Source organism: Poecile atricapillus, assembly GCF_030490865.1.
Source record: "Poecile atricapillus isolate bPoeAtr1 chromosome 36 unlocalized genomic scaffold, bPoeAtr1.hap1 SUPER_36_unloc_6, whole genome shotgun sequence".
Classification (NCBI taxonomy): domain Eukaryota; kingdom Metazoa; phylum Chordata; class Aves; order Passeriformes; family Paridae; genus Poecile; species Poecile atricapillus.
Genome location: NW_026708996.1, coordinates 1439 through 72222, shown reverse-complemented (window position 1 = coordinate 72222; position 70784 = coordinate 1439). Strand labels below are relative to the sequence as shown.

The following is a 70784-nucleotide window of genomic DNA, read 5'->3' as shown; positions in this document are numbered from 1 at the left end:
AAAACCACCCAAACTCCCCAAACTCCCCCAATATCCCAAAAATCTCCAAAATCCCCCCCAAACCCTCTCAAAATCCCCCCAAAATTCCCCCAAATCCCCCCAAATCCCCCCAAAATTCCCCCAAATCCTCCCTAAATCCCCCCAAAACTCCCCCAAATCCCCACAAATCCCCTCAAATCCCCTCAATTTCCCCTTAAATCCCCAAAAATCCTCCCTAAATCCTCCCCAAATCCCCCCCAAATTCCCCCAAATCCCCCCAAATCCTCCCCAAAATCCCCCCAGTATCCCAAAAATCTCCAAAATCCCCCCCCAAACCCTCTCAAAATCCCCCCAAAATTCCCCCAAATCCCCCCAAAATTCCCCCAAATCCTCCCTAAATCCCCCCAAAATTTCCCCAAATCCCCCCAAATCCCCCCCAAATCCCCTCCCAGTGCTCCCAGTGCTCCCAGTGACCCCCCAGCCCCCCCCAGATGCGGTTCATGCTGCTGTTCAGCCGCCAAGGGAAACTGAGGCTGCAGAGCCCCCCACTCCCAACCCCTCCCCGGGCCCCAAAACCCCCCAGAAACTCCCTAAAATCCCCCCAAAAACTCCCTAAAATCCCCCCAAAACTCCCCAAATCCCCCCAAATCCCCCCAAAATTCCCCCAAATCCCCCCTAAATCCCCCCAAATCCCCCCAAATCCTCCCTAAATTCCCCCAAAATTTCCCCAAATCCCCCCAAATCCCCTCCCAGTGCTCCCAGTGCTCCCAGTGACCCCCCAGCCCCCCCCAGATGCGGTTCATGCTGCTGTTCAGCCGCCAAGGGAAACTGAGGCTGCAGAGCCCCCCACTCCCAACCCCTCCCTGGGCCCCAAAACCCCCCAGAAACTCCCTCAAATCCCCCCAAAACTCCCTAAAAACCCCCCAGAAACTCCCTCAAATCCCCCCAAAAACTCCCCAAATCCCCTCCAAAACTCCCCCAATATCCCAAAAATCTCCAAAATCTCCCCCAAATCCTCCCCAAATCCCCCTCAAATTCCCCCCAAACACCTCCAAATCCCCCTCAAATCTCCCTAAATTCCCCCAAATCCCCCCAAAATTCCCCCAAATTCCCCCAAACAACTCCAGAACCTCCCCAAATCCCCCCAAATCTCCCAAATCCCCCCAAAATCCCCCCAAATCCCCCCAAAATCCCCTCAAATCTCCCAAATCCCCCCAAAATTCCCCCAAATTCCCTCCAAATCCTCTCCCAAAACTCCCCCAAGTCCCCCCTAAATCCCCCCAAATTCCCCCAAAATTCCCCTAAATCCCCCCAAATCCCCCCAAATCCTCCCCAAATCCCCCTCAAATCCCCCCAAAATTCCCCCAAATCCTCCCTAAATCCCCCCAAATCCCCCCCAAATCCCCCCAAAATTTCCCCAAATCCCCCCCAAATCCCCCCAAAATTTCCCCAAATCCCCCCCAAATCCCCTCCCAGTGCTCCCAGTGCTCCCAGTGACCCCCCAGCCCCCCCCAGATGCGGTTCATGCTGCTGTTCAGCCGCCAAGGGAAACTGAGGCTGCAGAAGTGGTACCTGGCCACGGCCGACAAGGACAAGAAGAAGATGGTGCGGGAGCTGATGCAGGTGGTGCTGGCCAGGAAACCCAAAATGTGCAGTTTCCTGGAGTGGAGGGACCTCAAGGTGGTCTACAAAAGGTAAAACCCATCCCAAAAAATTCTAAAAATTGAGTTTTCCTCCCTTAAAAATAAAAAAAGTGGAAAAAAACCCCAAAAAAACGTGATTTCCCACCAAAAAAATCCATTTTTCCAACCAAAAAAATGAGTTTTGCACCCATTTAAAAGGGGTTTAGGGATTAGAGAAAAGGATTGTTCTCCAAAATAATTATTTTTTTCACAAAATTTTTTATATTTCCCTCAAAAAATTATCTCATTCTCAAAAAAATGTGGTTTTTTCCCCCAAAAAGTGGCTTTTTCTTGAAAAAATTCACCTTTCCCCTCCAGAAATGCATTTTTGCCTCTTAAAAATGTATTTTTCCCCTAAAAATGTCTTTTTCTCCCCACAGAAAATGTATTTTTTCCTCCCAAAAAATGCATTTATCCCCCAAAAATGTGACTTTTACCTCCCAAAACTTCCTTTTTCCCCCCACAAAAAATTGCCCCAAAAAATGCCTTTTTACCCCCCCAAAAATATCAACTTTTTCTCCAAAAAAATGCCTTTTTCCCCCCAAAAAGCAACTTCTCCCCCAAAAATTTCTTCTTTCCCTACAAAAAATATTTTTCCACAATAAACACCCAATTTTCCCCAGAAAAATCCATGTTTTCCTCTCCAAAATTCTCTTTTTTTCCCTAAAAAATTCATCTTCCCCCCAAAAAATCCATTTTTTCCCCTAAAAATCCACACTTCCCCCAAAATTCCACCTTTTCTGCCCAAAATTTCACCTTTTCTGCCCAAAAATTCACATTTTCTGCCCAAAAATTCACCTTTTCTGCCCAAAAATTCACCTTTTCTGCCCAAAAATTCACCTTTTCCCCAAAAAATTCACCTTTTCCCCCAAAAATTCACCTTTTCTGCCCAAAAATTCACCTTTTCCTCCAAAAATTCACCTTTTCCCCCAAAATTCCACCTTTTCTGCCCAAAATTCCACCTTTTCCCCCAAAATTCCACCTTTTCTGCCCAAAAATTCACTTTTTCCCCCAAAAATTCACCTTTTCTGCCCAAAAATTCACCTTTTCCCCCAAAAATTCACCTTTTCCCCCCCAAAAAATCCACTTTTTCCCCCAAAAATTCACCTTTTCTGCCCAAAAATTCACCTTTTCCCCCAAAAATTCACCTTTTCTGCCCAAAAATTCACCTTTTCCCCCAAAAATTCACCTTCTCTCCTAAAAAATCCACTTTTTCCATAAAACCCCAAATTCCCACTTTTTCCCTCAAAAAAGCTTCTCCTCAGGTGGACTTTGGAGATCCAGGGGACCTCCCACCTCAGGTTTGTCCCCCCCAAACCATCCCGTGGTTGGGTTGGCCACGGTTGGGTTGACCACGGTTGGGTTGACCATGGTTTGGTTGACCATGGTTGGGTTGACCATGATCAGGTGGACCATGATGGGTTGACCATCATGAGTTGACCACAGTTGGATTGACCACTTTGGGTTGTCCATGGTTTGGTTGACCACAGTTGGGTTGACCATGATCAGGTGGACCATGATCAGGTGGACCATGATCAGGTGGACCATGATGGGTTGACCATGGTTGGGTTGACCATGATGGGTTGACCACAGTTGGGTTGGCCATCATGGGTTGACCACAGTTGGGTTGACCACAGTTGGGTTGGCCATCATGGGTTGTCCATGGTTGGGTTGACCACAGTTGGGTTGACCATGATCAGGTGGACCATGATGGGTTGACCATCATGGGTTGACCATCATGAGTTGACCACAGTCAGATTGACCACATTGGGTTGTCCATGGTTGGGTTGACCACATTGGGTTGTCCATGGTTGGGTTGACCACAGTTGGGTTGACCATGATCAGGTGGACCATGATGGGTTGACCATCATGAGTTGACCACAGTTGGATTGACCACTTTGGGTTGTCCATGCTTGGATTGACCACACTGGGTTGTCCATGGTTGGGTTGACCATCATGGGTTGTCCATGGTTGGGTTGACCACATTGGGTTGACCATGGTTGGGTTGACCATGCTTGGGTTGACCTTGATCAGGTGGACCATGATGGGTTGACCATGGTTGGGTTGACCATGATGGGTTGACCACAGTTGGGTTGACCACATTGGGTTGACCACAGTTGGGTTGACCATGATCAGGTGGACCATGATGGGTTGACCATGGTTGGGTTGACCATCATGAGTTGACCACAGTTGGGTTGACCACATTGGGTTGTCCATGGTTTGGTTGACCACAGTTGGGTTGACCATCATGGGTTGACCATGCTTGGATTGACCACATTGGGTTGTCCATGGTTTGGTTGACCATGATCAGGTGGACCATGATGGGTTGATCATCATGGGTTGACCACAGTTGGGTTGACCATGATGGGTTGACCATGCTTGGGTTGACCTTGATCAGGTGGACCATGATGGGTTGACCATGGTTGTGTTGACCATGGTTGGGTTGACCATGATTGTGTTGACCACAATGAATTGACCATGCTTAGATTGACCATGATGGGTTGACCATGGTTGGATTGACCATGATTAGGTTGACCATGATGGGTTGACCATGATGGGTTGACCACGATTGGATTGACCATGATGGGTTGACCATGGTTGGATTGACCGTGGTTGGGTTGACCATGATTGGGTTGACTATGCTGGACTCATCATGGTTGGGTTGACCATGGTTGGGTTGACCATGATGGGTTGACCATGATGGGTTGACCATGGTTGGGTTGACCATGATGGGTTGACCATGATTGGGTTGACTGTGATTGGGTTGACCACGGTTGGGTTGACCATGGTTGGGTTGACCACGGTTGGGTTGACCATGGTTGGACTGACCATGATTGGATTGACCATGGTTGGGTTGACCACGGTTGGGTTGACCACGGTTGGGTTGACCACAGTTGGGTTGACCATGGTTGGACTGACCATGATTGGACTGACCATGGTTGGATTGACCATGGTTGGGTTGACCATGATGAGTTGACCATGATGGGTTGACCATGGTTGGGTTGACCATGATGGATTGACCATGATGGATTGACCATGATGGGTTGACCATGATGGGTTGACCATGGTTGGACTGACCATGATTAGGTTGACCATGATGGGTTGACCATGATGGGTTGACCACGATTTGGTTGACCATGATGGGTTGACCATGATCAGGTTGACCATGGTTGGGTTGACCATGATGGGTTGACCACGATTTGGTTGACTATGGTTGGGTTGACCATGGTGCCATCTGGGACCTCCTTGGGGCCACGTCCCGGCTCCCCGGTGGGTTTTGGTGGCCCAGAGGACATCCCCACCCCGATGTTGTCCCCCAGGTACGCCAGCCTCTACTTCTGCTGCGCCATCGAGGGCCAGGACAACGAGCTGATCACGCTGGAGCTCATCCACCGCTACGTGGAGCTGCTGGACAAGTACTTCGGCAGCGTGAGTGGGGACACGGCCCAGGGGGACACCCTGGGGACATCCCGGGGCCACCAGAAACATCATCTCAGGGTCACCAGAAACATCTCAGGGTCACCACAGGGTCACCAGAAACATCTCAGGGTCATCAGGGACACCCTAGAGACATCCTGGGGTCACCACAGGGTCACCAGAAACATCTCAGGGTCACCACAGGGTCACCAGAAACATCTCAGGGTCACCACAGGGTCACCAGAAACATCTCAGGGTCATCAGGGACGCCCTGGGGGCATCCTGGAGTCACCAGAAACATCTCAGGGTCACCAGAAACATCTCAGGGCCACCCCAGGATCACCAGGAGCGTCCCAAGGTCACCTGGGACACCCCAAGGTCATCACAGGGTCACCAGGGCCACCAGAACCCACCTGGGTGTTCCCCCAGGGGCCACCAGGAGAACCCCAGGACCACCAAGGGCACCCCAAAGTTCTCCAGGAAGACCCCAAGTGCCACCAAGAGTCCCTCAAGGCCATCAGGGCCACCCCAAAGTTCTCCAGGAGCCCCTCAGGGCCACCCCAAAGTTCTCCAGAGAGACCCCAAGGACCACAAAGGGCACCAGGAATCCACCAGGACCACCCCAAAGTTCTCCATGAAGACCCCAGGGCCACCAGGGCCACCCCAAAGTTCTCAGTGAGGACCCCAGGGCCACCCCAAAGTTCTCGATGAGGACCCCAGGGCCACCCCAAAGTTCTCGATGAGGACACCAGGGCCACCCCAAAGTTCTCCAGGAGCCCCTCAAGGCCACCAGGGCCACCCCAAAGTTCTCAATGAGGACCCCAGGGCCACCCCAAAGTTCTCCAGGAGCCCCTCAAGGCCACCAGGGCCACCCCAAAGTTCTCCAGGAGCCCCTCCAGGCCACCAGGGCCACCCCAAAGTTCTCCATGAGGACCCCAAGTGCCACCAGGAGCCACCCAACGTCCCCTATCCCCACCCCCACCCCATAACCTGCCCCAACCCGAATTTGGGGGTGTCCCGAGGTGTCCCCAAGTGCCCGGTGACCTCCTGGCCAGGTGTGTGAGCTGGACATCATCTTCAACTTCGAGAAGGCCTACTTCATCCTGGACGAGTTCGTGATGGGCGGTGAGATCCAGGACACCTCCAAGAAGAGCGTCCTCAAGGCCATCGAGCAGGCGGACCTGCTGCAGGAGGTGGGGACACCCCAAAAATCCATGGGAGGGGGTGGAGACCCCAAAAATCCCCTTTGGACCATCCATGGTGACCCCAAAGTCCATGGAGGTTCTCAGAGGGTCATGGTGACCCCAAAATCCCATAGGGACCATCCATGGTGACCCCAAAATCCACTTGGAGCTTCTCCAGGAGATGGGGACACCCCAAAAATCCATGGGAGGGGGTGGAGACCCCATAAATCCTGTAGGGACCATCCATGGTGACCCCAAAGTCCACGTGGAGCTTCTCCAGGAGGTTGGGACACCCCAAAAATCCCCTTATGGACCATCCATGGTGACCCCAAAGTCCATGGAGGTTCTTGGAGGGTCAAGGTGATCCCAAAATCCTGTATGGACCATCCATGGTGACCCCAAAATCCCTTATGGACCATCCATGGTGACCCCAAAGTCCATGGAGGTTCTTGGAGGGTCATGGTGACCCCAAAATCCACGTGGAGCTTCTCCAGGAGGTGGGGACACCCCAAAAATCCATGGGGAGAGACCTGGGGGACCCCAAAAATCCCCTTTGGACCATCCATGGTGGCCCCTAAATCCATGGAGGTTCTCAGAGGGTCATGGTGACCCCAAAATCCACGTGGAGCTTCTCCAGGACTTTGGGACACCCCAAAAATCCCATATGTACCATCCATGGTGACCCCAAAGTCCATGGAGGTTCTCGGAGGGTCCTGGTGACCCCAAAATTCCCCTTTGGACCATCCATGGTGACCCCAAAGTCCATGGAGGTTCTTGGAGGGTCATGGTGACCCCAAAATCCACATGGAGCTTCTCCAGGAGGTGGGGACACCCCAAAAATCCATGGGGAGAGACCTGGGGGACCCCAAAAATCCCCTTTGGACCATCCATGGTGACCCCAAAGTCCATGGAGGTTCTTGGAGGGTCCTGGTGACCCCAAAAATCCCATAGGGACCATCCATGGTGACCCCAAAATCCACTTGGAGCTTCTCCAGGACTTTGGGACACCCCAAAAATCCCCTTTGGACCATCCATGGTGACCCCAAAATCCATGGAGGTTCTTGGAGGGTCATGGTGACCCCAAAATCCCATATGGACCATCCATGGTGACCCCTAAATCCATGGGAAGCTTCTCCAAGAGGTGGGGATACCCCGAAAATCCCCTTTGGACCATCCATGGTGACCCCAAAATCCATGGAGGTTCTTGGAGGGTCCTGGTGACCCCAAAATCCACGTGGAGCTTCTCCAGGAGGTGGGGACACCCCAAAAATCCCCTTTGGACCATCCATGGTGACCCCAAAGTCCATGGAGGTTCTCAGAGGGTCCTGGTGACCCCAAAAATCCCATAGGGACCATCCATGGTGACCCCAAAATCCACGTGGAGCTTCTCCAGGAGATGAGGACACCCCAAAAATCCCCTTTGGACCATCCATGGTGACCCCAAAGTCCATGGAGGTTCTTGGAGGGTCCTGGTGACCCCAAAATCCCATAGGGACCATCCATGGTGACCCCTAAATCCATGGGAAGCTTCTCCAGGAGGTGGGGACACCCCAAAAATCCCCTTTGGACCATCCATGGTGACCCCAAAGTCCATGGAGGTTCTCAGAGGGTCAAGGTGACCCCAAAAATCCCCTTTGGACCATCCCAATTTTAGCATTTTAGGGGGGGGTTCCCCCTTTCTCCCCCCCAAATTTGGGGACAATTCCCCCCCAAGACCCCCCCCCCAAATTTTAGGGTGGTGCCCCCCCCCTCCTCCCCTCCCCCCTCCCCCAATTTTGGGGTTCATGGGGGGGGTCCCCCCCAGTTTAACCCTTTCCTTTCCCCCCCCCAGGAAGACGAATCCCCCCGGAGCGTCCTGGAGGAAATGGGGCTGGCGTAGCCCCCTCCCCAAAATCCATTTTTGGGGGGGTTTGGCTTGGACAAGACCCCCCCCCAAATTTTGGGGACCCCTCCCCCACCCCGAGGGACCAATCCCAGCCTGGAGAAGACCCCGGGGGGGGGGGTGGGGGAGGGGAGGGGACCCCCCCCACGCCCCCTCCCCAAATTGTAAATATATCTATAAATGGGGGGGGGGGCTTCATTTTGGGGGGGGGGGTCCCTAAAATTTTTGGGGGGGGGGGGGGGGGGGGCTCTGCCTTCACCTGGATTTTGGGGAGGGTCCTCAGTGGGTGCCACCCCCTCCCCAAATTTTGGGGACCACCCACCCAATTTTGGGGACCCCCCACCCCAATTTTGGGGACCACCCACCCCAAATTTTGGGGACCACCCACCCTAATTTTGGGGGCCACCCAAATTTTGGGACCCCCCCACCGAAATTTTGGGGGCCCCCACCTAAATTTTGGGGACCACCTACCCAAATTTGGGGACCACCCACCCAAGTTTTGGGGACCACCCACCCTAATTTTGGGGACCCCCACCCCATATTTTGGGGGCCACCCCACCCCTAATTTTGGGGACCACCCACCCAAATTCTGGGGACCACCCACCCTAATTTTGGGGACCACCCACCCTAATTTTGGGGACCACCCACCCCAAATTTTGGGGACCACCCACCCTAATTTTGGGGACCCCCACCCCAATTTTGGGGACCACCCAAATTTTGGGGACCCCTCACCCAAATTTTGGGGACCACCCACCCCTAATTTTGGGGACCCCCACGCAAATTTTGGGGACCACCCACCCCAAATTTTGGGGACCCCCACCCCAAATTTTTGGGACCCCCACGCAAATTTTGGGAACCACCCACCCAAATTTTGGGGACCCCAACCCCAAGTTTTGGGGACCACCCACCCAAATTTTGGGGACCACCCACCCCTAATTTTGGGGACCCCCCGACCCTAATTTTGGGGACCACCCACCCCAAATTTTGGGGACCACCCACCCTAATTTTGGGGACCCCCCCACCCAAATTTTGGGGGCCCCAACCCCAAGTTTTGGGGACCACCCACCCCTAATTTTGGGGACCCACCCACCCTAATTTTAGGGACCCCCCACCCCAAATTTTGGGACCCCTCCCCTTAAAAAAATTTGGAATAAAAATCTGTGGAGAATCGAGCGGAGTTTGGTGATTTGGGGAGGGGGGAAAAGGGATTTGGGGGGGGGGGAATTTGGGGAGGGGTCTTGGCTCCTTTTTTGGGGTTATTTGATCCCATTTTGGGGTTATTTTGCCTTTTTTGGGGTTATTTTGCCTTTTTTGGGGTAATTTTGCCAATTTTGGGGAGTTTTATCCATTTTTTTGGGTTATTTTGCTGCTTTTTTGGCTTTATTTTACTCCTTTTTGGGATTTTTTTACCCCTTTTTGATTTATTTTTCCCTTTTTTGGGGTAATTTTGTTCCACTTTGGGTTTTTTAACCCGTTTTTGATTTATTTTTCCCTTTTTGGGGGTATTTGCTCCATTTTGGGGTAATTTTACCACTTTTTGGGGTTATTTTATCACTTTTTGGTTGTGTTCTACACTTTTTTTTTGTTCTACCCCATTTAGGGGTTATTTTACCCCATTTTGGGGTGATTTTACTTCTTTTTGGGTCATTTTACCCCATTTTGAGGTTATTTTACCTCTTTTTGGGGTGATTTTACCCCATTTTGGGGTTATTTTACTCAGTTTTAGGATCATTTTACCCCATTTTGGGTGTATTTTACCTCCTTTTAGGGTTATTTTTCCCCATTTTGGGGTCATTTTACCCCATTTTGGGGTTATTTTACTCAATTTTGGGGTTATTTTCCTCTTTTTGTGGTTTTTGTCCCCATTTTGGTGTAATTTTACCCCATTCTGGTGGTTTTTTTTACCCCCGGGGGGCAGAATTTACCCCTTGGGGGGGTCATTTCTTCTTTTTTTGGGGTCATTTTACCTCTTTTTGGGTCATTTTACCCCCAAAAGTTCCGAATTTGCCCCCAGAGGTTCCGAATTCACCCCCAAAGGTTCCGAATTTGCCCCCAAAGGTTCCGAATTTGCCCCCAAAGGTTCCGAATTTGCCCCCGGGGGTTCCGAATTTGCCCCCAGAGGTTCCGAATTCACCCCCAAAGGTTCCGAATTTGCCCCCAAAGGTTCCAAATTTGCCCCCAAAGGTTCCGAATTTGCCCCCAAAGGTTCCGAATTTGCCCCCAGAGGTTCCGAATTTGCCCCCAGAGGTTCCGAATTTGCCCCCAAAGGTTCCGAATTTGCCCCCGGAGGTTCCGAATTTGCCCCAAAGGTTCCGAATTTGCCCCCAAAGGTTCCGAATTTGCCCCCGGAGGTTCCGAATTTACCCCCAAAGGTTCCAAATTTGCCCCCAAAAGTTCCAAATTTGCCCCCAAAGGTTCCGAATTTGCCCCCAAAGGTTCCGAATTTGCCCCCAAAGGTTCAGAATTTGCCCCCAAAGGTTCCGAATTTGCCCCCAAAGGTTCCGAATTTACCCCCAAAGGTTCCGAATTTGCCCCAAAGGTTCTGAATTTGCCCCCAAAGGTTCCGAATTTGCCCCCAGAGGTTCCGAATTTGCCCCCAGAGGTTCCGAATTTGCCCCCGGGGGGTTGCATTTGCCCCAAAAGGTTCCGAATTTGCCCCAAAGGTTCCGAATTTGCCCCCAAAGGTTCCGAATTTGCCCCCAAAGGTTCCGAATTTGCCCCAAAGGTTCCGAATTTGCCCCCAAAGGTTCAGAATTTGCCCCCAAAGGTTCCGAATTTGCCCCCAAAGGTTCCGAATTTACCCCCAAAGGTTCCGAATTTGCCCCAAAGGTTCTGAATTTGCCCCCAAAGGTTCCGAATTTGCCCCCAAAGGTTCCGAATTTGCCCCCAAAGGTTCCGAATTTGCCCCCAAAGGTTCCGAATTTGCCCCCAAAGGTTCCAAATTTGCCCCCAAAGGTTCCGAATTTGCCCCCAGAGGTTCCGAATTTGCCCTCGGAGGTTCCGAATTTGCCCGGAGGTTCGGAATTTGCCCCCGGGGGGTTGAATTTGCCCCGGGGGGGGGCAGCAGAAGCCCCCTCCCCAAAGAACGGGAGTAACTCGTACTAAAATAGTCGCTTTTATTCGTTAGCAAAATTAGTGATTGGGGGGTTATTTACAGGCAACCCCCCCGCGGGGAACTGGGAGGGACTGGGAGGGGTCTGGAACTGGGACTGGGGGAACTGGGGGCACTGGGAGGGACTGGGGGAACTGGGAGGGACTGGGAGGGGTCTGGAGCTGGGACTGGGACGGACTGGGAGGGACTGGGGGGGACTGGGACAGAATGGGAGGGGTCTGGGGGAACTGGGAGGGGTCTGGAGGTGGGACTGGGATGGACTGGGAGGGGTTGGGAGGAACTGGGAGGGACTGGGACAGAATGGGAGGGGTCTGGGGGAACTGGGAGGGGTCTGGAGCTGGGACTGGGAGGGGCCGGGGGAACTGGGAGGCAACTGGGACTGGAAAGGGGTGGAACTGGGAGAGACTGGGGGAACTGGGAGGGGCCTGGAACTGGAACTGGGGGAACTGGGACAGACTGGGAGGGGCCTGGGAGGAACTGGGAGGGGTCTGGAACTGGAACTGGGAGGGGGAACTGGGCAGAACTGGGCGTCTCTGGGGCCGAATGGTGGGAAACTGGAGGCGGGACTGGGCAGAACTGGGATTAACTGGGACGGGGGGTGGGGGGGACGCTACAGTCGGAACTGGGACAACTGGGAGGACCCAACTGGTGGCCACAGATCAATGGGAACGACCCCGGACTGGGGAGGGGCAACACATCCGAGCATGGGGGGGGTCTGGGGGGGTCTGGGGGGGGTTTGGGGTCCCCCCCCCCCTCACGGGTACCCCCGGGGGGGGCTCCCCAAAACCCTCTCCAGGTAATTCTGGAACTGGCGGTCCCTCAGCGGGGGCGGGGGGCGCCGGGGGGGCGGCAGGAAAGTCCTTCCCGGCAGCTGATCCAGAGGCCGGATCCGAGGTTTGGGGGGGCGGCTGAGCTTCGGGGGGGTCTCCAACCCCTCGGATCCCATCCCCAGCACCCCCAAAGCCATCCCGGCCGCCTCCTCCTTGCGCTTCTGCTCCACGTCGTGGATGATGTCCACCACGTCGTCGGCCGGCAGGTGCAGCTTGCTGGACAGCTCGATCAGCTGATCGATGGTGCCGGGGTCCAGCTCGTCCACCTCGGCCGGATCCTGGGGCTGCGGCTCCTCGGAATTACCGGCCCCGACCTCCTCGGACGCCGCGATCCGGTCGCCCCTCGCCGGCCCCCGCTGGCCCCGCGCCGGAAGGATCTCGTTGTCCTCCAAGCCGCCGTTGCCGTCGTCGTCGAAGCCGCCCCGGACTTTGAAGCCGCCGTTGTCCCCGAGGTCCTCGTTGGCCTTCAAACCCCCGAAGTCCTCGTTGGCCTTCAAACCCCCAAAGTCCTCGTTGCCACCGGCCTTGACCTTGAAGCGCCGGTTGACCTTGAAGACCTCGTTGTCGCCGTCGTAGCCGCCCTTGTAGCCGTCGAGGTCGTCGCCGAGGCCGAAGCCGCCCTTGCCCTTGTAGCCATCGAGGTCGGCGTTGAGGTCGTTGCCGAGGCCGAAGCCTCCCTTGCCCTTGTGGCCCTGGTGGCCACCGAGGTCATCGTCGAGGTCGTCGCCGAGGCCGAAGCCGCCCTTGCCCTTGTAGCCGCCGAGTTCATCGCCGAGCTCATTCCCCAGCTCATTCCCCAGGCCGAACCCGTCCTTGCCGTTCTCCCCGAACTCTTCCTCTCCATCCAACCCTTCCTCCTCCTCCTCCTCCTCCTCCTCCTCCTCCTCCTCCGACCTCTTATCCTCGGCCACGGCGGCTCCGGGCCCGCGCAGGAGGTAGCGGAGCAGCAGATCCGAGGCCAGATCCGCCAGCCTTTCCTCCTCTGCCGCCGCTTTCCGGGCTGCCTGCGCCTGCCGCCGGCTCTCGGCCAGCTCCTCGTAGCGCCGCTCCAGCAGCCGGTGCTCCAGGCTCTGCTGCTGCCGGAGCTGCCGGGAGCTCGGCCAGCCCAGCTCCCGCTCCCGCTCCCGGTCCCGCTGCCGGTCCCGTTTGGCTTCGGCTCGGAGCCGGCCCAGTTCCTCCAGCTCCTTCAGCACCTGGGCGTGGGGGGCGGCGGGGCCCGGCGGGGAGCGCTTGGCGAGGCCGTGGGGAGGGGGCTGGGGGTCGCTGGAGGCGGCGGGGGCGGCCCTGGGGGGCAGCGGGGTGGGCGGGGGGCGGCTCTGGACCAGGAGGGTGATGGAGAGCAGGAGGGCGGCGCTGCGGAGGGGGCGCGGGGGGGACGTCATGGTGCCTGGAAAAACGGGGGGGGGAGGGGGGTAAGGGGGTGACCCCTCCCCCATTGAGTTCTGGGGGTGACCCCTCCCCCCCAGCGGGGTAAGGGGGTGACCCCTCCCCCATTGAGTTTTTGGGGGGCTGACCCCTCCCCCACCGGGTTTTTTGGGGGGTGACCCCTCCCCCATTGAGTTTTTGGGGTGACCCCTCCCCCACCGCGGTAAGGGGATGACCCCTCCCCCCCAGCGGGGTAAGGGGGGACCCCTCCCCCACTGAGTTCTGGGGGTGACCCCTCCCCTCTACCGGGTTTTTGGGGGTGACCCCTCCCCCATTGAGTTCTGGGGGTGACCCCTCCCCCCCAGCGGGGTAAGGGGGTGACCCCTCCCCCATCAGGTGTTTTTGGGGGTGACCCCTCCCCCATTGGATTTTGGGTGTGACCCCTCCCCCACCCGGGTTTTGGGGGGTGACAGGTGTGAACAGACAGGTGTGAACAGACAGGTGTGATCAGGTGTGAACAGACAGGTGTGAACAGACAGGTGTGATCAGGTGTGATCAGGTGTGAACAGGTGTGAACAGGTGTGAACAGACAGGTGTGAACAGACAGGTGTGAACAGGTGTGAACAGACAGGTGTGAACAGACAGGTGTGAACAGGTGTGAATAGACAGGTGTGAACAGGTGTGAACAGACAGGTGTGATCAGGTGTGATCAGGTGTGAACAGGTGTGAACAGGTGTGAACAGACAGGTGTGAACAGACAGGTGTGAACAGGTGTGAACAGACAGGTGTGAACAGACAGGTGTGAACAGGTGTGAATAGACAGGTGTGAACAGGTGTGAACAGGTGTGAACAGGTGTGAACAGACAGGTGTGAACAGGAGTGAACAGGTGTGAACAGACAGGTGTGAACAGGTGTGAACAGACAGGTGTGAACAGGTGTGAACAGACAGGTGTGAACAGACAGGTGTGAACAGGTGTGAACAGACAGGTGTGAACAGACAGGTGTGAACAGGTGTGAATAGACAGGTGTGAACAGGTGTGAACAGACAGGTGTGAACAGACAGGTGTGAACAGGTGTGAATAGACAGGTGTGAACAGGTGTGAACAGGTGTGAACAGGTGTGAACAGACAGGTGTGAACAGGAGTGAACAGGTGTGAACAGACAGGTGTGAACAGGTGTGAACAGACAGGTGTGAACAGGTGTGAACAGACAGGTGTGAACAGACAGGTGTGAACAGGTGTGAACAGACAGGTGTGAACAGGTGTGAACAGACAGGTGTGAACAGACAGGTGTGAACAGGTGTGAACAGACAGGTGTGAACAGGTGTGAACAGACAGGTGTGAACAGACAGGTGTGAACAGGTGTGAACAGGTGTGAACAGGTGTGAACAGATGAACACCTGGGGAACACACCCAGAACACTCACACACCCCCTGCAGGGTGACACACCCAGAGTGACGCACTCAGGGTGACGCACAAGGTGACACACTTGGTGACACACTCGGTGACACAGGGTGACACAGTGACACACTCATGGTGACACACTCATGGTGACACCCTCACGGTGACACCCTCACGGTGACACACGGTGACACACACAATGACGCACTATCGCAGGTAACACACACACACTTGTGCACACTCAGGGTGACACGCTCGGTGACGGTGACACACACAGGGTGACACACTCAGGGTGACACAGGGTGACACAGAGTGACACACACTCGGTGACACAGTCGGTCACGCTCGGTGACGCGCACAATCGCAGGTAACACACACTCGTGCACACTCACAGTGACACGCTCGGTGACACACAGGGTGACACACACAGGGTGACACAGGGTGACACACACAGGGTGACACACACAGGGTGACACACACTCGGTGACACAGTCGGTCACGCTCGGTGACGCGCACAATCGCAGGTAACACACAGTCGTGCACACTCAGGGTGACACGCTCGGTGACACTCAGGGTGACACGCAGGGTGACGCACACAGGGTGACACACAGGGTGACACACAGGGTGACACACACAGGGTGACACACACAGGGTGATGCACAAGGTGACACACTCATGGTGACACACGCAGGGTGACACACACTCGGTGACACAGTCAGTCACACTCGGTGACGCGCACAATCGCAGGTAACGCACACTCGTGCACACTCACGGTGACACGCTCGGTGACACAGGGTGACACACTCAGGGTGACACACTCAGGGTGACACACTCAGGGTGACACACACGGTGACGCACAATCGCAGGTAACACACACACACTTGTGCACACAGGGTGACACGCTCGGTGACAGGGTGACACACACAGGGTGACACACGCAGGGTGACACACGCAGGGTGACATACACTCAGTGACACAGTCGGCCACGCTTGGTGACGCGCACAATCGCAGGTAACACACACTCGTGCACACTCACGGTGACACGCTCGGTGACACTCAGGGTGACACACTCAGGGTGACACACTCAGGGTGACACACTTGGTGACAGGGTGACACACGTAGGGTGACAGGGTGACACACACGGTGACACTCAGGGTGACACACTCAGGGTGACACACACAGGGTGACACACACTCGGTGACACAGTCGGTCACGCTCGGTGACGCGCACAATCGCAGGTAACGCACAGTCGTGCACACTCACGGTGACACACACAGGGTGACACACACACGGTGACACACAGTGACACACTCAGGGTGACACACTCAGGGTGACACACAGTGACACACTCAGGGTGACACACAGTGACACACTCAGGGTGACACACTCAGGGTGACACACAGTGACACACTCAGTGACACACTCAGGGTGACACACTCAGGGTGACACACTCAGGGTGACACACACAGGGTGACACATGAGGGAACGCAGGTGGTGCCTGTGGTGACACCCGGAACACACCTGTGCACACCAGGGAACACCCGGAACAGGCACACACAGGTGTGAACACCCAGACAGGTGTGAACACACAACACACACACAGGTGTGAACACACAACACTCACACACACAGGTGTGAACACACAACACCCACACACACAGGTGTGAACACACAACACCCTCACACAAGTGTGAACACACAACACACACACACAGGTGTGAACACACACAGAACACACACACACAGGTGTGAACACCCAGACAGGTGTGAACACACAACACACACACACAGGTGTGAACACACACAACACCCTCACACAGGTGTGAACACACACAGAACACACACAGGTGTGAACACCCAGACAGGTGTGAACACACAACACACACACACAGGTGGGAACACCCAGACAGGTGTGAGCACACACAGAACACACACAGGTGTGAACACACAGAGAACACACACACACAGGTGTGAACACCCAGACAGGTGTGAACACACAACACCTACACACATGGGTGTGAACACAGAACACACACAGCACAGAGCCAGGTGTGAACACAGACAGGTGTGAATACACAGAACAGGCACACACAGGTGTGAACACACAGGGAACACACACACATCCACACAGGTGTGAGCACACAACACACACAGGTGTGAACAGACACACACACACACAGAGACGGGTGTGAACACACAGGTGTGAGCACACACAGGTGTGAAGACACAAATGGAACAGGCATAGACAGGTGTGAACACACAGAACACACACACAGGTGTGAACACACACACACAAACACAGGTGTGAACACACAGAACACCCACACAGGTGTGAACACACGTGCACACACACACACACACACACACAGAGGTGTGAACACACACGGAACAGGCACAGACAGGTGTGAACACACAGAACACCCACACAGGTGTGAACACACACGGAACAGGCACAGACAGGTGTGAACACACAGAACACACACACAGGTGTGAACACACACACACACACACACACACGGGTGTGAACACACACAGAACAGGCACAGACAGGTGTGAACACACAGAACACACACACAGGTGTGAACACACACACACACACACACACGGGTGTGAACACACACAGAACAGGCACAGACAGGTGTGAACACACACCCACACAGCTGTGAGCACACAGAACACCTACACAGGTGTGAACACACGCACACACACACACACACACACAGGTGTGAACACACACGGAACAGGCACACACAGGTGTGAACACACAGAACACCCACATAGGTGTGAACACACGCACACACACAGGTGTGAACACACAAACGGAACAGGCACAGACAGGTGTGAACACACACCCACACAGCTGTGAGCACACAGAACACCTACACAGGTGTGAGCACCCCCACACACAGGTGTGAACACACAGAACACCCACACAGGTGTGAACACATGAACACACACACACACACACACACAGGTGTGAGCACACAGAACACCCACACAGGTGTGAACACCCCCACACAGGTGTGAACACACAAATGGAACAGGCACAGACGGGTGTGAACACCCCCACACAGGTGTGAGCACCCCCACACAGGTGTGAACACATGGAACACCCACACAGGTGTGAACACCCCCACGCAGGTGTGAACACCCCCCCCACACACGTGAGCACACCCGGGGATCCCCCCCCCCCCCTCCCCGTGCGCGTGCCCGGGACACGCGGGAGGCGCGCGTGGGAGCGGAGCTCACGTGGCCCGCGGGTTCACGCGCACGTGAGCGCCCCCCCCGCCCCTCCCCCTCCCCCCGCACCTCCCCCCGCGCGTGCGCGCGCCCCCCCCCCACACCCAAACACCCCCCCCCCCCCTCCCCTCCCCTCCCCCCACCCTCTCGGGAACCCCCTCCCCTCCCCCCCCCCCACGGCCACACCCATCCCCCTCCCCCCCCCCCACACCCACGCGTGCCCATCCCCCCCTCCCCGCGCGCCCACGCGCCCCTCCCCCCCCCCCCCCCGCTCCTGGCACACGCAACCCCCTCCCCTCCCCCCTCCCCAATTCTCGCCCCCTCCCCCCAAAAAAACCCCACGGGGGGGGGGGGAGGGGAGAGGAGGGGAGGGGGGGACCCCACCCACCCCCCCCCCCAAAAATGCGAGCGGGGGAGGGGGGGGAGGGGCTCTCACCGGCTCCGGGGGGGTCTCTGCCGATCCGGGGGGTCCCCCCCCCTCTTCCAGCCTGGGGGGAGGGGAGGGGGGTGCTAAAAAGAGGGGAGGGGTCTTGAAGGAGGGCGGGGGGGGGAGGGGGCACGGAGGGGGGGGGGTGGTCCCGGTGAGGGGGAGGGGGGGGTGGTCCCGGTGAGGGGGAGGGGGGGTGGTCCCGGTGAGGGGGAGGGGGGGTTGAGGTGAAGGGGGGGGTCGCGGTGAGGAGGGGAAAGAGAAAAGGGGGGAGGGGGGTCGCGGTGGTCTCGCCGTCGTCTCGCCCTTCAGCACCGCGGACAGCGCCGGCTCCGCCCCCTTTATACGCGCGGGGGTCCCACGTGGGGGGTCTCCGATGACGTCAATGGCCCATTCATAAAATCCGGCCGGGCCTGGGAAAAAAGGGGTGGGGTCGGAGGGGGGGGGGAGAGGCGCGCATGCGCAGAGCGGCCCGCGGCAGAGGGGATGAATGAACGCGGGGGGATGAATGGGAGGGGGGGGTGGGGAGGGGCTGGGGGGGATGAATGGGGTGGGGGGGTAATTAATGGGGCTGGGGTAATTAATGGGCTGGGGTAATTAATGGGATGGGGGTGATTAATGGAGTGGGGGTAATTAATGGGGCTGGGGTGATTAATGGGGTGGGGGTGATTAATGGGGTGGGGTAATTAATGGGGTGGGGGTGATTAATGGGGCTGGGGTAATTAATGGGGTGGGGGTGATTAATGGGGTGGGGGTAATTAATGGGGTGGGGGTGATTAATGGGGTGGGGGGTAATTAATGGGGCTGGGGGTAATTAATGGGGCTGGGGGTGATTAATGGGGTGGGGTAATTAATGGAGTGGGGGTAATTAATGGGGTGGGGGTGATTAATGGGGTGGGGGCAGTTAATGGAGAGGGGGAGTTAATGGGGTGGGGGAGTAATTAATGAGGCTGGGGGTAATTAATGGGGCTGGGGGGGATGAATGGGGTGGGGGTAATTAATGGGGCTGGGGGTAATTAATGGGGTGGAGTAATTAATGGGGCTGGGGGGGATGAATGGGGTGGGGGTAATTAATGGGGCTGGGGTAATTAATGGGGTGGGGGTGATTAATGGGGTGGGGGCAATTAATGGGGTGGGGTTCAATGGGTCTGGGGAGGTAATTAATGGGGTGGGGTGTTAATGGGGTGGGGATGATTAATGGGGTGGGGGTGATTAATGGGGCTGGGGGATAATTAATGGGGTGGGGGGTAATTAATGGGGTGGGGTGTTAATGGGGTGGGGGTGATTAATGGGGCTGGGGGATAATTAATGGGGCTGGGGGATAATTAATGGGGTGGGGGGAGTAATTAATGGGGTGGGGTTCAATGGGGCTGGGGAGGTAATTAATGGGGCTGGGGGATAATTAATGGGGCTGGGGGTAATTAATGGGGCTGGGGGATAATTAATGGGGCTGGGGGGGATGAATGGGGTGGGGGGAGTAATTAATGGGGTGGGGGGTTAGTAGGGTGGGGGGGTAATTAATGGGGTGGGGGATAATTAATGGGGTGGGGGATAATTAATGGGGTGGGGTAATTAATGGGACGGGGGTAATGAATGGGATCAGGACTTGGATGGGGCCGGGGGAGTGAATTTGGGGTGGCTGAGACACACATGGAGACCCCTATAGATCCCTATAGATCCCTATAGACCCCTTTAGACCCCTATAGACCCCTATAGACCCCTATAGAAACCTATAGAAACCTATAGACCCCTATAGGACCCTATAGAAACCTATAGACCCCTATAGACCCCTATAGAAACCTATAGACCCCTACACAGCCTTATAGACCCCCACAGACCCCTATAGACCCCTATAGGACCCTATAGACCCCCATACACCTACACACCCCCTATAGAACCCTACACAGCCCTATAGACCCCCACAGACCCCTATTGCCCCCCATAGACCCCTATAGAACCCTACGCACCACAGCCCTATAGGCCCCCACAGACCCGTATAGACCCCCACAGACCCCTATAGGACCCTATAGACCCCCATTCACCTACACACCTCCTATAGACCCCTATACACCTACACGGCCCTATAGACCCCCACAGACCCCCATAGAACCCTATAGACCCCTATAGAACCCTACAAACCCCCATACACCTACACACCCCCTATAGAACCCTACAGGACCCTATAGAACCCTATAGGACCCTATATACCCCCATTCACCTACACACCCGCTACACCTACACAGCTGCCCGTCTATAGGTGCCATGCCCATCTATACATGCTGTGTATCTATAGGGGCTGCGTGTGCTTCCGTGTCCCTACACACGTTCCATACGTCCCCACGCACATTCTATACATCCCTACACACATTCCATACGTCCCCACGCACGTTCTATACATCCCTACACACGTTCCATATGTCCCCACGCACGTTCTATACATCCCTATACATTTTCTATACGTCCTACACACGTTCCATATGTCCCTACACACATTCCGTACATCCCTACACACGATCTATACATCTCTACACCTGTTCTATACGTCCCTACGCACATTCCATATGTCCCTATATGTTTTCTATACGTCCCCACACCCGTTCTACACGTCCCTATATATTTTCTATACATCCTACACACATTCTATACGTTCACATGCACGTTCCATACGTCCCTATACATTTTCCATACGTCCCCACACCAAACCCAGCTGCCCACAGGCGCCCCTACACCTCTCTATACGTCCCCCCCATGCAGCCCCTGTGGCCCTATAGGGGCGGACAAGTCTCTGCAGCCCCCTATAGGCGCCTATAGGCCTGGAGGAGCCACTGCTGGTGCCTATGGGGCTCTATAGGTCCCCACGGGTCTCTCAGAGGCCCCTATGGGCTTCTATACATCCCCATGGGTCCCTATGGATCCCTGTTGGTCCCTGCCTATGGATCTATAGGTCCCTATGGCCCTCTATAGGTCTGGCTCTCCATAGGCCCCGCGGGGCTCTCTCTGTCCCTATGGATCCATAGGTCGCCTCTCTATAGGTCCCTCCCCGGCTCTCTATAGGTCCCTCTGGATCTATAGGTCCCTCTATAGGTCCCCAGGCACCCACAGGCATCCCCAGGCCCGTATAGCCGCCCTATAGGTTCCTATGGCTCTCCATGGGTCCCTATAGCTCCCTATGGGTCCCTGGGTGTCCCCAGGCCCCTATAGCCCCCCTATAGGTTCCTATAGCTCCCTATGGGTCCCTGGGTGTCCCTGGGTGTCCCCAGGCCCCTATAGCCCCCCTATAGGTTCCTATGGCTCTCCATGGGTTCCTATAGCTCCCTATAGCTCCCTAGGGGTCCCTATGGGTCCCTGGGTGTCCCCAGGCCCCTATAGCCCCCCTATAGGTTCCTATGGCTCTCCATGGGTCCCTATAGCTCCCTACGGGTCTCTGGGTGTCCCTGGGTGTCCCCAGGCCCCCATAGCCCTCCTATAGGTTCCTATGGCTCTCCATGGGTTCCAAAGCTCCCTATAGCTCCCTATGGGTCCCTGGGAGTCCCCAGGCCCCTATAGCCCCCCTATAGGTTCCTATAGCTCCCTATGGGTTCCTATGGGTCCCTGGGTGTCCCCAGGCCCCTATAGCCCCCCCATAGGTTCCTATGGTTCTCCATGGGTTCCTATAGCTCCCTATGGGTCCCTGGGTGTCCCTGGGTGTCCCCAGGCCCCTATAGCCCTCCTATAGGTTCCTATGGCTCTCCATGGGTTCCTATAGCTCCCTACGGGTCTCTGGGTGTCCCTGGGAGTCCCCAGGCCCCTATAGCCCCCCTATAGGTTCCCCCGGCTCCCCACAGCCCCCCATAGGCCCTTACGGCTCTCCCTATAGGTCCCTCTGCGTCCGCCGCCGCCCGGGGGTCCCTATGGGTCCCTATGGGTCCCTGTGGGTCCCTGGAGGTGTCCCCGGGCCCGCCCGGGCCCCTATAGCGGCCATAGGTGCCCCCCCCGGCACTGCGGCCGAGGTGAGTCACCAATGCAGCTGTGGGGGGGGAGGGGGGGCCCTTATAGAGCTGCGAACCCTCCCCCACCCCGGGGTGACTCACGGCGGGGTGGGGGGGCTATAGGGGACGGGGGGGTGCGGGGGATATGGGGGATATGGGGGCTATAGGGGACGGGGGGGTGCGGGGGATATGGGGGGTTATGGGGGCTATAGGGGACGGGGGGGTGCGGGGGATATGGGGGATATGGGGGCTATAGGGGACGGGGGGTGCGGGGGATATGGGGGTTATAGGGGATATGGGGGCTATAGGGGGTGGAGGATATAGGAGGTGTGGGGGTTATTAGGGATATGGGGGCTATGGGGGGGGCTATAGGGGTTATGGGGTCTATAGGGGCTATAGGGGCTGGGGAGGCCATGGGGTCTATGGCGGCTATAGGGGATATGGGGGCTATGGGGAATATGGGGGCTGGGTGGGCTATAGGGGCTGGGGGGGCTATGGGGGATGTAGGGGCGTTGAGGGCTATAGGGGCTATAGGGGTTGTGGGGGCTATAGAGGCTATGGGGGCAATAGGGGATATGGGGGCTATAGGGCCTATGGGGGCTGCAGGGGCTATAGGGGTTATGGGGGCTATAGGGGCTATAGGGGAGGCTATGGGGTCTATGGGGGCTATAGGGCATAGAGGGGCTATAGGGGATATAGGGGCTATGTGGGATATGGGGGATGGGTGGGCTATGGGGGCTGGGGGGGCTATAGAGGCTATGGGGCCTATGGGGGCTATAGGGGATATGGGGGCTCTGGGTCTCTATAGGGCCCTGTGGGTCTCCCAGTGTCCCTATGGATCCATAGGTCACCTCTCTATGGGTCCCTCCCCATCCCTGCTGCTCCCTGGCTCTCTATAGGTCCCTCTGGACATATGGGGGCTGTGGGGGATATGGGGTCTATGGGGTCTATAGAGGCTGGAGGAGCTATAGGGGCAATGAGGGCTATGGGGTCTATGGGGCCTATGGGGGCTATAGGGGCTATGGGGGCTATAGGGCCTATGGGGGCTATAGGGGCTGGGGGAGCTATAGGGGATATGGGGTCTATAGGGGCAGTGGGGCCTATGGGGGCTATAGGGGCAATGGGGGATATGGGGTCTATAGGGGCAATGGGGCCTATGGGACCTATAGGGGCAATGGGGGATATGGGGCCTATGGGGCCTATGGGGGCTATAGGGGCAATGGGGGATATGGGGCCTATGGGGTCTATAGGGTGGGAGGGTTCCATAGGGGGTGAGCAGGACGGGCCTGGGGTGCTTGGGGGGGGATTCTATAGGGAAGGGAGGTTCTATAGGGGGGGTTGGGGGGGCCTGTGGGGGATGTTTGGGGACCTATAGGGAGAGAGAGAGGGGGGTGTTGGGGCTATAGGGGGCATCTATAGGGGGTGGCGGGCTATGGGGTACACAGGAGGGGCTATAGGGGCTGGGGGGCTATAGGGGGGAGGGAACCGTTGGGTGGAGGGGATCTATAGGGGATTTGGGGGTGTTCTATAGGGTCCGGGGGTGTCTATAGGATATGGGGGGTGTCTATAGGATATGGGGGGTGTCTATAGGGTCCGGGGTTGTTCCATAGGGTCTGGGGGTGTCTATAGGGTATGGGGGTTGTCTATAGGATCAGGGGGTCTCTGTAGGGTATGGGGTTGTTCTATAGGGTCGGGGGGTTTCTATAGGATCCGGGGGATCTCCATAGGCTCCGGGGTTCTTCTATAGGGTCCGGGGGTGCCTATAGGGTATGGGAGGTCTCTATAGGATCAGGGGGGTGCCTATAGGGTCGGAGGTTGTTCTATAAGGTCTGGGGGTCTCTATAGGATATGGGGGGTCTCTATAGGATCAGGGCGGTTTCTATAGGCTCCGGGGTTGTTCTATAGGATCGGGGAGGTCTCTATAGGATCGGGGGGGGTTCTATAGGATCCGGGGGGTCTCTATAGGATATGGGGGGTCTCTATAGGATCAGGGGGTCTCTATAGGCTCCGGGGGGTCTCTATAGGATCAGGGGGTCTCTATAGGATCAGGGGGTCTCTATAGGCTCCGGGGCTGTTCTATAGGATCAGGGGGTCTCTATAGGATCAGGGGGTCTCTATAGGCTCCGGGGCTGTTCTATAGGATCAGGGGGTCTCTATAGGATCTGGGGGGTCTCTATAGGCTCCGGGGTTGTTCTATAGGTTCCGGGGGTGCCTATAGGAGCCGGGGGGGGGCTCCATGCGGGCCTCCCGCCCCTCCCCCCCCCCGGATGATTCACCCTGCGGCATCGCCCCCCCCCGCCCCTCCCCCCACCCCCCGCCTTCCCACGCGCCTCTTTTTGGGGGGGGGGGGGAGGGGCGCCCGTGACGTCACGCGCGGCGTCACGTGTGGCGCGGGAAGGGTGGGGGGGGGGTGGGGGAGGGGCGGCACGAGCCGACCCCGCCCCTCCCCCCCCCCCACCCCCCCCCCCCCCGTCCTTGGGGGTGACCCCGGCTGGGGGAGGGGAAAGGCGGGATCCCCCCCCCCCACCCCTCCCCCTCCCCTCCCCCCCCCCGCAGCTCCCCGTTGCCACGGCAACGGCGGCGCGGGAAAACAGCATCACCCCGTTACCATGGAAACCGAGACCACCCCCGGAAACCCCCCCCGGAAACCCCCCCAAGGACCCCCCAAAAACCCCCCAAAACCCATCCCTCATCACGTGACCCCCCCAAAACCCCCCAAAACCCCCCAAAACCCATCCCCATCACGTGACCCCCCCAAAAAACCCCCCAAAACCCATCCCCCATCACGTGACCCCCCAAAAACCCCCCAAAACCAATCCCCCATCACGTGACCTCCCAAAAAACCCCCCAAAACCCAACCCCCATCACGTGACCCCCCCAAAACCCCCCGAAACCCCCCAAAACCCCCCAAAACCCATCCCCCATCACGTGACCCCCCCAAAAACCCCCCAAAACCCATCCCCCATCACGTGACCCCCCAAAAACCCCCCAAAACCCATCCCCCATCACGTGACCCCCCAAAAACCCCCCAAAACCCATCCCCCATCACGTGACCCCCCCAAAACCCCCAAAACCCATCCCCCATCACGTGACCCCCCAAAAAACCCCCCCAAAACCCATCCCCCATCACGTGACCCCCAAAAAACCCCCCCAAAACCCATCTCCATCACGTGACCCCCCCAAAACCCCCCAAACCCACCCCCATCACGTGACCCCCCAAAACCCCCCCAAAACCCATCCCCCATCACGTGACCCCCCCAAAACAACAGAAATCCCCCCAAAACCCCCCCAAAGTCACTCGGGACCCCCCAAAACCCCCCCAAGGTCACCCGGGACCCCCCAAAATCCCCCCAGAGTCACTCGGGACCCCCCCAGGACCCCCCAAAAGTCACTCGGGACCCCCCCAAACCCCCCCAAGATCACCCAGGACCCCCCAGGACCCCCCCCAATTCCACCCCCCCACTCGAGGGACCCCCCCAAGGTCACTCGGGACCCCCCAAAATCCCCCAGGTTCACCCGGGACCCCCCAAAACCCCCCCAGAGTCACTCGGGACCCGCCCAAAACCCCCCAAAATTTCCCCCCAAATCCCCCCAAAATTCCCCCAAAATTCCCCCAAAATTCCCCCAAAATTCCCCCAAAATTCCCCCAAAATTCCCCCAAAATCCCCCCAAAATCCCCAATCCCCGCGGTTCCCCCCGCGCATGCGCGCTGCAGCCGCGGGAAGGAGCCGGCGGCGCGAGCGGGGCAGGCGGCGCCGTGGCTTAGTTGGTTAAAGCGCCTGTCTAGTAAACAGGAGATCCTGGGTTCGAATCCCAGCGGTGCCTTTTACTGGGACACCCCCATTTTGGGAGGGACACCCCGAATTTAACACAGGAATCTCCATTTTGAGGAGAAAAACCCGGATTTTGGGAAAAAAAACCTGATTTTTGGGGCTTAGTCGGTTAAAGTGCCTGGTTGTAGTAAAGAGAGGATGGAGGGTTCGAATCCCAGCTCTCCCTTTTACTGGGACACCCCCATTTTGGGGAGCGACACCCCGAATTTAACACAGGAATCTCCATTTTGAGGGGACAAACCCGGATTTTGGGCGAAACCCCCGAATTTTGGGGTAAAAATCCCGATCTTTGGAGGGCTTTATTTGCTTAAAGTAAACAGGAGATCCTGGGTTCGAATCCCAGCGGTGCCTTTTACCCGGGCACCCCCATTTTGGGAGGGACACCCCGAATTTAACACAGGAATCTCCATTTTGGGGATAAACCCGGATTTTGGGTGAAAAACACGGATTTTGGGGAAAAAAATCCCGATTTTTTTGACTTTATTTGATTAAAGTAAACAGCGGATCGCGGGTTCGAATCCCAGCGGTGCCTTTTACTGGGGCACCCCCATTTTTGGGGGGCCACCCCATTTTTTTGGGGAGGAAGAACACACAAACTCAACTCAGAGCGGTACAAACCCATTTTTTTTGGAGGGGGACCCCTCCCCTTTTGGGGTCTCACTCCGAATTTTGGGGTGCGGGGGCTCGATGGGGTTTGGGAGGGATTTTTGGGGGGCTCGGGGGGGTTTTGGGGGGTCAGGCGATGATCAGGTGAGTTTCGGGGGGCACCCCACAAGCCTCTTTGTGCCTCTCGAAGAGCTCCTGCAGCCGCTGAACGTAGAGCCCGTGGTAGTGGGCGACCAACTCGGGCGGGGGGCGAGCGACCCGCGGCACCTCCAGGGGGGTCCCCACTGCCCAAAAAAAAAACGGGGATCGGCACCCCAAAAATACCCCCGGGACCCCCAAAATCTCAAAAAACCAAAACCCTTCCAAAAAAAACCCCAAAACTGGGATTTTTAAACCCCTCCCGCTGCGGAATTTCCCGGAAATGGCAAAATTCGGGTGAAAATCCCCCCCCAAAAATTCCTGATGGAATTCAAGATCCACGCCAGGAACCCCCAAAATCTCATCCCGAACCCCAAAATTCCCCCATTTCCTTTCCCCGAACCCTCAGCCCCTTCCCAGCACCCCCCAAACGCCCCCGATTTCAATCTTTGGGTCCCCAAATTCCTCCCTGACACAAAAATTCCCCCCAAAATTCCAGCCAAAATTCCCCTAAATCGTCCCTGATCCCAAAATCCTCCCAAAACTCCCCCTAAAGTTCCCCCAGATCCCTCCCTGATCCCAAAATCCTCCCAAATTTCCCCCAAAACTTCCTAAAATCCAGTCCTGACCTCAAAATCCGCCCCAAAATGCCCCCAAATCTCTCCCCGAACTCCCAAACTTCTCCCTGATCCCCCAAATCCATCCCTGACCCCAAAACTCTCCCCAAAATCCATCCCTGACCCGAATTTTTCCCCGAAACTCCCTCAAACTCCCCCAAAAACTCCTCCAAATCCCTCCCTGACCCCAAATTTTCCCCAAAACTCCTCCCAAATCCATCCCCGACCCCAAATTTTCCCCAAAATTCCCCCCAGAACTCCCGCAAATCCCTCCCGAGCCCAATTTTTTCCCAAAATTCCCCCCAAATCCCTCCCTGACCCCAAATCCCCCCCAAAATTCCCCTAAATCCCCCAAAAACTCCCCCAAATCCCTCCCTGACCCCAAAATCTGCCCCAAAATTCCCCCAAATCCCCCCAAAATTCCCCAAATCCCTCCAAAACTCCTCAAAATCCCTCCCAGACCCCAAATCCCCCCCAAAACTCCCCCAAATCCCCCCAAAATTCCCCCAAATCCCCCCAAAACTCCTCAAAATCCCTCCCTGACCCCCAAAATCCCCCCCCAAAACTCCCCAAAATCCCTCCCGGAGCCAAATTTTTCCCAAAAAAAATTCCCCCAAGTCCCTCCAAAACTCCCCCAAATCCCTCCCTGACCCCAAATCCCTCCCAAAACTCCCCCAAAATCCGCCCCAAAACTCCCCCAAATCCCTTCCTGACCCCAAAATCTGCCCCAAAACTCCCCCAAATCCCTTCCTGATCCCAAATTTTCCCCAAAATTCCCCCCAGAACTCCCCCAAATCCCTCCCTGACCCCAAATCCCTCTCAAAACTCCCCCCAAATCCCCCCAAAACTCCCCCAAATCCCCCCAAACTCCCCCAAATCCCTCCCTGACCCCAAAATCCGCCCCAAAATTCCCCCAAAATCCGCCCCAAACTCCCCCAAATCCCTTCCTGACCCCAAAATCCGCCCCAAAACTCCCCAAAATCCGCCCTAAAACTCCCGCAAATCCTCCCAAATTCCCCCAAATCCCTTCCTGACCCCAAAATCCACCCCCAAATTCCCCCAAAATCCCCTCAAACTCCCCCAAATCCCTTCCTGACCCCAAAATCCACCCCCAAATTCCCCCAAATCCGCCCTAAAACTCCCCAAAATCCCCCTCAAAATTCCCCCAAATCCCTTCCTGACCCCAAAATCCACCCCCAAATTCCCCCAAAATCCCCCCAAAACTCCCCCAAATCCCTCCCTGACCCCAAAATCCGCCCCAAAACTCCCCCAAATCCCCCCAAAACTCCCCAAAATCCCTCCCTGAGCCCAAAATCCCCCCCAAACTCCCCCAAATCCCTCCCCGAGCCCAATTTTTCCCCCCCAAATCCCCCCCAAATCGCCCCCCGCCCCCTCCCCTCCCCTCACTCACCCACCACGGTGAGGGGGACGCGGAAGGGGAGGAAGGGGAGCCCCCCCCGACCCCAAAAGATGCAGGGGGCGAACCCCAAAATCTTCTTCAGGCCCCGCTGCAGCCGCCGGATCCAGGAGGTGTCGGAGAGGGGGGGCTGCCAGAACGCGTCCTGCTCCCCAAAAACGTACACGGGAACCAGGGGGGTGCTGGGACCCCCCCCCCGAGGGTCAGGGGACACCCCAAAATCCTGGGGGGGGGTCCCCGCACCCCCAAATTTCCTCCCGGATCCCGAAATTCTTTCCCCGGTGCAGGAATTCCCACCCCAAGCCCGAATTTGGGCAGATGGAGGATCCCGGGTTTGTGTTTGGGACACAAATTGTGCCCCCCTGGATCCCAAAATTTTAATTCTGGATCCCAAATTGTCTCCCTGGATCTCAAAATTGTCTCCCTGGATCCCAAAATTTTAATTCTGGATCCCAAATTGTCTCCCTGGATCCCAAATCCCCCAAAATTCTCTTCAAATCCACCCAAAAACCACGCCCAAATCCCAAAACTCCCTCCAAAAACCTCCGATCTTTCCCACCAAACCACGCTAAAAACGCCTCAAAACCTCCCCAAATCTCCCCAAATCCCCCCAAAACCCTTCCAAATTCCCCCAAAACCCTTCCAAATCATCCCAAATTCTCTCCAAATCCCCCCAAAACCCCTCGAAATCATCCCAAAATCACCCCAAAAACCCAAAACTCCTTCAAAAAACCCCCAATATTTCACCCCAAACCGCCCTAAAACCGCCTCAAAACCGCCCCAAATGGCCCCAAATCACCCCAAAAATGCCCCAAATCCCCCCAAAACCCTTCCACATCTTCCCAAATCACCCCAAATTCTCTCCAGATCCCCCACAAACCCCTCGAAATCATCCCAAAATCACCCCAAAAACCCAAAACTCCTTCAAAAAACCCCCAATATTTCACCCCAAACCGCCCCAAAACCACCCCAAATCCCCCCAAATCTCCCCAAATCCCCCCGAATCCCCCCCAAACCCCCCAAAATCCCCCCAAATCCCGGTTCCGGTACCCGTGGCGCAGCGCCAGGCGCACGAAGCCGCGGCGGTTGCGGAGGGTGACGCGGTGACACCCCGGGGTGCCCTCCAGAGCCTCACCCCAAAAACCGCCCCCAAAACCGCCCCAAATCACCCCAAACCCCTCCAGATCACCCCAAAACCGCCCCAAATCCCCCCAAAACCTCCCCAAATCCCCCCAAAACCTCTCCAAATCCCCCCAAAACCTCCCCAAATCCCCCCAAAACCTCTCCAAATCCCCCCAAAACCTCTCCAAATCCCCCCAAAACCACCCCAAAAACCCAAATCTCCCTCCAAAAATCCCCAATCTTTCACCCCAAACTGCTCCAAAACCGCCCCAAATGACCCCAAATCCCCCCAAAAATGTCCCAAATCTCCCCAAATTCCCCCAAAACCCTTCAAAATGTCCCCAAATTATCTCCAAATCCCCCCAAATTCTCTCCAAATTCCCCCAAAACCACCCCAAAACCCCAAAATTCCCTCCAAAAACCCCCAATCTTTCATCCCAAACTGCTCCAAAACCGCCCCAAATGACCCCAAATCCCCCCAAAAATGTCCCAAATTCCCCCAAAAATGTCCCAAATCCTCCCAAAACCTCTCCAAATCTTCCCAAATTCTCTCCAAATCCCCCACAAACCCCTCGAAGTCATCCCAAAATCACCCCAAAAACCCAAAACTCCTTCAAAAAAACCCCCAATCTTTCCCCCCAAACCGCCCCAAAACCACCCCAAATCCCTCCAAAAATGTCCCAAATCCCCCCGAATTCCCCCAAACCCCCCCAAATCCCGGTTCCGGTACCCGTGGCGCAGCGCCAGGCGCACGAAGCCGCGGCGGTTGCGGAGGGTGACGCGGTGACACCCCGGGGTGCCCTCCAGAGCCTCACCCCAAAAACCGCCCCCAAAACCGCCCCAAATCCCCCCAAAACCTCCCGAAATCCCTCCAAATTACCCCAAATTCTCTCCAGATCCCCCCAAAACCTCCCCAAATCCTCCTAAAACCTCCCCAAATCCCCCCAAAACCTCCCCAAATCACCCCAAATCACCCCAAATTCTCTCCAAATCACCCCAAATTCTGTCCAGATCTCCCCCAAAACCACCCCCTAAAACCACCCCAAAACCCCAAATCTCCCTCCAAAAACCCCCAATCTTTCCCCCCAAACCGCCCCAAATGACCCCAAATCTCCCCAAAAATGTCCCAAATCCCCCAAAAAATGCTCCAAATCCTCCCAAAACCTCTCCAAATCTCCCCAAATTCTCTCCAAATCCCCCACAAACCCCTCGAAATCATCCCAAAATCACCCCAAAAACCCAAAACTCCTTCAAAAAAACCCCCAATATTTCACCCCAAACCGCCCCAAAACCACCCCAAATCCCCCCAAAAATGACCGCAAATCCCCCCAAAATGCCCCAAATCCCCCCCAAACCTCTCCAAATCTCCCCAAATTCTCTCCAAATCTCCCCCAAAACCTCTCCTAATCCCCCCTAAACCCCAAATCTCCCTCCAAAAACCCCCAATCTTTCCCCCCAAACCACCCTAAAACAGCCCCAAATGACCCCAAATCTGCCCCAAATCTCCCCAAATCCCCCCAAATCCTCCAATTTCACCCCAAACTCTCCCCAAAACCTCTCCAAATCCCACCCAAATCCCCCCAAAACCTCTCCAAATCATCCCAAAACCCCAAAATTCCCTCCAAAAACCCCCAATCTTTCACCCCAAGCTGCTCCAAAACCGCCCCAAATGACCCCAAATCACCCCAAAAATGTCCCAAATTCCCCCAAAACCTCTCCAAATCTTCCCAAATTCTCTCCAAATCCCCCACAAACCCCTCGAAGTCATCCCAAAATCACCCCAAAAACCCAAAACTCCTTCAAAAAAACCCCAATATTTCACCCCAAACCGCCCCAAATCCTCCCCAAATGACCCCAAATCCCCCAAAAAATGTCCCAAATCTCCCCAAATCCCCCCGAATTTCCCCCAAACCCCCCCAAATCCCGGTTCCGGTACCCGTGGCGCAGCGCCAGGCGCACGAAGCCGCGGCGGTTGCGGAGGGTGACGCGGTGACACCCCGGGGTGCCCTCCAGAGCCTCACCCCAAAAACCGCCCCCAAAACCGCCCCAAATCACCCCAAACCCCTCCAGATCACCCCAAAACCTCCCCAAATCCCCCCAAAACCTCCCCAAATCCCCCCAAAACCTCCCCAAATCCCCCCAAAACCTCCCCAAATCCCTCCAAATCTCCCCAAATTCTCTCCAAAACCTCCCCAAATCCCTCCAAATCTCCCCAAATTCTCTCCAAATCCCCCCAAAACCTCCCCAAAACCCCAAATCTCCCCTCGAAAACCCCCAATATTTCACCCCAAACCGCCCCAAAACCGCCCCAAATGACCCCAAATCTCCCCAAAAATGTCCCAAATCCCCCCAAAACCCTTCCAGATCTTCCCAAATCCCTCCAAATCACCCCAAATTCTCTCCAAATCCCCCCAAAACCTCCCCAAATCATCCCAAAACCACCCCAAAATCCCAAATCTCCCTCCAAAACCCCCCAATCTTTCCCCCCAAACCACCCCAAAACCGCCCCAAATGACCCCAAATGCCCCCAGAAATGTCCCAAATCTCCCCAAATTCCCCCAAAACCTTTCAAAATCTCCCCAAATTCTCTCCAAATCCCCCCAAAACCACCCCAAAACCCCAAAATTCCCTCCAAAAACCCCCAATCTTTCACCCCAAACCGCCCCAAAACCGCCCCAAATGACCCCAAATCCCCCCAAAAATGTCCCAAATCCCCCCAAAACCCTTCCAGATCTTCCCAAATCCCTCCAAATCACCCCAAATTCTCTCCAAATCCCCCACAAACCCCTCGAAATCGTCCCAAAATCATCCCAAAAACCCAAATCTCCCTCCAAAAACCCCCAGTCTTTCACCCCAAACCGCCCTAAAACCGCCCCAAATGACCCCAAATCCCCCCCAAAAATGTCCCAAATTCCCCCAAAAATGTCCCAAATCTCCCCAAATTCCCCCCAAACCCTTCAAAATCTCCCCAAATTCTCTCCAAATCCCCCAAAACCACCCCAAAAACCCAAATCTCCCTCCAAAAACCCCCAGTATTTCACCCCAAACCGCCCCAAAACCGCCTCAAATTACCCCAAATCCGCCCCAAATCTCCCCAAATTCTCTCCAAATCCCCCCAAATTCTCCAATTTCACCCCAAACTCTCCCCAAAACCTCTCCAAATTCCCCCAAAACCCCAAATCTCCCTCCAAAACCCCCCAGTCTTTCACCCAAAACCGCCCCAAAACCGCCCCAAAACCGCCTCAAATGACCCCGAATCCCCCCAAAAATGCCCCAAACCCCCCCAAATCCCGGTTCCGGTACCCGTGGCGCAGCGCCAGGCGCACGAAGCCGCGGCGGTTGCGGAGGGTGACGCGGTGACACCCCGGGGTGCCCTCCAGAGCCTCACCCCAAAAACCGCCCCAAAACCGCCCCAAATCACCCCAAACCCCTCCAGATCACCCCAAAACCGCCCCAAATCCCCCCAAAACCTCTCCAAATCCCTCCAAATCACCCAAAAACCTCTCCAAATCCCCCCGAAACCTCCCCAAATCCCTCCAAATCACCCCAAAACCTCTCCAAATCCCCCCGAAACCTCCCCAAATCCCCCCAAAACCTCCCCAAATCCCTCCAAATCACCCCAAATTCTCTCCAAATCACCCCAAATTCTGTCCATATCTCCCCCAAAACCACCCCCTAAAACCACCCCAAAACTCCCTCCAAAACCCCCCAATCTTTCCCCCCAAAACGCCCCAAATGACCCCAAATCACCCCAAAAATGCTCCAAATCCTCCCAAAACCTCTCCAAATCACCCCAAATTCTCTCCAATCCCCCACAAACCCCTCGAAATCATCCCAAAACCACCCCAAAACCCCAAATCTCCATCCAAAAACCCCCAATATTTCCCCCCAAACCGCCCCAAAACCGCCCCAAATGACCCCAAATCCCCCCAAAAATTTCCCAAATTCCCCCAAAAATGTCCCAAATCCCCCCAAAAATGTCTCAAATCTCCCCAAATTCCCCCCAAACCCTTCAAAATCTCCCCAAATTCTCTCCAAATCCCCCAAAACCACCCCAAAAACCCAAATCTCCCTCCAAAAACCCCCAGTATTTCACCCCAAACCGCCCCAAAACCGCCTCAAATGACCCCGAATCCCCCCAAAAATGCCCCAAACCCCCCCAAATCCCGGTTCCGGTACCCGTGGCGCAGCGCCAGGCGCACGAAGCCGCGGCGGTTGCGGAGGGTGACGCGGTGACACCCCGGGGTGCCCTCCAGAGCCTCACCCCAAAAACCGCCCCAAAACCGCCCCAAATCACCCCAAACCCCTCCAGATCACCCCAAAACCGCCCCAAATCCCCCCAAAACCTCCCCAAATCCCTCCAAATCCCCCAAAAACCTCTCCAAATCCCCCCGAAACCTCCCCAAATCCCTCCAAAACCTCTCTAAATCACCCCAAATCCTCTCCAAATCTCCCCAAAACCACCCCAAAATCCCAAATCTCCCTCCAAAAACCCCCAATCTTTCCCCCCAAACCGCCCTAAAACCTCCCCAAATGACCCCAAATCTGCCCCAAATCTCCCCAAATTCTCTCCAAATCCCCCCAAATTCTCCAATTTCACCCCAAACTCTCCCCAAAACCTCTCCAAATTCCCCCAAAACCCCAAATCTCCCTCCAAAACCCCCCAGTCTTTCACCCAAAACCGCCCCAAAACCGCCCCAAAACCGCCCCAAATGACCCCGAATCCCCCCAAAAATGCCCCAAATCCCCCCAAAACCCTTCCACATCTTCCCAAATCACCCCAAATTCTCTCCAGATCCCCCACAAACCCCTCGAAATCATCCCAAAATCACCCCAAAAACCCAAAACTCCTTCAAAAAACCCCCAATATTTCACCCCAAACCGCCCCAAAACCGCCCCAAATGACCCCGAATCCCCCCAAAAATGCCCCAAAACCCCCCCAAATCCCGGTTCCGGTACCCGTGGCGCAGCGCCAGGCGCACGAAGCCGCGGCGGTTGCGGAGGGTGACGCGGTGACACCCCGGGGTGCCCTCCAGAGCCTCACCCCAAAAACCGCCCCCAAAACCACCCCAAATCACCCCAAACCCCTCCAGATCACCCCAAAACCTCCCCAAATCCCTCCAAAACCTCCCCAAATCCCTCCAAATCCCCCCAAAACCTCCCCAAATCCCTCCAAATCACCCCAAATTCTGTCCATATCTCCCCCAAAACCACCCCCTAAAACCCCAAAACTCCCTCCAAAACCCCCCAATCTTTCCCCCCAAACCGCCCCAAATGACCCCAAATCACCCCAAAAATGCTCCAAATCCTCCCAAAACCTCTCCAAATCTTCCCAAATTCTCTCCAAATCCCCCACAAACCCCTCGAAATCATCCCAAAATCACCCCAAAAACCCAAAACTCCTTCAAAAAACCCCCAATATTTCACCCCAAACCGCCCCAAAACCACCCCAAATGACCCCAAAAATGTCCCAAATCCCCCCGAATCCCCCAAAATCCCCCCAAATCCCGGTTCCGGTACCCGTGGCGCAGCGCCAGGCGCACGAAGCCGCGGCGGTTGCGGAGGGTGACGCGGTGACACCCCGGGGTGCCCTCCAGAGCCTCGGCCGCGCCCCCCACCATGATCAGCAGCGCCTGCGACCCCCGCGACAGAACCGCGTCCAGACAGCGCTGGCTCACCGGGCACAGCCCTAAAAATGGGGTGGGGGGAACCCCGAAATCATAAAAAACCCAAAATCCCAAAAAACCCTCCCAAAATCCCATAAAAAACCCCAAAATCCCCCCAAAAATCCGGTGAAAAAAGCCCCAAATTGGTCCCAAACCCGCCCGGATTTTCCCCAAATCTGACCCCACTCCCAGTGATGGGTGAGGGGCACAACCCCAAAAAATGGGGTGGGGGGAACCCCGAAATCATAAAAAACCCAAAATCCCATAAAAAAACCCAAAATCCCCCAAAAAATCCGGTGAAAAAAGCCCCAAATTGGTCCCAAAACCGCCCGGATTTTCCCCAAATCTGACCCCAGTCCCAGTTCAATCAGCGCTGGCTCACCGGGCACAGCCCTAAAAATGGGGTGGGGGGAACCCCGAAATCCTAAAAACCCAAATCCTAAAAAAAAACCCAAAATCCCCCCCAAAAACCCCGAAAATCCCATAAAAAACCCGAGGGAAAAGCCCCAAATTGATCCCAAAACCGCCCGGATTTTCCCCAAATCTGAGCCCAGTCCCAGTTCAAACAGCGCTGGCTCACCGGGCACAGCCCTAAAAATGGGGTGGGGGGAACCCCGAAATCATAAAAAACCCAAAATCCCATAAAAAACCCCAAAATCCCCCCAAAAAACCCGAAAATCCCATAAAAAACCCAAGGGAAAAGCCCCAAATTGATCCCAAACCCGCCCGGATTTTCCCCAAATCTGAGCCCACTCCCAGTGATGGGTGAAGGGCACAACCCCAAAAAATGGGTTGGGGGGAACCCCGAAATCATAAAAAACCCAAATTCTAAAAAAAACCCCAAAATCCCCCAAAAAATCTGGTGAAAAAAGCCACAAATTGGTCCCAAAACCGCCCGGATTTTCCCCAAAACCGACCCCAGTCCCAGTTCAATCAGCGCTGGCTCACCGGGCACAGCCCTAAAAATGGGGTGGGGGGAACCCCGAAATCCTAAAAAACCCAAAATCCCATAAAAAACCCCAAAATCCCCCCCAAAAACCCCAAAAATCCCATAAAAAACCCGGGGGAAAAGCCCCAAATTGATCCCAAACCCGCCCGGATTTTCCCCAAATCTGACCCCAGTCCCAGTTCAATCAGCGCTGGCTCACCGGGCACAGCCCTAAAAATGGGGTGGGGGGAACCCCGAAATCATAAAATACCCAAATCCTAAAAAAAAACCCCAAAATCCCATAAAAAACCCGGGGGAAAAGCCCCAAATTGGTCCCAAACCCGCCCGGATTTTCCCCAAATCTGACCCCACTCCCAGTGATGGGTGAGGGGCACAAACCCAAAAAAATGGGGTGGGGGGAACCCCGAAATCCTAAAAATCCCAAAAAACCCCCCCAAAATCCCATAAAAAACCTCAAAATCCCCCAAAAAATCCGGTGAAAAAAGCCCCAAATTGATCCCAAACCCGCCCGGATTTTCCCCAAATCTGAGCCCAGTCCCAGTTCAAACAGCGCTGGCTCACCGGGCACAGCCCTAAAAATGGGGTGGGGGGAACCCCGAAATCATAAAAAACCCAAAATCCAAAAAAAACCCAAATCCCATAAAAACCCCCCCAAAATCCCATAAAAACCCGAGGGAAAAGCCCCAAATTGATCCCAAAACCGCCCGGATTTTCCCCAAATCTGACCCCAGTCCCAGTTCGGGCAGGGTTGGGTGAGGGGCACAACCCCAAAAAATGGGGTGGAGGGAACCCCGAAATCCTAAAAAACCCAAATTCCCCCCCAAAAAACCCCAAAATCCCATAAAAAACCCGGGGGAAAAGCCACAAATTGATCCCAAAACCGCCCGGATTTTCCCCAAATCTGACCCCAGTCCCAGTGATGGGTGAGGGGCACAACCCCAAAAAATAGGGTGGGGGGAACCCCGAAATCATAAAAAACCCAAATCCTAAAAAAAACCCCCAAAATCCCATCAAAAACCCCCAAATCCCCCCAAAAATCCGGTGAAAAAAGCCACAAATTGGTCCCAAAACCGCCCGGATTTTCCCCAAATCTGACCCCAGTCCCAGTTCAAACAGCGCTGGTTCACCGGGCACAGCCCTAAAAATGGGGTGGGGGGATCCCCGAAATCCTAAAAAACCCAAATCTTAAAAAACCCTCCCAAAATCCCATAAAAAAACCCAAAATCCCCCAAAAAATCCGGTGAAAAAAGCCCCAAATTGGTTCCAAACCCGCCCGGATTTTCCCCAAATCTGAGCCCAGTCCCAGTGATGGGTGAGGGGCACAGCCCTAAAAATGGGGTGGGGGGAACCCCAAAATCATAAAAAACCCAAATCCCAAAAAACCCTTCCCAAAATCCCATAAAAAACCCCAAAATCCCCCCAAAAAAACCCCAAAATCCCATAAAAAACCCGGGGGAAAAGCCCCAAATTGATCCCAAACCCGCCCGGATTTTCCCCAAATCTGACCCCAGTCCCAGTTCAATCAGCGCTGGCTCACCGGGCACAGCCCTAAAAATGGGGTGGGGGGAACCCCGAAATCCTAAAAACCCAAAATCCCAAAAAACCCTCCCAAAATCCCATAAAAAACCCGAAAATCCCATAAAAAACCCGAGGGAAAAGCCCCAAATTGGTCCCAAACCCGCCCGAATTTTCCCCAAATCTGAGCCCACTCCCAGTGATGGGTGAGGGGCACAACCCCAAAAAATGGGGTGGGGGGAACCCCGAAATCCTAAAAACCCAAAATCCCAAAAAACCCCCCCAAAATCCCATAAAAAACCCCAAAATCCCCCCAAAAATCCGGTAAAAAAAGCCCCAAATTGGTCCCAAAACCGCCCGGATTTTCCCCAAATCTGACCCCACTCCCAGTGATGGGTGGGGGGCACAACCCCAAAAAATGGGGTGGGGGGAACCCCGAAATCCTAAAAAACCCAAAAACCGAAAAAAAACCCAAAATCCCCCCAAAAAACCCGAAAATCCCATAAAAAACCCGAGGGAAAAGCCCCAAATTGGTCCCAAAACCGCCCGGATTTTCCCCAAAGCTGACCCCACTCCCAGTCCGGGTAAGGTTGGGTGGGGGGCACAACCCCAAAAAGTGGGGTGGGGGGAACCCCAAAATCCTAAAAACCCAAATCCTAAAAAAAACCCCCAAAATCCCATAAAAAACCCCAAAATCCCCCCAAAAATCCGGTGAAAAAAGCCCCAAATTGGTCCCAAACCCGCCCGGATTTTCCCCAAATCTGACCCCAGTCCCATTTCAAACAGCGCTGGCTCACCGGGCACAGCCCTAAAAATGGGGTGGGGGGAACCCCGAAATCATAAAAAACCCAAATCCAAAAAAAAAAACCAAAATCCCCCCAAAAAACCCCGAAAATCCCATAAAAAACCCGAGGGAAAAGCCCCAAATTGGTCCCAAAACCGCCCGGATTTTCCCCAAATCTGACCCCACTCCCAGTGATGGGTGGGGGGCACAACCCCAAAAAATGGGGTGGGGGGAACCCCGAAATCATAAAAAACCCCAAATCTAAAAAAAAAAACAAAATCCAAAAAAGATCCCCAAGAAATCCCGAAAAAAACCCAAAAAAATTCCCCCAAAAATCATTAAAAAATCCCCCAAATAACCCCCAAAAAATCGAAAAAAAACCTCAAAAAAATCTCAAAAAAATCGAAATAATCGCCAAAAAATCGAAAAAAAATCTCAAAAAATCCCCAAAAATCATTAAAAAAAAATCTACAAAATATCCCGAAAAAATCCCAAAAAATCGCAAAAAAAATCAGAAAAAATCCCCAAAAGTCTAAAAAAATCCCCAAAAAATCCCCAAAAAATCCCCAAAAAAATCCCCCCAAAAAATCCCCAAAAAATCCAAAAAAAACCCCAAATATCCCAAAAAAACCCCCAAAAATCCCCAAAAAAACCCCAAAAATCCCCCAAAAATCCCCCAAAAATCTGAAAAATTCCCAAAAAAATCCCCCAAAAAATCCCCCAAAATACCCAAAAAAATCTCAAAAAAATCCTAAAAAATCCCCCAAAAAGTCTCAAAAAATTCAAAAAAATCCCCCAAAAAGTCTCAAAAAATCCCCCCAAAAATAAAAAAAAATCCCCCGAAAAATCCCAAAAAAACCTCTAAAAATCCCCCAAAAAATCATTAAAAAATCCCAAAAAATCAAAAAATATCCCCCTAAAATCCGCAAAAAATCCCCCAAAAAATCCCCAAAAAATCCCCCCAAAATCTAAAAAAAGTCTCAAAAAAATCCAAAAAAAATCCCAAAAAATCCCCCAAAAATCCCGAAAAAATAAAAAAAAAATCCCAAAAAATCCCCCAAAAAACATAAAAAAATTCAAAAAAAAAATTCCCAAAAAAATCTCAAAAAATCCCCAAAAATCCCAAAAAAATCCAAAAAAAGTCTCAAAAAAATCCAAAGAAACCCCCCAAAAAATCCCCAAAAAATCCCGAAAAAATAAAAAAAAATCCCCCAAAAATCATAAAAAAATCCCCCAAAAAATCCCCCCAAAATCCCCTAAAAATCATTAAAAAATCCAAAAAAATAAAAAAAAATCCAAAAAGAAATCCAAAAAAAATCCAAAAAAATCCCAACAAAATCCTAAACCCCCTCCACCAAAATCCCTAAAAAATCATTAAAAAATCGCAAAAAATCATAAAAAATTACCAAAAAATCCCCCAAAAAATCATTAAAAAATCCCCAAAAAATCATTAAAAATTCCCAAAAAAATCATAAAAAAATCCCAAAAAATCATTAAAAAATCACCCAAAAATCCCCCAAAAATCATTAAAAAATCACCAAAAAATCATTAAAAAATCCCAAAAAAATCCCCAAAAATCCCCAAAAAGTCCCCAAAAAATCCCCAAAAAATCCCAAAAAATCCCCAAAAAATCCCAAAAAATCCCCGAAAAATCCCCAAAAAATCCCAAAAAATCTGCAAAAAATCCCCAAAGCCCCTCAAACCCTCCAAACCCCGACGCACCGGCGGCCATGGCGTACTCCCGGTACACCGGCAGGTGGAACAGCCCCGTCCATAACCCCCAAAAATCCCAAAAAAATCCTCAAAAAATCTCAAAAAAATTCAAAAAATCCCCCAAAAAGTCTCAAAAAATTCCCAAAAATCATAAAAAAAATCCAAAAAAAATCTCAAAAAATCCCCAAAAAAACTCCCAAAAATCCCCGAAAAATCATTAAAAAATCTCCAAAAATCCCAAAAAAATCCCCAAAAAATCCCCAAAAAATCCCCAAAAAATCCCCCAAAAAACCCCCCCAAAATCACAAAAAATCCCCCCCAAAATCCCCAAAAAACTCAAAAAAATCCCAAAAAAAATCCCCAAAAAAACCCCCAAAATCCCCCAAAAAATAATAAAAAAATCCCAAAATATCATAAAAAAATCACCAAAAAATCACCAAAAAAATCCCACAAAATCCCCCAAAAATCCCCAAAAAATCCCCAAAAAATCCCCAAACCCCCCCAAACTCCCCCAGACACCCCCGAACCCCCCGGAACCCCCGTCCGTGACGCACCGGCGGCCATGGCGTACTCCCGGTACACCGGCAGGCGGAACAGCCCCTCCAGGGCGGCCAGGCTCGGCCGCAGCCCCGGGCAGGGTCCCCCGGGGCCGGGGGTGGCGCTGGCCCCGCGCGCGGCCGTGACGAAAGCGCCGAAGACCCCGATACAGGAGATGCCGTGAGGATGAGCAGGGAGCAGGAAACTGCGGCCAGGGGACAGGGGACACTCACGGACCACCTGGGACATTGGGGACAGAGGGGACAGAGGGGACATTGGGGACATTGGGGACATTGGGGACATTGAGGACAGAGGGGACATTGGGGACATTGGGGACATTGGGGACATTGGGGACATTGGGGACATTGGGGGTGTTGGGGACATTGGGGACATTGGGGACATTGGGGACATTGGGGACATTGGGGACATTGGGGGGATTGGGGACATTGGGGACATTGGGGACATCAGGACAGGGGTGAGGATGAGCGGGGAGCAGGAAACTGCGGCCGGGGGACAGGGGACACTCACGGACCACCTGGGACATTGGGGACAGAGGGGACATTGGGGACATTGGGGACATTGGGGGGATTGGGGACATTGGGGGGATTGGGGACATTGGGGACATGGGGGACATTGGGGGGATTGGGGACATTGGGGGGATTGGGGGGATTGGGGACATTGGGGACATTGGGGACATTGGGGACATTGGGGGGATTGGGGACATTGGGGACACTGGGGACATTGGGGACAGGTGTGAGGATGAGCGGGGAGCAGGAAACTGCGGCCGGGGGGGAGGGGACACTCACGGACCACCTGGGACATTGGGGACAGAGGGGACATTGGGGGGACATTGAGGGGACATTGGGGACATTGGGGGGATTGGGGACATTGGGGACATTGGGGACATTGGGGACATTGGGGACATTGGGGGACATTGGGGACATTGGGGACATTGGGGACATTGGGGACATTGGGGGTGTTGGGGACATTGGGGACATTGGGGGGATTGGGGACATTGGGGACATTGGGGACATTGGGGACATTGGGGACACCGGAGACATTGGGGACATTGGGGACATTGGGGACATTGGGGACATTGGGGGTGTTGGGGACATTGGGGACATTGGGGGGATTGGGGACATTGGGGACATTGGGAACATTGGGGACATTGGAGACATTGGGGACATTTGGGGCCATTTGGGGTAATTTGGGGACACTCTGGGGACATTTGGGGACACTTTGGGGCCATTTGGGGCCATTTGGGGTCATTTGGGGACACTTTGGGGACATTTGGGGCCATTTGGGGACATCTGGGGCCATTTGGGGCCATTTGGGCACATTTGGGGACATTTGGGGACATTTGGGGACATTTGGGGACAGTTCCCGGTACCCGGATGGGGAAATAGTCACAGAAATGGTCCCAGACGCGCCAGCTCCGGAGCCACTCCCAGTGCCGCGGCCCTGGGGACAGCGAGGGGACATTTGGGGACATTTGGGGACACCCCCAGGACACTGTCCCCAACCCCCCAATGTCCCCAATGTCCCCCCCAATGTCCCCTCCCAATGTCCCCAATGTCCCCCCAACCCTTCCAATCCCCCCAAGATGTCCCCAGTGTCCCAAAAGTCCCCCCCCCCATCCCTGCTGTCCCCAATGTCCCCATGGTGTCCCCAACCTCCCCAGTGTCCCCAATGTCACCCCCAAGGTGTTCCCAAGGTGTCCCCTGTCCCTCCTCTGTGTCCTCCCAATGTCCCCAACCCCCCCAATGTCCCCTCGCTGTCCCCTCTGTCCCCCCCGGTGTCACCTCCGATGTCCCCAATGTCCTTGATGTCCCCAATGTCCCCTCGCTGTCCCCAATGTCCCCAATGTCCCCAATGTCCCCAATGTCCCCAGTGTCCCCAATGTCCCCAATGTCCCCAATGTCCCCCCAATGTCCCCAATGTCCCCTCAGTGTCCCCAATTCCCCCAATGTCCCCAATGTCCCCAATGTCCCCAGTGTCCTCAATGTCCCCAATGTCCCCAATGTCCCCAATGTCCCCAATGTCTCCTGTCTGTCCCCAGTGTCCCCAATGTCACCCAATGTCCCCAATGTCCCCCAATGTCCCCAATGTCCCCAATTTCCCCAGTGCTGTCCCGGTGTCCCCAATATCCCCAATGTCCCCAATGTCCCCCAATGTCCCCAATGTCCCCAATGTCCCCAATGTCCCCTGGCTGTCCCAATGTCCCCAATGTCCCCAATGTCTCCCCAATGTCCCCAATGTCCCCATTGTCCCCAATGTCCCCAATGTCCCCAGTGTCCCCCCAATGTCCCCAATGTCCCCAGTACTGTCCCCAATGTCCCCAATGTCTCCCCAATGTCCCCAATGTCCCCAGTGTCCCCTCGCTGTCCCCAATGTCCCCAATGTCCCCAATGTCCCCAATGTCCCCAATGTCCCCAATGTCCCCAATGTCCCCAATGTCCCCAATCCCCCCAATGTCCCCAATGTCCCCAATGTCCCCAATGTCCCCAATGTCCCCAATGTCCCCAATCCCCCCAGTGTCCCCAATGTCCCCAATGTCCCCTCAATGTCCCCAATGTCCCCAATGTCCCCAATGTCCCCTCAATGTCCCCAATGTCCCACTGTCCCCAATGTCCCCAATGTCCCCAATGTCCCCAATGTCCCCAATGTCCCCCAATGTCCCCAATGTCCCCTCAATGTCCCCAATGTCCCCAATGTCCCCCAATGTCCCCAATGTCCCCTCAATGTCCCCAGTGTCCCCCAATGTCCCCAATGTCCCCAATGTCCCCAATGTCCCCCAATGTCCCCAATGTCCCCTCAATGTCCCCAATGTCCCACTGTCCCCAATGTCCCCAATGTCCCCAATGTCCCCAATGTCCCCAATGTCCCCCAATGTCCCCAATGTCCCCTCAATGTCCCCAATGTCCCCAATGTCCCCAATGTCCCCAATGTCCCCAATGTCCCCAATCCCCCTCAATGTCCCCAATGTCCCCAATGTCCCCAATGTCCCCTCAATGTCCCCAATGTCCCCTCAATGTCCCCAATGTCCCCTCAATGTCCCCACCTGTGTCGGGCCCGTTCCAGTCCCAGAGCCACCACCCCCCGTAGGTGACCGGGAGGATCCAGAGCCGCGTCCTGAGCAGCGCCAGCAGCACCAGCAGCGACACCGGCCCTAATTAACACCCTAATTAGCGCCCTAATTAATGCCCTCATTCATTAACGCCGTCATTAACGCCCTAATTACCTTAATTACCCTAATGAACCCCCCCGACCCCGCCCCACAGCCTCAGCCAGCCGCTCACACCGCCCAGAATTAACCCACCGGTAATTAACTCACCAGTAATTAACACCCCGTCAATTAGCTTCCCGGTAATTAACCCCCCGGTAATTAGCTCACCGGTAATTAACCCCCCGATAATTAGCTCCCCGGTAATTAGCTCCCCGGTAATTAACTCACCGATAATTAGCTCCCCGGTAATTAACCCACCGATAATTAACCCCCCGATAATTAACTCACCGGTAATTAACTCACCGGTAATTAACCCCCCGGGAATTAACCCACCGATAATTAACTCCCTGGTAATTAGCTCCCCGGGAATTAACTCACCGGTAATTAACCCCCCGGGAATTAACCCCCCGATAATTAACTCCCCGGTAATTAGCTCCCCGGGAATTAACTCACCGGTAATTAACCCCCCGATAATTAACTCCCTGTTAATTCCCTCCTCGTTAATTACCTCCCCGTTAATTAACTCCCCGTTAATTGCCGCCCCGTTAATTGACGCCCCGTTAATTGCCTCCCCGTTAATTAACCCCCCTTTAATTAACTGCCCGTTAATTCCCCCCGCCGTTAATTAACTCCCCGGTAATTAACACCCCAGTAATTGTCGCCCTGTTAATTCCCTCTTCATTATTTCCCTCCCCGTTAATTAACCCCCCGATAATTATCTCCCCGTTAATTAGCCTCCCCGATAAATAACCCCCTGTTAATTAACTCCCCGTTAATTGCCGCCCCGTTAATTAACACCCCATTAATTCCCCCGGCCGTTAATTAACTCCCCGTTAATTGCCATCCCGTTAATTGCACCCTCCTAGGGGAGTCGTTTTCTCCCCCGCCATTAATTAGCCCACTCGAGTTAATTAATTACCCACTAATTAATTATTCTCACCTCCCCGTTAATTGCCTCATTTGGGGTTAATTAACTCCCAGTTAATTGCTCTCCCCTCGTTAATTGTCCACTTTAGGAGTTAATTTCCCCCCCATTAATTAGCCCCCCTCGAGTTAATTAATTGTCCCCAGGAGTAATTATCTCCTTCCTGGGGTTAATTAATTCCCCATTAATTGCTCCCCACCCCCGTTAATTATTCCCCCCCCGTGGTTAATTATTGTCCCTCCCTTAATTATCCCTCCGGAGTTAATTATTCTATTCCCCCCCCCGTTAATTGCCTCCATCGGTGCTACTTAACCCCCTGTTAATTAACCCCCTGGTGTTAATTAATCCCCCGTTAATTAAGGCTAATTACCCCCCTGGGGTTAACTCCTCCCCCCCCATTAATTGCCACCCTGCGGTTAATTAAACCCGCGTTAATTGCCCCGCCCTCAGGGTTAATTCCCTCCTCTCTATTAATTACCCCCCTCGGTTTAATTAAGCCCCCGGGGTTAATTAGACCCCTCCCGTTAATTACCGCCCCCCCCCGTAACTCTCCTCCCTCCCCCCTAATTACCCCCAGGCACTAATTACCCACCATTAATTGCCCACCCCGGATTAATTAGACCTCCCCCACGTCTTAACCCCTCCCTCAAAGCTTAATTACCCCCCCAGCCTTAATTAGCCCCCTCTAATTACCCTCCAGGCTTAATTATCCCCCGTTAATTGCCTCCTCCACCTTTAACCCCATCAATACCGCCCTCTCAGTAATTAATTAACCCTTCTAGTCATTAATACCCCCATTAATTACCCCTCCAGGGCTTGGACCCCCTCTCCAAAGGGTTAATTACCCTTCCCAGGGGTTAATTATTCCCTCCAGCCTTAATTAACCCTCCCTAATTACCCCCGTTAATTACTTCCTCCACCTTTAACCCCATCAATACCCCCTGTCAGTAATTAATTAACCCTTCTAGTCATTAATGCCCCCATTAATTACCCCTCCAGGGGCTTGAACCCCCTCTCCAAAGGGTTAATTAACTCTCCCAGAGGTTAATTATTCCCCCAGCCTTAATTAACCCTTCCTAATTACCCCCGTTAATTGCCTCCTCCACCTTTAACCCCATCAATACCCCCTGTCAGTAATTAATTAACCCTTCTAGTCATTAATGCCCCCATTAATTACCCCTCCAGGGCTTGGACCCCCTCCCCAAAGGGTTAATTACCCTTCCCAGGGGTTAATTATTCCCCCAGCCTTAATTAACCCTCCCTAATTACCCCAGTTAATTACTTCCTCTGCACTTAACCCCATCAATACCCCCCTCTCCCTAATTAATTAACTCTTCTAGTCATTAATATCCCCATTAATTACCCTTCCAGGGGCTTGAACCCCCTCTCCAAAGGGTTAATTAACTCTTCCAGGGGTTAATTATTCCCCCAGCCTTAATTAACCCTCCCTAATTACCCCCGTTAATTGCCTCCTCCACCTTTAACCCCATCAATACCCCCTGTCAGTCATTAATTAACCCTTCTAGTCATTAACACCCCCATTAATTACCCCTCCAGGGGCTAGAAGCCCCTCTCCAAAGGGTTAATTACCCCTCCCAGGGGTTAATTATTCCCTCCAGCCTTAATTAACCCTCCCTAATTACCCCCGTTAATTGCCTCCTCCACCTTTAACCCCATCAATACCGCCCTCTCAGTAATTAATTAACCCTTCTAGTCATTAATACCCCCATTAATTACCCCTCCAGGGCTTGGACCCCCTCCCCAAAGGGTTAATTACCCCTCCCAGGGGTTAATTATTCCCCCAGCCTTAATTAACCCTTCCTAATTACCCCCGTTAATTGCCTCATCCACCTTTAACCCCATCAACGCTTCCTGTCAGTAATTAATTAACCCTTCTAGTCATTAATACCCCCATTAATTACCCTTCTAGGGGCTTGAACCCCCCTCTCCAATGGTTAATTAACTCTCCCAGGGGTTAATTATTCCCTCCAGCCTTAATTAACCCTCCCTAATTACCCCAGTTAATTACTTCCTCTGCACTTAACCCCATCAACACCCCCCTCTCCCTAATTAATTAACTCTTTTAGTCATTAATTACCATTCCAGGGGCTTGAACCCCCCCTCTCCAAAGGGTTAATTAACTCTCCCAGGGGTTAATTACCCCCCCCAGCCCTAATTAGCGGGCGCTAATTACCGAGGAAGAGGAAGGTCAGCATCCATTGCACCACGCACAGCGCCTGCAGCACGGAACGGAAATTTCCCCCCATAACTGCCCGGGGGGGGCAGAAATTGGGGTGACACCGCTGGGGGGGGGTCCCGGAGCTTTTGGGGGACCCTTAAAAATTGGGGGGAACCCCCAAAACTCCCGGGGACCCCCCAAAACCCCCCCAAAATCTTCCTCTTCCTCCTCCTCCGGTACCTCCCGAGGCCGCCACGTCCCGGCCGAGCCCGAACTTTGCCCCAGGGCGGGGGAAGGAGCCGGGAGTGTTTGGGGGGGCGGGGAAGAAGAGGAAAAAAAGGGGAACCCCCCCCCTTGGAGAACCCCAAAATCCTCCAGGGAGACCCCAAAAAAAAGCCCCAAATCCTCAAAAAAAAACCCGGGTTGAAAAGACCCTAAAAAGGGGGAAAAATCTCAAATTTGAGGTTTTCAAAAAGCCCCCCCCAAAAAAGGGGAGGTTTTGGGGTTCCCCCCTGGGATTGAGGCTGGAAATGTTAAAATACCCCAAAATCAGCCAAAATCGACTCGAAATCGCCCCCAAAATCGCCCCAAATCACCCCAAAATCCACCAAATTCTGAGCCCCCCAAGAGTCCCCTCAAAACTTCCTGAAAAGCCCAAAAATTCCCAAATTTTCCCCAAATCCCGACCCCAAAGGGACCCCCCAAAAGTTTTTGAGCCTCTTGTACCCCGAAATCCCAAAAAAACCCAAAATCCACAAAATTCCCCCTGAAATCCTCAAAATCCCCCCAAAATCCTCAAAATCCCCCCAAAATCCACAAAATTCCCCCAAAATCCACAAAATTCCCCCCAAAATCTTCAGACCCTCCCAAAAAACCCCAAAATTCCCAAATTTCCCCAAAATCCCGACCCCAAAGGGACCCCCCAAAAGTTTTTGAGCCTCTCGTACCCCGAAATCCCCAAAAAAAACCCCAAAATTCCCCCAAAATCCTCAAAATTCCCCCAAAAATCCTCAAAATTCCCCCCAAAACCCTCAAAATTCCCCCCCAAATCTCCCCAAAAATCCCCCCAAACCTTCAGACCCCCCCAAAATCCCAAAAAAAAACCCAAATTCCCCCAAAATCCTCAAAATTCCCCTCAAAATCACCCAAAATCCCCCCAAAAAATCAGAATATTCCTCAATCCAAACCCATTTTTCGGGGGTACAGAAATTTCGGGGAGTCCCCAAATTTTTTTGGGGTGTCCAGGGAGGTTTTTGGGGTTCAGACGCAGCTCAGGAGCCCCAAAACCCTTAAAAATTCCCCCCCAAAAATCAAAATATTCCTCATTTCCAAGCGATTTATTGCCTTTAAAATCCATTTTTCGGGGGTACAGAAATTTCGGGGTGTCCCCAAATTTTTTGGGGTGTCCGGGGAGGTTTTTGGGGTTCAGGCTCAGCTCAGGAGCCCCAAAACCCCCTAAAAATCCCGAAATAAATCAAAATACTCCTCGTTTAAAAGCGATTTATTGCCTTTAAAATCCATTTTTCGGGGGTACAGAAATTTGGGGGTTTCCCCCCGATTTTTTTGGGGTGTCCGGGGAGGTTTTTGGGGTTCAGACTCAGCTGAGGAACCTCAAACCCCTTAAAAATTCCCCCAAAAAAATCAAAATACTCCTCGTTTAAAAGCGATTTATTGCCTTTAAAATCCATTTTTCGGGGGTACAGAAATTTGGGGGTTTCCCCCCGATTTTTTTGGGGTGTCCAGGGAGGTTTTTGGGGTTCAGGCTCAGCTCAGGAGCCCCAAACCCCTTAAAAATTCCCCAAAAAAATCAAAATATTTCTCATTTCCAAGCGATTTATTGCCTTTAAAATCCATTTTTCGGGGGTACAGAAATTTGGGGGTTTCCCCCCGATTTTTTGGGGTGTCCGGGGAGGTTTTTGGGGTTCAGACGAAGCTGAGGCGGCGCTCGGGGGGGACCCCGTACCCCAATTTGTGCTCCTCGAAGAGCTCCCGCAGCCGCTCCCGGTAGCGCCGGTGCCAAAGCTCCACCTCGGCTTCCGATGGATCCGGGAGCCGCGGCAGCTCCAGGGGGGCCCCCACTGCCAGGAGAGAGAACCCCAAAATCCAGCGGGAATCCGGGAAATTTGGGGGAAGTTTTGGGATTTTTTTAGGAATTTTTTGGGATTTTTTGGGATTTTTTTTAGGAATTTTTTTGGATTTTTTTTATTTTTTTGAGATTTTTTTCTGATTTTTGGGGGATTTTTTGGGGATTTTTTGGGATTTTTTTGGGATTTTTGGGGATTTTTTTGGGAATTTTTGGGATTTTTTTAGGAATTTTTGGAGATTTTTTTTTATTTTTGGGGGGGATTTTTTCAGATTTTTTGGGGATTTTTTGGGATTTTTGGGGGATTTTTTTGGGATTTTTTGGGGAATTTTGGGGATTTTTTAGGGATTTTTTGGGGATTTTTTGCGGAATTTTGGGGATTTTGGGGGGATTTTTTTGGAATATTTTTTGGGATTTTTGGAGATTTTTTGGGATTTTTTTGGGATTTTTTTGGGATTTTTTTGGATTTTTTTCCGGGTTTTTGGGATTTTTTTTATTGGGATTTTTGGGCTCCGGGAGCCGCGGCAGCTCCAGGGGGGCCCCCACTGCCAGGAGAGAGAACCCCAAAATCCAACGGGAATCCGGGCAATTTTGGGGGAATTTTTTTGGGATTTTTTGGGGGATTTTTAAGGATTTTTTTAGGAATTTTTTGGGATTTTTTAAGGAATTTTTTGGGATTTTTTTTAAATTTTTGGGGGATTTTTTTGGGATTTTTTGGGGATTTTTTGGGATTTTTTTGGGATTTTTGGGGGATTTTTGGAGATTTTTAGGGGATTTTTTGGAAATTCTGGGGATTTTTTTGGGATTTTTGGGATTTTTGGGGGATTTTTTGGGGGGATTTTTTTGGATTTTTTGGGATTTTTTTAGGAATTTTTTGGGATTTTTTTTTATTTTTTTGGAAATTTTTTGGATTTTTTGGTTATTTTTTGGGATTTTTTGGGATTTTTTTGGTTGTTTTTTTTTTTTATTTTTTGGAGATTTTTTTGGAGTTTTTTGGGGAATTTTTTGGGGATTTTTTGGGGATTTTTTTTGGATTTTTTTGGGATTTTTGGGGAATTTTTTGGGAATTTTTTTGGATTTTTTGGGGATTTTTTGGGAATTTTTTTGGATTTTGGGGGATTTTTTGGGGATTTTTTCCAGGCTTTTGGGATTTTTGGGCTCCGGGAGCCACAGCAGCTCCAGGGGGGCCCCCACTGCCAGGAGAGAGAACCCCAAAATCCAACGGGAATCCGGGGAATTTGGGGGAATTTTTGGGAATTTTTTAGGAATTTTTTGGGATTTTTTAAGGAATTTTTTGGGAATTTTTTTAAATTTTTTGGGGGATTTTTTTGGGATTTTTTTGGATTTTTTGGGACTTTTTTGGGATTTTTGGGGGATTTTTGGAGATTTTTAGGGGATTTTTTGGAAATTCTGGGGATTTTTTTGGGATGTTTTGGGATTTTTTGGGGATTTTTTGGGATTTTTTGGGATTTTTTGGGGATTTTTTGGGGGATTTTTTGGGATTTTTTTGGATTTTTTGGGATTTTTTGGGGGATTTTTTGGGATTTTTGGGGATTTTTTGGGGATTTTTTTAGGAATTTTTTTGGATTTTTTTTTTTTTTTTTGAAATTTTTTGGATTTTTGGGGGATTTTTTTGGGATTTTTTTGGATTTTTTTGGATTTTTTGGGGATTTTTTTGGGATTTTTTGGGAATTTTTTCCAGGTTTTTGGGATTTTTGGGCTCCGGGAGCCGCGGCAGCTCCAGGGGGGCCCCCACTGCCAGGAGAGAGAACCCCAAAATCCAACGGGAATCCGGGGAATTTTGGGGGAATTTTGGGGATTTTTTGGGATTTTTTTAGGAATTTTTGGGGATTTTTTTAAAATTTTTTTGGGGATTTTTTCGGATTTTTTCGGATATTTTGGGATTTTTTTGGGAATTTTTTGGGATTTTTTGGGGAATTTTGGGGATTTTTTAGGGATTTTTTGGGGATTTTTTGCGGAATTTTGGGGATTTTGGGGGGATTTTTTTGGAATATTTTTTGGGATTTTTGGAGATTTTTTGGGATTTTTTGGGATTTTTTTGGGATTTTTTTGGATTTTTTTCCGTGTTTTTGGGATTTTTTTTATTGGGATTTTTGGGCTCCGGGAGCCGCGGCAGCTCCAGGGGGGCCCCCACTGCCAGGAGAGAGAACCCCAAAATCCAGCGGGAATCCGGGCAATTTGAGGGAATTTTTGGGAATTTTTTAGGAATTTTTTTGGGGATTTTAAAGGATTTTTTTAGGAATTTTTTGGGATTTTTTTAAGAATTTTTTGGGATTTTTTTAAAATATTTTTGGGGATTTTTTTGGGATTTTTTTGGGATTTTTTGGGATTTTTTTGGGATTTCTTGGGATTTTTTGGGGACTTTTTGGGGATTTTTTTGGGATTTTTGGGGATTTTTTTTTATTTTTGGGGATTTTTTGGGGATTTTTTTGGGTATTTTGGGGGATTTTTTTGGGGATTTTTTTAGGAATTTTTTTGGATTTTTTTTTATTTTTTTTGAATTTTTTTTTTTATTTTTGTGAATTTTTTTTGATTTTTTGGGGATTTTTTGGGAATTTTTTTTTATTTTGGGGGATTTTTTCCAGGTTTTTGGGATTTTTGGGCTCCGGGAGTTGCGGCAGCTCCAGGGGGGCCCCCACTGCCAGGAGAGAGAACCCAAAATCCAACGGGACTCTTGGGAATTTGGGGGAATTTTTGGGGAATTTTTAGGAATTTTTTTGGGGATTTTTGGGGATTTTTTTAGGATTTTTTGCGATTTTTTTTTTTTTTTAATTTTTTGGATTTTTTTGGGATTTTTGGGGGATTTTTGGAGATTTTTAGGGGATTTTTGGAAATTCTGGGGATTTTTGGGGGGATTTTTTTGGGATTTTTTGGGATTTTTTTGGGGATTTTTTGGGATTTTTTTGGGATTTTTTAGGATTTTTTTGGGATTTTTTTTTATTTTTTTGGAAATTTTTTTGATTTTTTGGGGATTTTTTTGAGATTTTTTAGGATTTTTTGGGGTTTTTTTTTTGGGGGGGGGATTTTTGGGGATTTTTTGGGGAATTTTTTTGGAATTTTTTTGGATTTTTTGGGGATTTTTTTTGGATTTTTTGGGAATGTTTTTGGATTTTGGGGATTTTTTGGGATTTTTTCCAGGTTTTGGGATTTTTGGGCTCCGGGAGCCGCGGCAGCTCCAGGGGGGCCCCCACTGCCAGGAGAGAGAACCCCAAAATCCAACGGGAATCCGGGCAATTTGGGGGAATTTTTGGGATTTTTTTGGGATTTTTTGGGAATTTTTGGGGATTTTTTTGGGGATTTTATTAGGATTTTTTTTTTTTAAATTTTTTTGGGTTTTTTTGGGATTTTTTTGGGATTTTTTGGGATTTTTAGGGATTTTCTGGAAATTCTGGGATTTTTGGGGGGATTTTTTTGGGATTTTTTGGGGTTTTTTGGGGATTTTTTTGGGGATTTTTTGGGATTTTTGGGATTTTTTGGGAATTTTTTGGGATTTTTTTGGGATTTTTTGGGGATTTTTTTGGGAATTTTGGGGATTTTTTTGGATTTTTTTGGGATTTTTTGGGGATTTTTTTGGGAATTTTGGGGATTTTTGGGGATTTTTTTTTATTTTTTAGGAATTTTTTGGGATTTTTGGGGGATTTTCTTTTTTATTTTTGGAGGATTTTTTTGGGGATTTTTTTGGGATTTTTCCCATTTTTTTGTATTTTTTTCCCATTATTTCCCCATTTTTTCCCATTTTCCCCCCTTTTCCCCCGTTTTTTCCCATTTTCCCCCCTTTTCCCCCATTTTTTCCCATTTCCCCGTTTTCCCCCATTTTTCCCCATTTCCTCCCCATTTTCCCCATTTTTTTGTGGTTTTTTTCCCATTTTTATGTGTTTTTCCCCATTTTTTTTCCAATTTTTCCCATTTTTCCCGTTTTTTCCCATTTCCCCCCATTTTTCCCCATTTCCCCCCATTTTCCCCATTTTTTTCCCAATTTTCCTCATTTTTTCCCCATTTTTCCCATTTTTTTTCCAATTTTTCCCATTTTTTTGTGGGTTTTTTCCATTTTTCCCCGTTTTTTCCCATTTTCCCCCCTTTTCCCCCCATTTTTTTGTATTTTTTCCCATTTCCCCCCATTTTTTCCCATTTTCCCCCCTTTTCCCCCCGTTTTTCCCCCATTTTTCCCATTTTTTTCCCAATTTTTCCCATTTTTTTGTATTTTTTCCCATTTCCCCCCATTTTTTCCCATTTTCCCCATTTTTTCTCTTTTTTCCCAATTTCCCCCATTTTTCACCATTTTTTCCCCATTTTCCCCCATTTTCCCCATTTTTTTGGAGTTTTTTTCCCATTTTTTTGTATTTTTATCCCGTTTTTTCCCATTTTCCCCCCTTTTCCCCCCGTTTTTTCCCATTTTCCCCCCTTTCCCCAATTTTCCACATTTTTTTGTGTTTTTCCCCATTTTTCCCCATTTTTTTGTGTTTTTTTCCATTTTTTGGTATTTTTTTTCCATTTTTCCCCATTTTCCCCCCTTTTCCCCCATTTTTTTTTGTTTTTTTCCCATTCTTTTGTATTTTTTTGTATTTTTTCCCCGTTTTTTCCCGTTTTCCCCCCTTTTCCCCCCATTTTCCCCCCTTTTCTCCCCATTTTCCCCATTTTTTTGTGTTTTTTTCCCATTTTTTGGTATTTTTTTTCCATTTTTTCCCATTTTCCCCCCTTTTCCCCCCATTTTCCCCCCTTTTCCCCCCATTTTCCCCATTTTTTGTTTTTTTTCCCATTTTTTGGGATTTTTTTTCCCATTTTTTCCCATTTTCCCCCCTTTTCCCCCGTTTTTTCCCGTTTTCCCCCCTTTTCCCCCCATTTTCCCCATTTTTTTTGTGTTTTTTCCCATTTTTTTTGTATTTTTTCTATTTTTTCCCCGTTTTTTCCCGTTTTCCCCCCCTTTTCCCCTATTTTTTTGTATTTTCCCCCCTTTTCCCCCGTTTTTTCCCATTTTCCCCATTTTTTGTGTTTTTTTCCCATTTTTTTGTATTTCTTTGTATTTTTTCCCGTTTTTTCCCATTTTCCCCCCTTTCCCCCCCGTTTTTTCCCATTTTCCCCCCTTTTCCCCCCGTTTTTTCCCATTTTCCCCCCTTTTCCCCCCGTTTTTTCCCATTTTCCCCCCTTTTCCCCCCATTTTTTCCCATTTTCCCCCCTTTTCCCCCCAATTTTTGTGTTTTTTCCCATTTTTTTGAATTTTTCCCCGTTTTTTCCCGTTTTCCCCCCTTTTCCCCCCATTTTCCCCATTTTTTTTGTGTTTTTTTCCCATTTTTTTGTATTTTTATCCCGTTTTTTCCCATTTCCCCCCTTTTCCCCCCGTTTTTTCCCATTTTCCCCCTTTCCCCCCCATTTCCCCATTTTTTTGTGTTTTTTCCCATTTTTTTGTATTTTTTCTATTTTTTCCCCGTTTTTTCCCGTTTTCCCCCCTTTTCCCCTATTTTTTTGTATTTTTCCCCCTTGTCCCCGTTTTTTCCCATTTTCCCCATTTTTTTTGTGTTTTTTTCCATTTTTTTATATTTTTTTTCAATTTTTTCCCATTTTCCCCCCTTTTCCCCCCGTTTTTTCCCGTTTTCCCCCCTTTTCCCCCCATTTTCCCCATTTTTTTTGTGTTTTTTTCCCATTTTTTTGTATTTTTTTGTATTTTTTCCCATTTCCCCCCCTTTTCCCCTGTTTTTTCCCATTTTCCCCCCTTTTCCCCCCGTTTTTTCCCATTTTCCCCCCTTTTCCCCCAATTTTTGTGTTTTTTTCCCATTTTTTGGTATTTTTTTTCCATTTTTTCCCGTTTTCCCCCGTTTTCCCCCCGTTTCCCGCTCACCCACGGTGTGGATGGGCCTGCGGAAGGGCAGCAGCCCGAAGTTGTACTGGAAGATTCCGCGGGCGTGGAAGAGCGGCAGCGCCACCCCCAGAAGCTTCTGGAGCCGCAGCTGCAGGCGCCGCAGCCGCGAGCCCGGAGGGTTCGGAACCTGCCGGAACAGCTCGTTCTCCCCGAAACTGAACACCGGGACCAGAGGGGTCCTGCCGGAGAACAACCGGAAAAAACAACCGGAAAAAAACAACGGGGGAACAATGGGAGAACAACGGGAAACAACGGGAGAACAATGGGAGAACAACCGGAAAAAACAACCGGAAAAAACAACGGGGGAACAATGGGAGAACAACGGGAAACAACGGGAGAACAATGGGAGAACAATGGGAGAACAATGGGAGAACAATGGGAGAACAACCGGAAAAAACAACCGGAAAAAACAACGGGGGAACAATGGGAGAACAACGGGAGAACAACCGGAAAAAACAACCGGAAAAAACAACGGGGGAACAACGGGAGAACAACGGGAAACAACGGGAGAACAATGGGAAAACAACGGAAAACAACCAGAAAAAACAACGGAGAACAACGGGAGAACAACAGAAAACAACGGGAGAACAACGGGAGAACAATGGGAGAACAACGGGAGAACAACCAGAAAAAACAACGGGGGAACAACGGGGAAACAACGGGAAACAACGGGAAAAAACAGGAGAACAATGGGAAAACAACAGGAGAACAATGGGAGAAGAACACGAGAACAGCGCGAGAACAACAGGAAATCAACGGGAAAACAATGGGAGAACAACGGGAGAAGAATGGGAGAACAATGGGAGAATAACGGAAAACAACCGGAAAAAAAAATGGGAGAACAATGAGAAACAACGGGGAAAAAACAGGAGAACAAAAGGAAAAAACAATGGGAAAACAACGGGAAAATGATGGGAAACAACGGGGGAACAATGGGAGAACAGCGGGGAAACAATGGGAGAACAACGGGAGAACAACAGGAGAACAACGGGGAAACAATGGGAGAACAATGGGAGAACAACAGGAAAAAACAATGGGAAAACAACGGGAGAACAAGGGGAAAACAACGGGAAACAACGGGAGAACAACGGGAGAACAACAATGGGAAATAATGGGAGAACAACCGGAAAAACAACAGGAGAACAACGGGAGAACAATGGGAAACAACCGGAATTATTGGGGGTCCGAAATTTGGGATACGGGGAAAAAAATCCATCCCGGGAATCCCAAAAATTCCACTTTGGGATCCCCAAATCCCCCCAAAACCCCACAATTTGAAGCCCCCAGACCCAATTCATCCCCACCCGTGTTTGAGGGCGATGCGCACAAAGCCCCCCCAGCACCCCAAAGCCCCCCCAAATCCCCCCAAATCCCCCTCAAATCCCCATTCATGACCCCCAAACCCCCGATTGAAGCCCCCAGACCCCAAATCAAAGCCCCCAGACCCATTTTGTCCCCACCCGTGTTTGAGGGCGATGCGCACGAAGCCCCTCCTGCACAGCAGCTGCAGCCGGAGCCCCCCCAAACCCCCCAATCGAAGCCCCCAGACCCCAAATCAAAGCCCCCAGACCCATTTTATGCCCACCCGTGTTTGAGGGCGATGCGCACAAAGCCCCTCCTGTGCAGCAGCTGCAGCTGGAGCCCCCCCAAACCTCCCCAAACCCCCATTTATCCCCCCCAGACCCCAAATTGAATCCCCCAGACCCCAAATCGAAGCCCCCAGACCCAAATCAAAGCCCCCAGACCCATTTTGTGCCCACCCGTGTTTGAGGGCGATGCGCACGAAGCCCCCCCAGCACCCCAAAGCCCCCCCAAATCCCCCCAAATCCCCCTCAAATCCCCATTCATGACCCCCAAACCCCCCGGTTGAAGCCCCCAGACCCAATCGAAGCCCCCAGACCCATTTTATGCCCACCCGTGTTTGAGGGCGATGCGCACGAAGCCCCTCCTGCGCAGCAGCTGCAGCCGGAGCCCCCCCAAACCCCCCCCAAATCCCCCGATTGAAGCCCCCAGACCCCAAATCGAAGCCCCCAGACCCAATTTGAAGCCCCCAGACCCCAAATTGAAGCCCCCAGACCCCGATTGAAGCCCCCAGACCCCAAATCGAAGCCCCCAGACCCAATTTATCACCCCCAGACCCATTTTATGCCCACCCGTGTTTAAGGGCGATGCGCACGAAGCCCCTCCTGCGCAGCAGCTGCAGCCGGAGCCCCCCCAAACCCCCCCCAAACCCCCCATTTATCCCCCCCAGACCCCAAATTGAAGCCCCCAGACCCCAAATCGAAGCCCCCAGACCCCAAATCGAAGCCCCCAGACCCATTTTATGCCCACCCGTGTTTGAGGGCAATGCGCACGAAGCCCCCCCAGCACCCCAAATACCCCCCAAACCCCCCAAATCCCCCAAAACCCCTCCAAACCCCCCAATCGAAGCCCCCAGACCCAATTCAAACCCACCCGTGTTTGAGGGTGATGCACACGAAGCCCCCCCAGCACCCCAAAGCCCCCATTTATCACCCTCAAACCCCCTGATTGAAGCCCCCAGACCCCAAATTGAAGCCCCCAGACCCAATTTGAAGCCCCCAGACCCAATTTATCACCCCCAGACCCATTTTATGCCCACCCGTGTTTGAGGGCGATGCGCACAAAGCCCCTCCTGCGCAGCAGCTGCAGCCGGAGCCCCCCCGGCTGCGCCTCCAGGGCCTCGGGGGGTCCCCCCAGGGCGATCACGGCCACGAGGCCCCCCCGGGGCTGAGCCAGGAGGTGCTCGAGGCTGGAGGGGTCCGAGGAAACCAGACCTGGAATTCCGGGAAAATCGGGAATTGGGGGGAAAAAATCCGGGAATTGGGGGAAATCTGGGAATTGGGGGGGGAAATCTGGGAATTATGGGGGGAAATCCAGGAATTTGGGGCAAATCTCGGAACTGGGGAGAGAAAAATTCGGGAATTGGGAGGGGGGAAATCTGGGAACTGGGAGGGGAAATCTGGGAATTGAGGAGGGGGAAAATCTGGGAATTCTGAGAAAATCTGGGAATTCCAGGAAAAATTAGGAATTGGGGAGGGAAAAAATCCGGGAATTGGGGGGGGGGAATCTGGGAATTGGGGGAAAAATCCGAGAATTTGGAGGGGGAAAATCTGGGATTGGGGGGAAATCTGGGAATTGGGGAGGGGGAATCTGGGAATTCCGGGAGAAATCCAAGAACTGGGGGAAAATCTGGGAATTGGGGGAAAAATCCAGGAACTGGGGGGGGGGGGGGGAAATCCAGGGATTTGGGGTTTAAACTCCAGGAATTTGGGGTTAAAATCCAAGGATTTGGGGTTTAAAATCCAGGAATTTGGGGGTTAAAATCCAGGAATTTGGGGGTTAAAATCCAGGGATTTGGGGTTCAGAATCCAGGGATTTGGGGTTTAAAATCCAGGGATTTGGGGTTTAAAATCCAGGAATTTGGGGGTTAAAATCCAAGGATTTGGGGTTTAAAATCCAAGGATTTGGGGACTAAAATCCAGGGATTTGGGGTCTACCAGAGATCTCAGGAATCTCGGGAATTCCCAGGACAAACCCCAAAAATTCAGGAAGCAGCAACTCGGGATTTTCGGGGTGAATTTTCCCAAATTTTTTCCCAGGTTTTTTTTTGGGAATTCCGCACTCACCGCCGGCCATGGCGTATTCCCGGAAAAACGGGAGGCGGAACCAGCAGGGGAGGGTGAGGAGATGGGGGCGCAGCCCCGGGAAGAGCCCCCCAAATCCCGTGGCTTCCGTGCAGAAATTCCCAAAAGCTCCGGCGGCCAAAATCCCGTGGGGGTGGAACCCGAAAATGTAATTCCTGCCGGGATCCAGCGGCGTGGTGCGGATCAGCTGGGAGTTTTTGGGGTGGGGAGGATGAAAATTGAGGGGGAAAGGGTTAAAAATGGGATTTATCCCAAAATTCCTGGGGTTTGAATGAGGGGGAAACGGGAGATTTTTGTTTGGGGGTGAAATCGTGAGGTTTTATCCCAAATCTTCGCCCCGAGAGATTAAAATTGCATTAAATCCCAGCCCAAGATCCTCAAAATTCATCAAATCCCACCAAGGATCCTCAAAGTTTCCCAAAATTCCCCCAAATCCCATCCTGGGATCCTCAAAATCCACAAAATTCCTCAAAATTCCCCCAAATCCCATCTCGGGATCCTCAAAATCCACAAAATTCCTCAAAATTCCCCCAAATCCCATCCCGGGATCCTCAAAATTCCCCCAAAATCATCAAATCCCACCCTGGGATCCTCAAAATTCCCCAAAATTCATCAAATCCCAGCCCAGGATCCTCAAAATCCCCAAAATTTCCCAAAATTCCCTCAAATCCCACCCCGGGATCCTCAAAATTCATCAAATCCCATCCTGGGATCCTCAAAATTCCCCAAAATTCTCCCAAATCCCACCCAGGGACCCCCCCAAAACCCCCTAAAATCCCCCCAAAACTCCACTCAAGGACCTCAACCCTCCCCCAAACCCCATCCAGGGACCCCCGAAACCCCACCCAGAACCCCCCAAACCCCACTCAGACACCCCAAACCCCCTTCCAGGACCCCAAACCCCCCAGAAATCCCCTCAATCCCCCCAAAACCCCCCAAAACCCCACTCTGACACCCCCAAACCCCACTCAGGACCCCCAAACCCCTCCAGAACTCCCCAAAACCCCTCAAAATTCCACTCAGGCACCCCAAAGCCCCACTTAGACACCCCCAAACCCCACTCAGGACCCCCAAACCCCTCCAAAACTCCCCAAAACCCCCCAAAATCCCACTCAGATACCCCAAAACCCCACCCAGGTACCCCAAACTCCACCCAGAACCCCCCAAAACCCCCAAAACCCCACTCAGACACCCCCAAACCCCCCCAGAACCCCCCAAAACACCCCAAACCCCACTCAGACACCCCCAAACCCCTCCAGAACCCCCCAAAATCCCACTCAGACACCCCAAAACCCCACTCAGGCACCCCAAAACCCCACTCAGACACCCCCAAACCCCCCCAGAACCCCCCAAAATCCCACTCAGACACCCCAAAACCCCACCCAGGCACCCCAGACCCCCCCAGAATCCCCCAAAATCTCACTCAGACACCCCAAAACCCCAAACCCCTCCAGAACCCCCCAAAATCCCACTCAGACACCCCAAAACCCCACCCAGGCACCCCCAAACCCCACTCAGACACCCCCAAACCCCCCCAGAACCCCCCAAAATCCCACTCAGACACCCCCAAACCCCACTCAGGACCCCCAAACCCCCCCTAGAACCCCCCAAAACCCCTCAAAACCTCACTCAGACACCCCAAAAACCCACCCAGGCACCCCAGACCCCCCAGAACCCCCCAAAACCCCACTCAGACACCCCCAAACCCCACCCAGGCACCCCAAACCCCCCCAGAACCCCCCAAAACCCCACTCAGACACCCCAAAACCCCACCCAGGCACCCCAGACCCCCCCAGAACCCCCCAAAATCTCACTCAGACACCCTAAAACCCCACCCAGGCACCCCCAAACCCCCTCCAGAACCTCCCAAATCCCTCAAAACCCCACTCAGACACCCCCAAACCCCACCCAGGCACCCCAGACCCCTCCAGAACCCCCCAAAACCCCTCAAAACCTCACTCAGACCCCCCCAAACCCTTTCAGGACCCCCCCAAACCCCCATTCCCCCAACCCCCATTTCCCGCCCATTCCCCCCCCATTTCCCGCCCATTCCCCCCTTTTCCCGCCCATTCCCCCCCCATTTCCCGCCCCTTCCCGCCCCCATTTCCCGCCCTTTCCCGCCCAGGATCACCGAGATGGGGAAGTAGTCCCGGAAGTGACGCCAGACGGGCCAGGCGCGCACCCAGGCGCAAGGGCGCCCCCCGCGGCGGGGCGTGTCCCGGTCCGCCAGCAGCCACAGCGCGTAAAGGAGAGCCAGGGGCCAGAGCGGGCCCCGCAGGGCCAGCACGAACAGCAGCGTGCACAGCTGGCCTGGGGATCGATAGGGGATCGATAGGGGATCGATCAGGGATCGATAATGGCCGGGGGATCAGTTATGGATCAGTAATTGTGCGGGTATTGGTTATGGATCAATAACCCTGTGGGTATTGGTGGTTATTGGCTCTGGGAACAGCAGCGTGCACAGCTGGCCTGGGGGATCGATAGGGGATCGATCAGGGATTGATTAGGGATCGATTAGGGATTGATTAGGGATCGATTTGGATCAATTAGGGATCGATAATGGCCGGGGGATCGGTTATGGATCAGTAATTACACGGGTATTGATTATAGGTAATTAATTGTGTGGGTATTGATGGTTATTGGCTCTGGGAACAGCAGCGTACACAGCTGCCCTGGGGGATCAATCAGGGATTGATCAGGGATCGATTAGGGATTGATTAGGGATTGATTTGGATCAATTAGGGATTGATAATGGCGGGGTGATCGGTTATGGATCAGTAATTACACGGATATTGATTATAGGTAATTAATTGTGTGGTTATTGGCTCTGGGAACAGCAGCGTGCACAGCTGACCTGGGGGATCAATCAGGGATGGATTAGGGATCGATTAGGGATTGATTAGGGATTGATTTGGATCAATTAGGGATCGATAATGGCCGGGAGATCGGTTATGGATCAGTAATTACAGGGATATTGATTATAGGTAATTAATTGTGTGGGTATTGGTGGTTATTGGCTCTGGGAACAGCAGCGTGCACAGCTGGCCTGGGGATCGATAGGGGATCGATAGGGATCGATAGGGGATCGATAACCATGGGGAGATCGGTTATGGATCAGTAATTGTGCGGGTATTGATTATAGGTAATTAATTGTGTGGGTATTGGTGGTTATTGGCTCTGGGAACAGCAGCGTGCACAGCTGGCCTGGGGATCGATAGGGGATCGATCAGGGATTGATTAGGGATTGATTAGGGATTAATTAGGGATCGATAGGGGATCGATCAGGGATCGATAACCATGGGGAGATCGGTTATGGATCAGTAATTGTGCGGGTATTGGTTATGGATCAATAACCCTGTGGGTATTGGTGGTTATTGGCTCTGGGAACAGCAGCGTGCACAGCTGGCCTGGGGATCGATAGGGATCGATAGGGATCGATCAGGGATCGATAACCATGGGGAGATCGGTTATGGATCAGTAATTGTACGGGTATTGATTATAGATCAATAACCCTGTGGGTATTGGTGGTTATTGGCTCTCCCCGCAGCGACAGCACGAACAGCAGCGTGCACAGCTGGCCTGGGGATCGATAGGGGATCGATAGGGGATCGATCAGGGATCGATAACCATGGGGAGATCGGTTATGGATCAGTAATTGTACGGGTATTGGTTATGGATCAATAACCCTGTGGGTATTGGTGGTTATTGGCTCTGGGAACAGCAGCGTGCACAGCTGGCCTGGGGATCGATAGGGGATCGATCAGGGATCGATAACCATGGGGAGATCGGTTATGGATCAGTAATTACACGGGTATTGATTATAGGTAATTAATTGTGTGGGTATTGGTGGTTATTGGCTCTGGGAACAGCAGCGTGCACAGCTGGCCTGGGGATCAATAGGGATCGATCAGGGATTGATTAGGGATCGATTAGGGATTGATTAGGGATTGATTTGGATCAATTAGGGATTGATAATGGCGGGGTGATCGGTTATGGATCAGTAATTACACAGATATTGATTATAGGTAATTAATTGTGTGGTTATTGGCTCTGGGAGCAGCAGCGTGCACAGCTGGCCTGGGGCATCGATAGGGGATCGATCAGGGATCGATCAGGGATTGATTAGGGATTGATTAGGGATCGATTTGGATCAGTTAGGGATTGATAATGGCGGGGTGATCGGTTATGGATCAGTAATTACACGGATATTGATTATAGGTAATTAATTGTGTGGTTATTGGCTCTGGGAGCAGCAGCGTGCACAGCTGGCCTGGGGATCAATAGGGATCGATCAGGGATTGATTAGGGATCGATTGGGATCGATCAGGGATCGATAATGGCCGGGTGATCAGTTATGGATCAGTAATTGTGCGGGTATTGGTTATGGATCAATAACATGCCTTATATATTATGCATTAAATAGAATTATATATCACATACTATATATTATATATTATATTATATATATTATATTATATATGTTATATATTACATGTTATATATTATATATTGTATATTATATATTACATGTTATATATTATATATTACATGTTATATAGTTTATATTATATGTTATATATTATACATTATGCATCATTATTATATATTTCTATACTATAAAATACACATATTAAACATATTGTATCACATATATTATATCACATCTATTGTATCCCATTCCGGAATTTTCCCTCTCTATTCCCCCTCTAAATCCTGGGATTTTATCCCCAAAATTCTGGGATTTTATCCCCAAAATTCTGGGATTTTATCTCCCAAATTCTGGGATTTCCCCCCCCCCCCCCCCCAAAATTCTGGGATTTTATCCACAAAATTTTGGAATTTTATCCCCAAAATTCGGGGATTTTATCCCTGAACTTTGGGTGATTTTTCCCCTTCATCCCGAATTTTCCCCCTCTCTTAATTCTGGCATTTTCTGCCCCCTCCAACCCCCCAAAACCCCTCGAACCCCCCAAATTCTGACAGCAAAAGACCCCCCAAATCCTCCGAATCCCCAAAATCCCTCCCAAATCCCACCAAATTCCCAAAAACCCCAAAATCCCCCCAAATCTCCCCAAAAAAACCCCAAATTCCCAAAAAGCCCCTCAAAATCCCCCTAAAATCCCCCTCAATTCCCAAAATCCCCCCTAAAATCCCCCCAAATCTCCTAAACCCCCCCAAAATCCCCCCAAATTCCCAAAATCTCCCCAAAATCCCCCCAAATTCCCAAAACCCCCCCAAAAACCTCCCCAAAATCCCTCCAAATCTCCCAAAATTCTCCCCCAAATCCCCCAAAATCCTCCCCAAAATCCCCCCAAATTCCCAAAATCTCCCCAAAATCCCCCAAAATTCCCCCAAAATCCCCCCAAATTCCCCAAAATCCCCCCAAAATCCTCCCCCAAATCCCCCCAAATTCCCAAAATCCCCCCAAAATCCCCCAAAATTCCCCCAAAATCCCCCCAAATTCCCCAAAATCCCCCCAAAATCCTCCCCCAAATCCCCCCAAATTCCCAAAATCTCCCCAAAATCCCTCCAAATTCCCAAAATCCCCCCCAAAATCCCCCAAATTCCCAAAATCCCCCCCAAAATGCCCCCAAATTCCCCCCAAAATCCTCCCCCAAATCCCCCAAAATTTCCCCAAAATCCCCCCAAAATCCTCCCCCAAATCCCCCCAAATTCCCAAAATTCCCCCACAATCCCCCCGAAATCCCCCCAAATTCCCCCAAATTCCCCAAAATCCCCCCAAATTCCCCAAAATGCTCCCCAAAATCCCCCCAAATTCCCCCAAATTCCCAAAATCTCCCCCAACCCCCCCCAAATCCCCCTAATTCCCAAAATCCCCCCAAAATCCCCCCAAATTCCCAAAAACCTCCCCAAAACCCCCCCAAAATGCCCCCCAAAATCCCCTAAATTCCCAAAAATCCCCCCAAATTCCCAAAATCCTCCCGCAAATCCCCAAAATTCCCCCAAAATTCCCCCAAAATCCCCCCAAATTCCCAAAGCCCCCCCCAAAATCCCCCCAAAATTCCCCCAAATTCCCAAAATCCCCCCCAAAATCCCCCCAAATCCCCAAAAATCCCCAAAATTTTTTGGGGGGCGCAACCGCTCAGCGCCTCCCTAAAGAATTTTGGGATCCCGGGGGGATAAAAAGGGGGGTGGGGGAGGGGTCGGTGACCCCAAAAAGGATTTTGGGGACCCCGGGGGGGATTTTGGTGACCCCGGGAGGGATTTTGGTGACCCTGGAGGGATTTTGGGGACCCGGGGGGGATTTTGGGGACCCAGGAGGGATTTTGGGGACCCCGGGAAGGATTTTGGGGACCCCGGGGGGATTTTGGGGACCCGAGGGGGATTTTGGGGACCCCGGGAAGGATTTTGGGGACCCCGGGGGGATTTTGGTGACCCCGAGGGGGATTTTGGTGACCCCGGGAGGGATTTTGGGGACCCCGGGGGGGATTTTGGTGACCCCGGGGGGGATTTTGGGGACCCCGAGGGGGATTTTGGGGACCCCGAGGGGGATTTTGGTGACCCCGGGGGGGATTTTGGGGACCCCGGGAAGGATTTTGGTGACCCCGGGGGGGATTTTGGGGACCCCGGGGGGGATTTTGGGGACCCCGGGAAGGATTTTGGGGACCCCGGGAGGGATTTTGGGGACCCCGGGAAGGATTTTGGGGTCCCCGGGAGGGATTTTGGTGACCCCGGGGGGGATTTTGGGGACCCCGGGAAGGATTTTGGGGTCCCCGGGAGGGATTTTGGTGACCCCGGGAGGGATTTTGGGGACCCCGGGAAGGATTTTGGTGACGCCGGGAAGGATTTTGGTGACCCCAGGATGATTTTGGGGAGCCCGGGAAGGGATTTTGGTGACCCCGGGAAGGATTTTGGTGACCCCAGGATGATTTTGGGGAGCCCGGGAAGGATTTTGGGGACCCCGGGAAGGATTTTGGTGACCCGGGAGGGATTTTGGTGACCCGGGGGGGATTTTGGGGACCCCCAGCCCCCTCCCCAGGATGATTTTGGGGACCCGGGAAGGATTTTGGTGACCCGGGGAGGGATTTTGGGGACCCCGGGGGAGATTTGGGGACCCCGGGGGGGATTTTGGGGACCCCGGGAAGGATTTTGGGGACCCCGGGGGGGATTTTGGGGACCCCGGGAAGGATTTTGGTGACCCCGGGAAGGATTTTGGGGACCCCGGGAAGGATTTTGGTGACCCCGAGGGGGATTTTGGGGACCCCGGGAAGGATTTTGGTGACCCCGAGGGGGATTTTGGGGACCCCGGGGGGGATTTTGGGGGCCTCGGGGGGGATTTTGGTGACCCCGAGGGGGATTTTGGGGACCCCGAGGGGGATTTTGGTGACCCCGGGAAGGATTTTGGGGACCCCGGGGGGATTTTGGGGACCCCGGGGGGGATTTTGGTGACCCCGGGAAGGATTTTGGGGACCCCGGGGGGGATTTTGGGGACCCCGGGACAGATTTTGGTGACCCGGGAGGGATTTTGGGGACCCCGGGAGGGATTTTGGGAACCCCGGGGGGAATTTTGGGGACCCCGGGAGGGATTTTGGGGACCCCGGGGGGGATTTTGGGGACCCCAGGATGATTTTGGGGAGCCCGGGAAGGATTTTGGGGACCCCGGGAAGGATTTTGGTGACCCGGGGGGGATTTTGGGGACCCCGGGGGGGATTTTGGGGACCCCGGGAGGGATTTTGGTGACCCGGGAAGGATTTTGGGGACCCCGGGAGGGATTTTGGTGACCCCGGGAGGGATTTTGGTGATCCCGGGGGGGATTTTGGTGACCCGGGGGGGATTTTGGTGACCCCGGGGGGGATTTTGGTGATCCCGAGGGGGATTTTGGGGACCCCGAGGGGGATTTTGGTGACCCCGGGGGGGATTTTGGTGACCCCGGGGGGGATTTTGGGGACCCCAGCCCCCTCCCCAGGATGATTTTGGTGACCCGGGAGGGATTTTGGGGACCCGGGGGGGATTTTGGTGACCCCGGGAGGGATTTTGGGGACCCCGGAGGGATTTTGGGGACCCCCAGCCCCCTCCCCAGGATGATTTTGGGGTCTCACCGAGGAGGAGGAAGGAGAAGACCCACTGGAGCACGGCCAGGGTCTGCAGGCGGCGCCGCAGGGGGAGGCGCAGGGGGGCGAACTCCAGGAGGGGCATGGCCCGGGGTTTGGGGGTCCTGGGGGGGTTTGGGGGGTCCTGGGGGGGTCTGGGGGGGATTTGGGGGTCTTGGGGGGGATTTGGGGGGGTTTGGAGGGATTTGGGGGGGATTTGGGGGGGTTTTGGGGAGGTTTGAAGGGGTTTTGGGGAGGTTTGGGGAGGATTTGAGGGGGGTTTGTGGGGTCCTGGAGGGGTTTGGGGGGTCTTGGAGGGTTTTGGGGGGGTTTAGGGGGTCTTGGAGGGGTTTGGGGGAGATTTGGGGGCGTTTGGGGGAGGTTTTAGGGGGTTTTAGGGGAGGTTTGAGGAGGTTGGGGAGGGATTTGGGGGTCCTGGGGGGGGATTTGAGGGGGTTTGGGGGGGTCTTGGAGGGGTTTGGGGGTCTTGAGGGGGATTTAGGGGGTCCTGGGGGAGTTTGGGGGGGATTTGGGGGGGTTTGGAGGGATTTGGGGGCGTTTGGGGGAGGTTTGAGGGGGTTTTGGGGGAGGTTTGAGGAGGTTGGGGGGGGATTTGGGGGTCTTGGGGGGGATTTGAGGGGGTTTGGGGGGGTTTGGGGAGGGTTTGAGGGGTCTTGGGGGGGTCCTGGGGGAATTTGGGGGGGATTTGGGGGGGGTTTGGGGGAGGTTTGGGGGGTTTTGGGGGTCCTGAGGGGGTTTTAGGGGGTCCGAGGGGGGGTTTGGGGGGGTTACTGGGAGCACTGGGATGGGTTCGGGGGGTTACTGGGAGCAGGGGGGGTTACTGGGAGCACTGGGATGGTTTCGGGGGGTTACTGGGAGCACTGGGATGGGTTCGGGCGGTTACTGGGAGCGCAGGGTGAGCGTTACTGGGAGCAGGCGGGTTACTGGAGCACTGGTTTGGGTGGGGAGGGGTTACTGGGAATGGGGGAGGGGTCACCGGGGGGTCTCGGGGTGGGGGAGGGGTTACTGGGAGCCACTGGTTGGAACTGGGGCGGCCCCGCCCCCCCCAGGGGGGATTTGGGCAATTCTGGGGTTGTGCAAAAGGGGGGGAGGGGAGGGTGAAAGGGGAGGGGGCGGGGCCAAGGCTGGGAATGGGCGGGGCCAAGGCTGGAAAAGGGGCGGGGCCAAGGCTGGAAAGGGGGCGGGGCCAAGGCTGGAAAGGGGGCGGGACCAAGGCTGGAAAAGGGGCGGGGCCAAGGCTGGAAAGGGGGCGGGGCCAAGGCTGGAAAGGGGGCGGGGGCTGTGAAGTGGGCGTGGCTTGGTCGGTTTCGCGCCTAAAGGGGCGGGGCTTGTGCAAACACTGAGGGAGATACTGGGGGACACTGGGATGGACTGGGATGAACTGGGAGGTCACTGGGATGAACTGGGATGAACTGGGATGAGCTGGGAGGTCACTGGGATGAACTGGAGGTCACTGGGATGAACTGGGACGAACTGGGATGAGCTGGGAGGTCCTGGGATGAACTGGGAGGTCACTGGAATGAACTGGGATGAACTGGGAGGTCACTGGATGGACTGGGAGGTCACTGGGAGGTCACTGGGATGAACTGGATGAACAACTGGGAGGTCACTGGAATGAACTGGGATGAACTGGGATGTCACTGAGAGGTCACTGGGATGAACTGGGAGGTCACTGGGATGAACTGGGATGAACTGGGAGGTCACTGAGAGGTCACTGGGATGAACTGGGATGGACTGGGATGGACTGGGATGGACTGGGAGGGACTGGGATGGACTGGGATGAACTGGGAGGTCACTGGGATGAACTGGGATGAACTGGGATGAACTGGGATGAGCTGGGTGGTCACTGGGATGAACTGGGAGGTCACTGGGATGAACTGGGATGAACTGGGATGTCACTGAGAGGTCACTGGGATGAACTGGGAGGTCACTAGGATGAACTGGGATGAACTGGGAGGTCAATGGGATGGACTGGGGGATACTGGGATGGACTGGGATGGACTGGGAGGTCACTGGGATGAACTGGGATGGACTGGGATGAACTGGGATGGACTGGGAGGTCACTGGGATGAACTGGGATGAACTGGGAGGTCACTGAGAGGTCACTGGGATGAACTGGGAGGTCACTGGGAGGTCACTGGGATGAACTGGAATGGACTGGGATGAACTGGGAGGTCACTGGGGTGGACTGGGAGGTCACTGGGATGAACTGGGATGAGCTCACCCCACACAGACGCGGCACCAGGGGAGGTCACGGGGTTTATTTTGGGTTTGGGGACATCTCGGGGGTCTTGGGGACATCCCCAGGGGGTCTGGTGGCATCTTTGAGTTCTTGGGGACATCCCCAGGGAGGTCTGGTGGCATCTCGGGGGTCTTTGAGGTCTTGGGGACATCCCCAGGGGGGGTCTGGTGGCATCTTTGAGGTCTTGGGGACATCCCTGGGGGGTCTGGTGGCATCTCAGGGGTCTTGGGGACATCTCCGGGGGGGTCTGGTGGCATCTGGGGGGTCTTTGAGTTCTTGGGGACATCCTCAAGAGGATCCGGTGACATCCTGGGGGGTCTTCAAAGTCTTGGGGACATCCCCGAGGGGAGTCTGGTGGCATCTGGGGGGTCTTCAAAGTCTTGGGGACATCCCCAACAGGGTTTGGTGACATCCAGGGGGTCTTTGAGGTCTTGGGGACATCCTCAAGAGGGTCCAGTGGCATCTCCGAGGGTCTTGGGGACATCACCGAGGGGGTCTGGTGGCATCTGTGAGTTCTTGGGGACATCACCGAGGGGGTCTGGTGGCATCTGTGAGTTCCTGGGGACATCCCCGAGGGGGTGTGGTGGCATCTCAGGGGTCTTGGGGACATCCCCGAGGGGGTCTGGTGGCATCTGTGAGTTCTTGGGGACATCCCCAGGGGGGGGTCTGGTGGCATCTCGGGGGTCTTTGAGGTCCCTCTGCAGGGCTCTCGTCACCTGGGGACACCCCGAGGTGTCACCTTCCCTCGGGGCCACCTCCAATGGTGTCCCTGTGTCCCCAGGGCCACCTCCAGTGATGTCCCCATGTCCCCAGAGGTGTCCCCATGTCCCCAGGGCCACCTTCAGTGATGTCCCCATGTCCCACAGGTGTCCCCAAGTCCCCTCAGGGCCACCTCCAACAATGTCCCCACGTCCCCTGGTGTGTCCCCCATGTCCTCAGGGCCACCTCCAACAGTGTCCCCATGTCCCCAGGGCTGTCCCCATGTCCTCAGGGCCACCTCCAACAGTGTCCCCTTGTCCCTTCAGGTGTCCCCATGTCCCCAGTGATGTCCCCATGTCCCCAGGGCCACCTCCAACAGTGTCCCCATGTCCCAGAGGTGTCCCCAAGTCCCCTCAGGGTGACCCCCAGAGGTGT

The 70784-nt window shown here is 53.1% G+C and overlaps 2 protein-coding genes and 1 non-coding gene across 4 annotated transcripts in view; 2 read left to right on the top strand and 1 right to left on the bottom strand.

The window, feature by feature from the left end:
- AP1S1 (adaptor related protein complex 1 subunit sigma 1) overlaps window positions 1-8265 on the top strand; it is a 9240-nt gene extending 975 nt beyond the window's left edge. Inside the window, exons 2-5 of the mRNA XM_058828535.1 lie at window positions 1495-1673; window positions 4982-5090; window positions 6134-6271; window positions 8094-8265. Of these exons, the coding sequence (XP_058684518.1) occupies window positions 1495-1673; window positions 4982-5090; window positions 6134-6271; window positions 8094-8141 (474 nt within the window). The 3' untranslated portion in view covers window positions 8142-8265. The remainder of the gene's footprint in view (window positions 1-1494; window positions 1674-4981; window positions 5091-6133; window positions 6272-8093) is intronic.
- A 17972-nt stretch (window positions 8266-26237) lies between these two features.
- Window positions 26238-26311, top strand: TRNAT-AGU (transfer RNA threonine (anticodon AGU)). Its single transcript has one exon. It is a non-coding gene; the product is annotated as a tRNA-Thr (tRNA).
- Window positions 26312-27049: 738 nt separating this feature from the next.
- LOC131574143 (2-acylglycerol O-acyltransferase 2-like) lies at window positions 27050-67504 on the bottom strand. Of its 2 annotated transcripts, XM_058828536.1 has the most exons (12): window positions 67397-67504; window positions 61468-61646; window positions 59319-59523; window positions 58292-58466; window positions 55651-55850; window positions 47729-47803; window positions 44445-44552; window positions 42774-42844; window positions 41401-41623; window positions 35740-35908; window positions 29092-29279; window positions 27050-27209 (listed from the first exon to the last, which is right to left on the bottom strand). In XM_058828536.1, exons 1-12 carry the CDS (start codon window positions 67491-67493, stop codon window positions 27055-27057), a joined length of 1845 nt encoding a protein of 614 aa, XP_058684519.1. In that variant the 5' UTR covers window positions 67494-67504; the 3' UTR covers window positions 27050-27054. The 2 variants fall into 2 exon arrangements, with proteins under 2 accessions (XP_058684519.1, XP_058684520.1); XM_058828537.1 differs by lacking the exons at window positions 27050-27209; window positions 29092-29279; window positions 35740-35908; ... (2 more) ...; window positions 44445-44552; window positions 47729-47803 and adding an exon at window positions 49538-49791 and having other exon boundaries at window positions 67397-67494.
- Between the last annotated feature and the right edge of the window lie 3280 nt (window positions 67505-70784).

What these genes read in the sequence shown, in the direction of transcription:
- LOC131574143 (XM_058828536.1), bottom strand. Translation starts at nt 67,493, where the DNA reads ATGCCCCTCCTGGAGTTCGCCCCCCTGCGCCTCCCCCTGCGGCGCCGC. An exon ending in CTTCTCCTTCCTCCTCCTCG is followed by an intron (nt 61,647 to 67,396) that starts GTGAGACCCCAA and finishes ATCGATCCCCAG; the next exon opens with GCCAGCTGTGCACGCTGCTG. An exon ending in CGTCCCCCTCACCGTGGTGG is followed by an intron (nt 27,210 to 29,091) that starts GTGAGTGAGGGG and finishes TTTTTTGGGCAG; the next exon opens with TGGGGACCCCCCTGGAGGTG.